We start from the raw sequence: 66,091 nt of genomic DNA on the forward strand, positions 1-66,091 counted from the left end.
AAAGAAAAATACTCCTAAAACCCCCAGCTTTGGAGTCAGGTGAGACCTGAATTCAAATCCCAGTCCTACCAAATATTAGCTCTTGAACTTGAGCCAGATACTTTAATTCCTCTAGGCCTTGTCTTTTAACATTAAAATAATCCCTAAATTCATGGATGTGTTGTGAGGGTTGAAGGAGAAAGAGGAGGTGTGCACAGCACTGTGCACAGTGCCCAACACAGGGAGAATGCCACACAGGAGAAGTAATGGGGGTGCCATAAACTTGTGTGTGTGTGTGTGTGTGTGTGTGTGTGTCTGTGTTTCAATAAACACTTTCTCTAAACCTTCTGTCTCTCTGTCCCTCCTTAAATCACACCTTGTACAGCAGTCTGCCTATTTTAGGCATCTCACCAGCTGGACATGAGGTCCCACGAGGAATAGTCAGAAGGAACCAAGGATGCATAAGCCAGGAACTAAGTGGGACGTAAAAATTGTCTTCAGGAAGAACTGCCATAGGAAAGGTGTGTTTAATTAGCCCTGTTTCACCCCAGAGGACTCAGGGCCATGGGTGAGTATCACCAGGAGGCAGATGAGGAACCATGTTGCTATCAGAGAAGTCTGCAAAAGGAAATGGATTGCCTTGAGGCTTCCTCAGCTGCCTGCTGTGGACGTGTTCAGTTGAGGCTTGAGTACCAGGTGTCAAAGATGCGGTCAAGGTGATCCCTGATGTCGCAAGTTGGGCCAGCTGATTAGCTTTCAGATGGATACAGGTGAGGTGGACAGAATCAGGAGATGATAGACAGGGCTAAGGGTACCCTGCACCCTCTCGCAGCTACAAAGCACTTCCTCTTTTATTTGTTTTATATTTTTGGGTTCCTAAAGATTGACAAGAAGATTTTGCTGCTGAAAACCAGAGTTGTGTGTTGTTGTTTTTTTTTTTTTTTTTTTTTGAAGCCTCTGTCCTGGATGACCTTTTGAGGTCTTTTTGAACATTGGGACTTTAAGTCGATGATTCAGAATTGCCTGTGACCCTGACTGATAGACAGTTTGTCAGAACTCTTTTGGTTGAAAGTGTCAAAACTCCTCTCAATTTGGTTTAAAGCAAGATGGGGATTCGGTGACTTGAGAAACTTGCAGGGTGGTTGAGGTAGTTCACAGAACTGATAAAAAAAAAAAAAAAACCATGCACATACACAGCTGTGACAACCATGACCTCAGGGGCTAGACCCAGCAACTCAGTGCTGCCCAAACTCCCTCTCTGTTCATCTGACTCTCGGATCCGCTTTTCTAATGTCTCTCTGTGTGTTGGCCTCTGGTTAACATGGTTGCCAGAAGCCTCAACTGTGAGAAAGAGAACTTTGTGCTCACGGCATCTGTATACGGACCCTGGCCAGGCCATGATTATCACTGATCCTCTTTGAATCAATAACCCAGTCCATAATGGGGATGAAGCACTATGATTGGCCAGGCCTGGATTACTCCCTGCAACCAGAGCAGCAATGAGCCTTACCGGACTAAAGAAGGCTCGCTGGGAAAACAAAACGCAGTGGTGACTTTCATCTTGGAAGACCTTAAGAAAACATGTGTAGAAAACTTCAGGAAAAATTGTTGGCTCCCTTCAGAGAAGGGAGTTCCAGTTTTTTAAAATTAGTTTATTTATTTTGAGAGGGAGGGAAAGAGAGAGAGAGAGAGAGAGAGAGAAAGTGCGTGTGCTAGTGGGGGAGGAGCAGAGACAGAGGAGAGAGAGAATCCCAGCAGGATCCATATTGTTAGCACAAAGCCCAATGTGGGGGGCTCAAACTCACGAACTGTGAGATCATGACCTGATCTGAAATCAAGAGTCAGATGCTTAACCAACTGAACCACCCAGGAGCCCAGGAGTTCCAATTAGAAGAGTTCCTATTTACTGAGTATGGATTTTAGGTCAAACACATTATATGCATTACCATTTTCAATTTACATAACAGTGATTTGAACTGGATTTTTATTTTCATTTTCCAGATGAGAAACTGAGGCCCAAAGTGTTCATTAACTTGCTCAAGACCACACAGCTCGAAGTAAGAGAGCCGGGGTGTAGCTCAGGCCATCTGTGTGGGCCTGCATTTTGAGCTCTCCTTCGCTCTGACGATGCAGAAGATGCAGACGTTGGTAACGTGTTTGGACATAAATGGAACAAGGTTCCTCGAACACAAATCCATCTGGGCTGGTGAGAAAGAATACCGCACAGGGAGAGGAGAGACTTGAATTCAGGGCCCAGCTCTGCCTCCGCTGCTGATTAGCTGTAGGTCAAAAGGAAGTCTTTTAAAAATGCAGCTCTCCCCCTGTCATTCCGCTGTTTGGAATGCTGCTGTACCCTCGGGACAACGGCCACATGTTTCACTAAGCCAGCGAGTCCCGGCACGTCTGCCTTCCTCCGCAGCGGATCTGTGCCCCTGTCCCCTCATGACTCGGACGGTCTGTTACAGGTTTTGGGCCTTCTTGCGAACACAGACCCTTGTATTCGGAATATCTTTTCCCTTCCCCCATTCTGAGCCAGCGCCTACTTTTTTTCCTTCTGGTTGCAGCAGCTTTTATGCATCACCTTTTAGGTGAAGGCTCCTCCTGATCACCAATAGATCGCCCTGCTCTGGCCAACACCCTCAGGTCACACTCATGTCTTCAGAGCACCTCTCTCAACAAAAGTGAATGATGCTATTTTGGTGGCCACTGGCCTGCAAACTCCAGGAGGGGCAGAGGGGGTTGCCGCCTCCCTCATCTGTACCCGCAAACCTAGCACGGTGCTCGGTGCACAGTGAGAGCCCAGGAAGCAGTTATCGAAGGGCTCCCTGAAAGTCTGAGCACCCACCTGGGCCTCCTCTACCCCATCGTGAATGTCAGCTTGTGTACGTGTCAAATTTTCTGACTTTAAGAGCACCTGGGTAAAGAGGGAGCTAGCGTCAGTGGGTGGAATTCGGTTAAATCTCAGAGGGTGTTGCGTTTTATTTGAAGCCTGTAAAAGAAAAGGCTAGCGGGGGCCATCTGGTCTGGTAACAGGTGGACTCGAAAATGAAGAGGAGAAGTTCACTGAAAAAGCAGCCCTGCCTGTAAAAAACTCACACTCCTTCCCAGAAGAAGGCTGTCACTTGGTTCCTCTCTCTGGCTCTGACATATGTTTCAATCCCTCGCTCCTAAATATGGTTGATACCCGGGGTTTGCTGCCATGTGAGGAGAGCCTCTGGGAGGACTGAAAACAGCTTCTCCAGGAGCAATTATCAGAAGGAAGAACGCAGTGCTGCCTTTTGGGCCCCAGAGCCTTTGCACCGTGTGTCCTTGGCTCCAATCTGGACACTGGAGGCTCAGAGCAAGATAGTGGCTCCAGGTGTGCTGCAGAGGGACAGGGTCTTCTGGGGCTTTGGCTGTAACAAAGAGCCTAGGTCTGCCGTGTGTGAGCACTTGGCTTGGCTTGCTTGCTGGTCAGACTCTGGAGCCAGGCCGTATCCCATCCTGGCTTTGCCCCTCCGTAGCTATGTGATCTTGTGCACATTGCTGAACCTCTTTGGGCCTCAGTTACTGCATCTATAAAATGGGGATGGTAACAGTATCTCCTTAGCATCGTAGTGAGGATTGGATGAGCTAATTTGTGTAGAGTTCTTATGGTTCCCGGCCCATATGAAACATCTTACAAAGGTTTCTAGCATTACATTTTCAAAAATCTTCTCAATGCCTACTCTGGCATCAGGCAACTGGAGTAGTATTTCTCAAAGAGTGGTCTGTGGGCCGCCTGCAACAGAATCACTTGGGCCAGAGGTGATATTCAAACTATGTAACAGCAGAAAAGGCAAGGACCTCCACTAATCAGAACTGACAGCCTTTACGATCAGAGGGACCCATACTATGCCAGGCTTTAACCCTGTAGTCTCTCAGCCATGGCAGATCTGGGAAAAATCAGGGTTAACTAGAGTGGCAGGAGACACTCAGATGTGATAAACAAGCGTCCTGTTTTCTCCAGGGTGTTCATTGCTGAAACTGGAACATTCCCAGGCAAACCGAGGACAGTTGGTCACCTACACTCAGGAGCCATGTATGTTTAGCAACTGGTTTGGAAATAATGTCAATATTTTAACAACCAGTGGGGCCATGCCAGTCTACTGGCTGAATGTCAGCTCTGCCTGGCACCTAATGTAAATATAGATTCCTGAGCTCTTTCCCAGATAGCTTGAATCAGAATCTCCAAAGCTAGGCAATCTGCACTTTCAATGTGCACTCCAGGTGATTCTGATGCTTACTCAAATTTCATTTGATTCATTAGATCATCAGTTTCTGGAAGGCAAGGACTGTATGTATCTTGCTCTACGTCCAGGGCCAGCATATAGCAGGTGCTCAGTAAATATTTGTTCGAAGAATGGATGGATATAAGTCATAGTGATGCAGGAGGCTTCGCGTATGATAATTAAGGGTATGGGCTTTGTGCTTGGACCGTACTCAAATCCTAGTTCTTTTATTTATAGTAATCTTGATGAGTTAATTGCCTTCTGAGAGATTCAGTTTCCTTATCCAGAAAAGGAGACTATAAGAATACTACTTTAGATAGGCATGTGTTAACTAAAACAGCACACATGAGGCAACTAGCCACAGTGCCTAGAACAGAGTAAAAGCCCAATAGAAAGCAGCTATCACCACTGCTGCGGTTGCTATTATTAATAATTCAGTTATAATAATTGTTGACCTAAGTGCCAAGCACACTGGTAGGGCTTGGGGTTTCCAAGATGAACAAGAAATTCCTTGCACTTTAGAAACACATCTGAGAATAATTGTAGTATACTGTGCTAGACACGGCCCTTGTCTATTTATAATGTTGGTGTCCCAAGTGGCTGGCCCAGGTGATAAAGCACCAGGCCAGGGATCAGAAAATGGGATGGGTGACATTTAAGGATTGGGAATCGCTGGCAGAAGAAGAACAGAAGCACTTTGGTTAAAGATGCAGCCATGTGAAAGGTCACGCCTTATCAGGAGAAGGCCAGCAGTTCAGGGTGGTTAGAAGATAGATCTCACAGTGTAGGGAGAGGTGAGTGGCAGATTACGAAGTCCTGTGTATTTCTGGTTGGCATATGAGGCTCATGGAAATCACCAGGCCTCTCCTGGACTATGAGCACCACAGTTGTGGGAAAGTTAGAATGAGCCTGCAGTCCACATTAGCATTTGGTTGAGCGATTTGAAGTTCAGTGTTTCAAAATGCAGTGGTAGATTTATTGCGTGGAAACATCTTTAAGATATGCTTTTGAGCAAAGAAAGCAAGATATGAAAAAGTATGATGGTATTTTTTTGTATTAAAATAGTAAGACTATTTCATTCAACTCCACACTACTGTTTACTAGCCGTGTGATCCTGTGCAAGTGCCTTAACTTTGTGGTGTCTCGGTTTACCAAACTATAAAGTCGGGATAATGAAAGTCACTGCTCCATTGAATTATTGTGGGAATCAAGGAAATAATGATCCACATAAGGCATTGAGCCTAATGCTTAGCATGGATGAGGCACTCGATAAATAATAGTTATTATTACCTGTGTGGAGAAAAAAGTCTGGGTCAGTATACATCAAAATAGTAGTAATAACTTCTGGATGATTGAATTTTACTTAATTTTAGTTTACTTTCTTCGTGCCTGTATTTTCCAAATTGCCACTATAAACATAAATTACTTATGTAGAAAGAAGGAAAATGAACCTTGATTGTTTTCCTGCTCTTAGTGGTACCTAGCATATAGTAAGTACACAGAATAACTGAATGTACACTCATATTCCTAGCTTATACAATTTAGGAGACTTTAGTCACATCAAAATTTCTTTCTTTCTTTCTTTCTTTCTTTCTTTCTTTCTTTCTTTCTTTCCTTTTTGTGCCTTGTAACTTATTTATTTTTTTTCCACTTTAAAAAATCTAAATCCAAGTTAATTAACATATTTCCTTCTTTCTTTTAATGTTTATTTATTTTTGAGAGAGCATGAGTGGGGGAGGGGCAGAGAGAGAAGGGGACAGAGGATCCCAAGCGGGCTCCACACTGTCAGCAGCGAGCCCTATGCGGGGCTCGAACTCATGAACCATAAGATCAAGACTTGAGCTGAAATCAGATGCTCACCCAGCTGAACTATCCAGATGCCCCAAAATAGATTTCTTTAATTTTCCAAGGATTACCACACTTAAAGTTTTAAAAATGAATGGTTCTCTAAATCCTTTTGGTATTATTTCATAAGTCACTAAGAACTGAAACTTTCCAATTTATAAGTCATTTTCCATTAGAGATTAAATTTAAAAAAAAGGCTTTACATTGATAACAGTTGTGTTAGTGGGGGGGGTATAGGCAAAATAGGGTAACGAGATTAAGAAATACAAACTTCTAGTTATAAGATAAATAAGTCACGGGTATGAAAAGTACAGCATAGGGAATATAGTCAATAACACTGTAGTAATTTGTATGATGACAGACGATAAATACACTTCTTGTGGTGAGCATTTTGTAGTATATGCAATTGTCAAATCACTAAGTTGTACACCTGAAACTAATATAACATCATATGTCAACTGTACTTCAATTAAAAATGTAAAAAATGAGGACTCTTTCAAACACAAGTTGCAGATATTCAGGTGAAACTGGTTTAAGCAAAAAAATAAAAAGGTTTATTTTTATGAACCTTATGAAAACGCGTCTTTGGGTGTTTGGCTTTCAGACAATTTCATTATGCTTCTTTCTTTATGTAATAAATGAGATGGCTGCTGGTGGCCCCAAGGTGGCGCTCTGAAAGACAGAGATCTCCAATGGCTCTTGTAAAAATCCCAGGGAGGCCTCTGCCTCGCCAAGCCTGGGTCATTTGGCCACCCAGAAGAGGAGGTTGGAGACAATGGACTGAGTGGTTTATCATGGAATGAGTTGGAGAGTAGAACCCAAAGGAAATAGCACTGATCAGGGCAAAAAAATAAGGTCACTATCCATGATTAACCAGGCCTCTTATTTCTAGAGGAAGTGCCATGGTGTAAGGTTTTTTAACTTCACTAGGAGAATAATGCTATTTAAATGCAAGAAATTATGATTTTGCTGACAGATCTGGCCCACTATCCAGGTTATAGTGTTCCTGGATTAGGAAGAGGAATGGTAGTAAAAATAACTGTTAAAATATTGCCTCCTGTGGTGTCTGGTTAAGTGTCTGACTCTTGGTTTCAGTTCAGGTCATGATCTCATGGTTCATGAGTTCAAGACCCGCATTGGGCTCTGTGCTGACAGTGTGGAGCCTGCTTGGGATTTTCTCTCGCCCTCTCTCTTCCTCTCCCCTGCTCCTTCTCTCTCTCTCTTTCTCTCAAATAAAATAAACTTAAATTAAAAAAATATATAGCCTCCTGATTACACATTAAACTATTGTGTCATACCAAAAATTTAGCTTTTAGTCCTTATTCTGCCACTTATAGGCACCTTCAGGCCTCAGTGGGCTCTTTAGTAAAATTAGAGAGTTGACTCTTATGATTTATTGCATCTTTTTTTTTTTTTTGCTTGAAGGTGCTATGATCCTGGACATAACTACACCAAAACAAATTCTGCCTGAATTTTAAAGTAACTCATTTGCACCAGTCCATATTTTCCCAAATTATATTGACCTTCAATGAATAATTGCATGGAATGAATTATTATTTTTTTTGCATGGAATGAAATCTTAAGAAGCAAAGAACATTGTTTATTGATTATTCATTGTGCCAAACACAGTCCTAAACACTTTGCATATATGATTTCGTTTGGCCTTCACAATTCTGAGAGGCAATACAGTAGGCAAAACAAAGAGCCCCAGCCATATCCACATCCCCTCCTTAGAACCTGGAATATGTTAAGTTACTTGGCAAAGAGGTTTTAAGGTTGCAGATGGAATTAAGGTTGCTAGTCAGCTGGCACTGACATGGGAGTTTATTCTGGGTTATCTCACTGCAGTTGCGAGGGTCCTTATATGTGAAAGACAGACACAGGGGAGACAGGGTCAGAGAAAGAGATGTCATGACAGAGGTATAGGTCGGGGAAATGCATTTGCTGGATGGCAAGGTGGGATGCCTGGGTGGCTCAGCCAAATGAGCATCTGATTATTGATTTCGGCTCAGGTCATGATCCCAGGATCGTGGGATGAAGCTATGTGTCAGGCTCTGTGCTGAGAGTGGAGCCTGCTTAAGATTCTCTCTCTCTCTCTCTCTCTCTCTCTCTCTCTCTCCCTCTCTCTGCCCCTGCCCCACTCATGTGCACATGCTGTCTCTCTAAATAAATAAATAAGGGGCGCCTGGGTGGCGCAGTCGGTTAAGCGTCCGACTTCAGCCAGGTCACGATCTCGCGGTCCGTGAGTTCGAGCCCCGTGTCAGGCTCTGGGCTGATGGCTCAGAGCCTGGAGCCTGTTTCCGATTCTGTGTCTCCCTCTCTCTCTGCCCCTTCCCCCGTTCATGCTCTGTCTCTCTCTGTCCCAAAAATAAATAAACGTTGAAAAAAAAATTAAAAAATAAATAAATAAATAAATAAATAAATAAATAAGGAAAGGTGTCATGAACCAAGGAATGTCGATGGCCTCTGTAAGCAAGAATACAGATTCTCCCTTAGAGCCACCAGAAGGCACACAGCCCTGTAGAGAGTCAAACAACCCAACAGTATTAATAATTACCTTTCACTGGAATGACTGAGTGCCAGGCACCTTACGTATATGATCTTTGCACTATTACTCTTATTGTGAAAAGGAAAGATGTTATCGTCTCTTATGCACTGAATTGTGTCCCTCCTCCCAGCCTTGGATTCATATGGTGAAGTCCAATCCCTAGTAACTCAGGACGTGACTGTGTTTGGAGATAGAACCATTTAAGAACTGATTAAGATAAAATGAGGTCATATGAGTGGGCTGTAATCCAAAATGACTGATGTCCTTATAAGAAGAGGAGACTGGACACAGGTAAACACAGAGGGGAGACTATGTCACCCACAGAGAGAAGGTGGCCGACAACAAGCCAAAAAGAGAGGCCTCAGAAGAAACCACTCCTGCTGGCACATTGATCTTGAACGTCTCCCTTCATTGATCTTGAACTTCTAGGACTCTGAGAAAATAAAAATTGTGTTATTTAAGCTGCTCAGTCTGTAACATTTTGTTATAGCAGCCCTAGCAAACTAATACATCATTTATTAGTGATCGACTTACTCTTAGCCAAACTTCATACATTGTAACTAGAAGAGTTTGCTTTGGGTTTGAGTGGCTAATTCTAAGCGAGGACAGAGGAATTTAGGGGTAATTTCTCTCCTCTAGTCAATCCATGTCCAACCACTTGAGTAAACCTTGGGTCTCAACACTCTAGGAGCCCAATAGGACCTCCCCAAAGCTTTCTTCTTCTTATCTCCATTACCCAAGCTCCCTGCATCATTCAGTGTCATGGTCCCATGATTCCACCCAGGGTCTAGCCTTTTCTTTCATTTACTCCCTAGTGTGGCTTCTCTGTCTAGTATTCCTGAGGGATGGAGCCTGATTCTTAAAGGCAACATGGCCAGGGGATAAGAATTTTGTACAATAGTCTGGTCTTAGAATGAATTATCTAGAAACGAATCAGACTTTTCAAAGCACAAAGATTAACCTTCTGTTGGTGGATCTCATTACCTCCTATCACCTTCCCTGCCAGATTCTTTTATTTGAATGTATCAGTTTGTAGCAGTCAGGAAAATCTAGACTGTGTTTCAACAACAAGCACCCTCCAAACCTCATTGGCTTAACACAATCAAGTCTCTTTCTTGCTCATGCTACATGTGTAATGTTGGCTGCAGGAGTCTTTGCTTATCAGTCACTGGGGAACTCGGATTGGTAGAGGCTTCGTCTATATTTCGTTGATGGACCAAGCATGTCAAGAGAGTGTGGAAAATCATATGGCACATACTAGCCTTCAACTAGAAGTGACACACAGCACTTCCACTCATGTTTCATTGACCAAAGCAAGCCAAATATTTATACCTTTTGTCAAAGGTATCATGTGCCTAGAGACAGAGAATGCAAATAATTGCAAACAGTCCTCCTGATAACCACCATGGAAGACACCTTTGACCATTAGTAACGGTTCACAAATGGGTAAAACAATGAAGATATTTATTGTTTTATATAGCAAGGAGCCCAAATATCAGGGAGTTGCTGGCTTAATTCATTCACTGATCAAAAAAGTAAATGAATTTTGTTTTCTGCCCTGCCATTCTCAGTTTTTTGCCTGAACCTTGTAGGATGGTTCTCCTCATGGTCTGAAGATGGCTGCCTTCATTCAGACAGATGACAACACTCAGAGATAGAAAGGGAAACATACCTGTCTTGTAACCCTCTTTTATTTTTTTATTTAAAATTTTTTTTAACATTTATTTATTTTTGAGACAGAGAGAGAACATGAACAGGGGAGGGTCAGAGAAAGAGGGAGACACAGAGTTTGAAACAGGCTCCAGGCTCTGAGCTGTCAGCACAGAGCCCGGAGCGGGGCTCGAACCCAAGGACCGCGAGATCATGACCGGAGCCAAAGTCAGACGCTCAACCGACTGAGCCACCCAAGCACCCCTGTATCCCTCTTTTAAAACAACAAAAACCTTTCCGGAGGCTCCTGGGCAGACTTTCCCGTTTCATTGGCCGAACTGTATCCTGCACTCTTGTCTAAACTACCTGCTGGACAGGAGATCAAGATTGCCAGGACTGGCTTAAACGAAGCAAGATTCACTCCCTAGGACTGCCGAAGGGACCAGTTCTTCCTGTCTCCCCAAATAAATAGCATGGCCACTTAAAGGAGAGTGAAGCAAATTGGGATCTTGTTTCTGAGATAGGAGTATGGAATCATAGCTGAGTAGAAAACTAACAGCGCCTGGTGGCCCAGGCTCCAGGAAGGGAGAGGTCAGTGGGAGGAGGTGAAAGGGATAACTGTTCTGAATCTTCACATTAAACTTATGAGGTAGGTTTTCCTGTCTTGTTTCACAGATAAGAAATGTGGCATTAGATATACATCAGACTCCCAAGTATTACTTTACTACACTGCCTGTTTATCCATCAAGTACAGTTACAGAGTGGAATGTGAGAATTATTTTTTTTTAAAGTCCTTTGGGGAAGGCAAAAGAAGAAGAGGTTCAACATCAATCAGCCCTGGTACAAATAGGATTTCCATGATCCAATTGGCTAATTGCTGAATCCCTTTCTGACGTCAACCGAAGATCCCTTTGTGAAAACTAGGAAGAGTGCCCACTTTGTGACAAGGAAAAAAGAGCAGGTGTACTAATCTGCAACTATATCCAGGGCTAAATTTACCTAGACAAGGAATGACGCCAAATTGTCTTTGAAGCAACTCTCCATTATTCTAGGGTCAAAGCAAAATGTCTTAGGACTCTCAGGCCACCAAATTTTTTAACCTCATCTCCATAAGGAATATTGGCATCAATTTAGAATTCAGCCCTTCCCTCAGCCTTTGCTGATAGACACACTGATAAATATCCTAAGCGTCCAAACGTGAGAATCCAATTCGTGGTGTGGAGAAATGGAGAAGCAGGTCTTAGGAGGGTCGCAGGGTAGAGCAGACAAGTGCCCACCAACATGCTATTCCTTCTTCCATGTTGGACCTCGAAGCCTGCCCTCTTCCATGTTGGATCTCGCAGCCTGCCCTCAACTTCAGCCCAATCCTGCCTGGGCAGTTCACTTCAAGCCTCTGACCAGATCATAAACAAGCCCAGGGTCTGGACCTGCCCATGCCTAATAGGTGGCCCTACCTTTTTTGGAGACCCTCCTAAAGTACCAGCACTGAGTTAAGCACTACATCACACATAATTCTCACTCCAACTCTTGGAGGGAGGTGGCTTTCCCATGGATGAAGCTCAAGGAAGCTAAGCCTGAGCCACCCATCCAAGGTCACAATGAGGTGGTTGAACTTGGATTTTATCTCAGGTCTGGTTGCAGACTTAAGGGCCTTCACTGCTAAATCTCGTACTTCCTCTGTTCACTTGAAGGACTGGATTTTTTTTTTAACTCTCCCATGAGAAGTCTACCAGGTAGATATGGATATGACTATCCTATTTAGTTTAGAGAAATTACAAAAAACTTGCCTCAAGTTTTAGAGCTACTTATTATTAATAACTACTTATTAAGTAGTGGAGCCAAGATTTGAAGCCAGGTCTGAATGGTCCCACACCCAGAGCTCCCTGCATTCATGAATTGCCTCCCCTGTGCGTGAGCCGCTGATCCTAGCATTCCCATTCCTGACTGAGCTTCCGCCTAGATAGCCATCTTCTTTACAATAGAGAATTGCCATATTTTAAAAATCATGAAAGAAAGGATTATGTTTGCCATTATACACTGGTTTTGAGATATGTATGTATATAAATTATTTCTCTTTGAAATCACTCCAGGTTTTCTAAAGGAGTCTTCTGCTATGAAAAATGCCCCATCCATTTTCCCAGGTCTCTTCAGGTCAGCATATTTAAAAAAAGAAAGACTTGAACTTGTCATTCAGCTCTCACTGCATATGAATCATAACAGGACGGTACGTGGGGAAACAGCCTAGTTCTAGGAACTGGTAATAGAAGCTGGGGTTTGTCACCTTCATGGGTGCATCTCAAATCCCACTTGGGTGTTTCTGGGGCCCATGTGATGGTTCCCCCTTGACCCAGGGGGAGCTGAACAATTGGGTCACGGCCACCTCAACAGTCAGATGGCTCAGTCACACACACACACACACACACACACACACACACACACACACCTGCCTCTGTGACCAGACCCCAGGCAGAGGCCAAAGAGTAGAAAAGTGTCTTCAGAGGGATGGCCTCTCCCTCACTTTAAGATGATATTTTAAAATCAGGGATCATAACATAACAACAATAACAATAGCAGGTAACAGTCATTGAACACTTAGCTATGATTATTCTCATTGGTATTGTTGCTACTGCTATTCCATTAATTAACCAATTTGACCATCAAAGTACTCTATAAGTAGCAATTATTCTTGCAACAAAGTGTGGCACTTAAGAGACCAGGCCACAGAGGCAGAGACCTGGGTTTGACAGGTACTGTCACCTCTGGCTGGTCATGTGGGTCTAGGAAGTTACCTCAACTTGCCTCAGTTTTTGTCATCTGTAAAATGGATACAATAATAGTACCTGTTCCACAGAGCTGTTGGGAGGATTAAACAGGAGAGTTCAGTGATTGGAGACGATAAATAGATATCAGAAGCCAAATGCTGGGAAATTGCCATTTCTGTGCCTTTAACAAGAGCTGGACTTTTAGGGCCAACTGTTCTCTGCCTGCACCCTGTAAGCACCTAAAAGGACCTGAACTTCCCAAAGTGATGATGCAGGAGGAAAAAAAAAAAAGCAATGAAGAAATCTCTAGAAATAAACTGTGATTTCTTGCCCATGAGCCAGAAAATGGTGCCCAGGTGTCTCACTTGGCAGATTTTAAAATGCTTGGCGGGGGTTTGTTTGTGTGGTGGTGGGATAGTGGAGGATGCACCTAGCTAGAGAGGAATCTGTTTTTCAGCCTTCATTTCTGCCTGGGACTTTGTAGCGAATGCATTTTCTCACCAGCAAGATCAAAGGGATGGGACACCTGACATTGCTCATGGCATCTTGCTGGACAGCAGGGAGGAGAGGGAAATAAATCAAAGTATTTGCTCCCACAGCCATTTGCGTCTGAGAGGAGAGGATGACATAAATCTTCACTGGGAGCTAGGTCTTGAAATAGGGTGAGAAATTGCTGCAAAATGAATATTCAATCAGGAATGTCGGTGGCCTGGTTTTCTTAAGAGTTGAGTTAGTCTCTGATCTGATTATCTTTTAGGACAAACCCAGTAACCCCACTCTGAGTTTTGCAGTTCGTTCCCCCTTCCCATCCAATTTCTTCTCCAACTGACATCTACTGAAGGCTAACCCTGTACCAGGCACTGGGCTACATATCAAAGGACATGGGTTAACAGACTCGATGTCATGTCTGTCCTCAGGAGTGTCCACCCTAGTGGGAGAGATGAACACGGAGCAGATTCCTATACCAACAATAATTGCAATTGCATGAGATGTGAAGACACAAAAGGCTAGAAACTGATAAGGATGAGACTAGGTGGGAGGGCCCCACACCTGTTCTGGGGGTTCAGGGACAGCCTGTCTGAGGAAGTGATGTTTGAACTGAGACCTGAAGGGCGAGCAGAAATCAGCCAGGCAAAGAGTGGGCGGTGGGGATGTGGGTGGGGAAGCTTAGCATTTTCGAGAAACAAGGAAATGGCCAGTGCGGCTGGAGCTCAGAACACAAAGGGAAGAGTGACGTGATATGGAGCCGGTAAGGGGGAAGGAGCCAGGGCTGGCCTACTTTCCTCTTGCTGTGCATGACTCCCGGTGAGTTTTGCTATGTCCAGTTCCTAGAGGGGAGAAGACAGGTCCGCCCTTCCTGTTATGGGGCCACAGGTCTGCGGGCCAGCAGAGTGCTCCCCTGGGTCTGGTGGAGGCCTCCTCCCTGTGCACCGTGGTGCCCAGCGGCTGTTCAGTGCCCCCATGGTGGGCCTGCATGGCTTTTTCGGAGGATCTCAACAGCCCCCAGGCACTGAGACCAGTAGTTTCAGGAGCCTTGGTTCAGTTACAAGGGTGATTTCCTCTTCTTGTGACGGATACTGCCTGCGATCTTGCGTCCCAGTACAAACCAAGTACCCGCTTCCTACCCGGGCTCCAGTATCTGGTTCCTTTTCTCTATATCATTCTTGATAGTGAGAATAGTACCTTTTACAGGGATTTCCCGGTCAGTTCATGCAAATAGGGTTGATCTGTGCCTGCTTAGCGCCAAGTACTCCCAGGGATAAAAGGGAACAGAACTAGATAATCTCGCTCTTGAGCAGCTCACAGGCCCCCCAGGCAGCATGCTAAGCACCTTACCTATGATCTCCTCTCACCCCCGAACAACCCCATGCGATAGGGCTATCATTAGTGCCCATTTCATAGATGAGGAAACTGAATCAAAGGGAGATCATATAACCGCCCCAAGGTCACACTTATCAGTGGAGGGGCTGGCATTTGAGTGTGCCTAATCTTAAGACACACATTTTTCTTTTTTCTGAGAGACAGAAAGCACACCTGTGCTAGTGGGAGAGGGGCAGAGAAAGAGGGAAAAAGAGAATCCCAAGCAGGCTCCATGTCGCCAGTGCAGAGCCCAACGCAGGGCTCGAACCCACAAACCATGAGATCAGGACCTGAGCCAGAATCAAGAGTCAGACGCTTAACTGGCTGAGCCACCAAGGTGTCCCCTAAAGCTCACATTCTTAGCAAATACCCTCTATTCTTACCACTCTGTCTCTGAATTTCTAAAGAAGTCCTTACACAATGTGATTCTTCAACAACAGGGGCCTTGTCCTGTGGGTGGAATCCTGCTCTACAGCCCCAAGTTTCTCTGTGGCTACAGCGAGCTCACTTTCCTGTTCTTACATGCCCTATCATGTCTTGCAGAGCCTGTCCCTGTCATCTGTTGGCCTAGTTTCTTCCTGTCACGATGTGTTTCCCCAGTATTGTGTGCTCTTTGGAGCTGGAGTTTCACCAACTGCCTGAGGTTTAGACCATCACTCAAAAGGGCAGGTTTTTTCTTTTCTGGAGCTAATATCATTTCTTCTGCTGCTACCTCTTGGATTCCCAGCTGGGTGATAGCATCCTGCATTGCAGTAAAACCCCCAAAATGACTGAAAGACCAGAGGTTCTCCTAAGAGCTGTGACTTCAAGGAAGTCCTTCTCAAAGGGGTGGCACCATCCTCAGGGGATGTTTCCTTGTGAAGGTGCTTTTGGTTTACATAAGGGTTGTAGGGGTGTGGGGGTGAGGATGGAGGGGTCCCATGTCCCACTGGCTTTGGGAGCCAGTGAGAGACAGGCCTGTGGCACAAAGAGTGGAAGTGTGTCCCTTCAGGATTTGAAACGTTCCGCTGGACATATACACAGGTGAGAACTTATTTTTCATTATGTTAACATAGATCCTCCCTATTTTTTCCATATAAACACAAATACCAGTATTTTTAAAATTTGCTTTATTTTTTAAAGTTTCTAAAATGTTTATTTATTTTTGAGAGATAGAGACAGACAGAGTATAAGTGGAGAAGGCCAGAGAGAGAGAGGGAGACACAGAATCCAAAGTAAGCTCCGGGGTGCTTGGGTGGCTCAGTCGGTTGAGCCTCCGACTTCGGCTCAGGTCATGACGTCACAGTCTGTGAGTTCCAGCCCCGCATAGGGCCCTGTGCTGACAGCTGGGAGCCTGGAGCCTGTTTCAGATTCTGTCTCCCTCTCTCTCTGCCCCTCCCCCACTCATGCTCTGTCTCTCTCTCTCTCTGTCAAAAATAAATAAACATTAAAAAATTTAAAAACAAACAAACAAACAAACAAACAAAGTAAGCTCCAGGCTCTGAGCTCTCAGCACAGAGCCCAACGTAGGACTCAAACTCACAAACCCTGAGATCATGACCTGGCCAAAGTTGGAGGCTCAACCGGATAAGCCACCCAGGTGGCCCCAGTATGGTTTTAATAGTCACCAAGCATTCTGAGGAATGCTACTACTGTATACATGAAAGCAACCTTCTATCACTTTACTAAGAGTTGTCCGCCATTTTGGAGAATGACGTCATTAACGGCAGTACCACACTCAGGACCTGAATCACTAGAGCCACACAACTGCATCAGTCCTTACTAATAGCTGTCTCATTTGTGGAAATTTTATGTATGTCTATTCAGCCCTTATTTGGAAATAGCACATATAAAGCAAAATGGCCAACTCTCTGTTGAGTATTGTCTCACTCTTCTGAAATGCACACGTATTCATTAAAAGTAGGTGCAAACATTTGACTTGTCACTGTCTTCTTGAATCATCTGAGCACTCTTATATTGAAATGCACATTGTACTTTAAATTATATCTTTTATTTCTTCCTTATATGACATTTAGAGCAATATACTGATTTTTAGAAATGTTTTGTGGGTAGAATTTCAGTTCAGGATAGCAAAGGCAATGTTACAGAAATATTTTTTAAAATTTTTTACTTGAAAGAGAGAGAGAGAGAGAGAGAGAGAGAGAGAGAGAGAGAGAGAGAGTGTGTTCTAGTGGGGGGAAAGGGCACAGGGACAGAAAGAATCTTAAGCCCCAATTTGGGGCTTGATCTCACTACCTGAGCTGAAAGCAGAAGCCTGACGTTTAATCAACTGAGCCATCCAGGCATCCCCCAGAAACATTTGTTTTAATAAAAAGGAGTTGTGATAGAACTAAAAACTCCAGTTTTCAGGAAATGGAATGAGGGTTTTTTGTTTGTTTGGCTGAGGTGTGTGTGTGTGTGTGTGTGTGTGTGTATGCATGTTTTTGGTGCCAGAATTTATACACCAGATCAATGATAGTCCTGTTCAAATCTTTTTGGGAACTAAGGACTTATTTTATTGGCTACGTTTTCTCCAAAGACTTTGGGTATTCTTCTCTTGGAATTATTTTCAGAGGCAAGGCAGGATTTTCTTTTTCCTCCCCTCCTTGAGAATTTTCTAGGGTTTTGCTTGTTGAAAAAGGTTTTGTTTTTTGAAAAGATCCAACAGGTTGTCAGACTAAATTTTTGAGGTCAAGGTCAGTGATCAAACCGGGTGATGATATTTTCGGTCACGGACCGTGAGGCTTGGGGCAGAGATTGTGTTTTATCCATCTTTGCCTCTCCACAGCACTTAGTACATGGCTCCCAGTAGATGCTCAGTATTGGGTTGAGCTGAATTTTGTCAAGTACGTGATGTGAACTTGAGGTAAGAGGATTGAATCAATGCATGTGCATAGTACTGAATTTAAATTATATATAACTGTGTTGTACAACAAAGCAAAACCTCCTCTGGATATCAGTGAAAACATTTAAAAGATGGCATGTATCCTTTGGATAAATTAGTGCTATTGTTAGTCATAGGGTAGTTCTATTTTTAATTTTTTGAGGAACTTCCACATTGTTTTCCAGAGTGGCTGCACCAGTTTGCATTCCCACCAACAGTGCAAGAAGGTTTCCCTTTCCCCGAAGCCAAGAGCACACTGTGTGCACTGTATGTTAGCTAACTTGCCAATAAATTATATTAAAAAAAAAAAGATGGTGTGGCACGAGCACAGTCCAATAAAAGTGAAGGCTGGCTGTGACCAGTGCCCACACTGGTACGTTCCAGTTGAAAATTAGCCTTGCTCCTCCCTCTCACTCGGTTTGGGAATCTCTCTTCCCTGAGGCAACTGTTAGAGGAGTAATAGTGGGTTTTGAAAGTTCCCCTCTCCTTATAGCGAACACTGTTAACAATTTAGTGATTCTCCTTCCAGACTTAAAATACATCCATGGAAGGTGTATGTGTGTGTGAAGTGGGTATGTTCATGGAGAGTCAGAAATATTTTTATGAATGCCTTCAATTCAGAGGAAAGAGATTAAGGGCGTCTGGGTGGCTCCGTAGGTTAAGGATCCGACTCTTGATTTCAGCTCAGGTTGTGATCTCATGGTTCGTGAGTGCGAGCCCCATGTCTGTGCTGATTGCAAGGAGCCTACTTGGGATTATCTTTCCCTCTCTCTTTGCCCCTCTCCCACTAGTTCGTGTGCTCTCTCTTTCTCTCTCAAAATAAATAAACTTTAAAATTTTTTAATAAAAAAGGGATTAAATTGACACTGTTCTAAAATGTGTTCTTTTCCGCTTCTTGTATCACAGCCCATTTAAAAAATTTTTAAGTTTATTTATTTTGAGAGAGAGACACAGAGCAAACAGGGGAGGGGCAGAGAGAGAGGCAGAGAGAGAGAATCCCAAGCAGGCTGCCAGGGTGGAGCCCGATGTGGGGCTCAAACCCACGAACTGTATCACAGCCCATTTAGAACCATGTTGTGATCAAGTGTTTGAGTAGCTTGGCTCTGAAAAAAAATCTAGAGCAAGAGTGCCAAAGGGGTTTTGAAGATAGGAAGACATGAGGGCAATTTTAAAGGAAAATAATATGCTTTCATATAGATGAGTTCTTATGGATGCATTTTTCCTTCTCTTTTGAAATGCACTGGAACTTTGGAATTGGTTTGATTTGAGTTCAAATTCCAGTGGGGAAGAAGATCTTAGAGTCTAGTGTGGGAGACCAACACCAAGCAGGAACAAGTAAGGAAACAACATCTGTATCATTTAAAATTGGGGTGCATGATCTTCTTCTTCTTCTTCTTCTTCTTCTTCTTCTTCTTCTTCTCTTAAGTAAGCTTCACATCCACTGCAGGGCTTGAAATCACAAGCCTGATATCAAGACCCGAGCCAAGATCAAGAGTTGGACCCCCAACTGACTGAGCCACCCAGGCACCCCTGGGGTGCATGTTCTGGAGGATAGAAATAGTGTGATGGTTTAAAGACTGGAACAAGAAGGTCACTTTAGATAGAGTCACCAGGGAAGGTCTCTCTGTGGTGAGGACCCCTGAATCAAGACCAGAGATCATGCAAAGGTCCTGAGGTAGGAATGGGCTTAGGGTACTTGAGGAGCCACATGAGGAACAACAGATAAGTGACCAACCAGGAGAGTCCTAGGAGGTGAGATTGTACAAGCAAGCAGGGGCCAGACCTTGTAGGGTCTTGTAGGCCTACAAGAACTGTAGGAGTTGGTTTTATTCTAAACAGAGTGACTTGTTTTGATTTGGTTTTAGAGAAGGAAAAAGGTCAAAGCACAGAGACCACTTAAAAGCCATTGCGGCTACCCAGGCCAAAGAAGACGACAGCTTAGATGAGGGAGGTGCTGTGGAAATGGGGAGAAGTAAGTAGGTTTGAGATTCCTTTCTGAGGTAGAACCACTAGGCTTTGCAGATGGAGTGATGTGGTGCGCATGTGCTCATGCACGTGTGTGTGTGTGTGTGTGTGTGTGTGTGTGTGTGTGTGTGAAAAAGAGAGAGAGAGAGAGAGAGAGAGAGAGAGAGAGAGAGAGAAAGGGATCACTAAAGGACCAATGCCTAGGGTTTGGGCCTCAATAACTATGTGAATGATGGTGTTATTTATAGAAATAGGGAAGACGGGCAAAGAACATGTTTGGGAGGCAGAGGGGTCAGGGAAGTGAGAATCCTGTTTTGGTCACATTCATTTTGAAATGCCTCTTTGGTGTTCAAGTGTGATATCAAGCAGACAGATAGATAAATACAGTTTCAGGGATGGGTCTGTCCACAAATGGATATATTTAAAGCCAAGGGAACTGACACTGGAAGGTGGCTGGCTGTATTTTCCAGTTTGTAAACATCTTTACTGCAGTTTCTGAGTGATAAGAAGAACATAAAGAGAGCAGGGAGGGGAGAGAGAGTAAGATAAAGAGTGCACAATGCCAATGGTATCTCTTGGCTATGTTTTGCAACAAAACAAGTGTTTGGTCACACACACACACGTACACACACACAAACACACACACACACCCCACAGCCACAAACTACAAGCTGCATACACAAGTCACGTGAAAGATATACTCACGCTCAGTCCCAACCCCAGACCCTGCCTCCTCCTCAGCTGCTGCTGAGTCCTAGACCCGTTACTTGTACCGAACTTTCGTAACCTGCCAGTGCCTGAAAGGAGAAGGCATGGGGGCCCCTTCTGCCAAAGGCAGAAGGCAGTTCTGGATCCAACCCCAGACTTCTGGCCTCCTGGCTGGTCAGGGAGCAGGGCTGGGATCAGCATCTGGACAAAGCCTGTATGCTGCAACAAAAGAGTGTTCAAGAGTCTCCACTGCTTCAGGCAGCCAAGGAAAATCACCTGTGTTTCCCGAAGAAACTTTCACTGGAATAAACCTGTGACTTTGGATGAAGAGGAGGCCTGGGGGAGATGGTGCTGCCTATAGCAGCCCTCTGCGACAATGCCACGGTGCTGGCAGAGACTGCCTGGAGACGGTCACAGAGCTCCCCATGTGTGAGCCATCTGTAGGTTGGACTGCTCTGCACATAACCATTGTGAACCAGAACATGAACTTGGTGTGAGCCTTGCCTGCCCATGGGACTGGCATCTCTGTAAGAGCTACAGGCACAGCTTTCCACCAGGGCCCCTGCAAACCTCATCTACTTTGGGAGTATCCTCTGTCTTTTGTGAGGTTGCTCATCGAGCCCGGAGCCAGCATCCAGGCCCAGGACTCCCTGGGAAACATCATCTTGCACATTCTCATCCTCCAGCCCAACAAAATCTTTGCCTGCCAGATACATAACCTGGTCCTGTCCTATGATGGGAGCTGGGACCTCCTGCAGTCCTTGGACCCCATGCCCACTCACGGGGGTCTCACCCCCTTCAAGCCAGCAAGAGTGGAGGGCCACATTGTGATGTTCTAGCACCTGATGTAGAAGTAGAAGCGTATCCAGTGGACATATGAACCGCTGACCTCCACTCTCTATGATCTCACAGAGACCAACTCCTGGGGAGAGGACACATCCTTTCTAGAGCTCATGGTCTCCCCCAAGAAGCAGGTGACTCACCAGATCCTAGAACGGACCCCAGTGAAGCAACTAGCGAGCTTCAAGTGGAAGAAATATGGTCAGTGGTTGTTTTATGTTCTGGGTGCCTTGTACCTGCTCTATATGATCTGCTATGTCTACTGCCCCCTCAAGTTCTGAATTGGCAACTGCACAGATTCCTGAGATAACACCATTTTCCAACAGAGACCACTCCAGGAGGCCTATGTGACTCACCAGGACAAAATCTGGCTCATGGGGGAGTTGGTGACCAATACTAAGGTTGTCATCAACCTGCTCCCAGAGACCCTGAGTGTCTTCAGGGTTGGTGCCTATTGCTATTTTAGACAGACTGTCCTCTGGGGGCCATTCCATGTCCTTATCATCACTGATGCCTACATAGTACCAGTGAACATGGGGATGCAGCTGTCCCACATGGATGGGGAGGTGGCGGCACCCATGTCCGTCACCCTGATGCTGGGCTTGTGTGGTGTTACGTACTTCACTTGAGCATTTCATCTGGAATCCTCTGTGCTTTCAATATCATGATCCAGAAGATGATTTTTGTTTTTGTTTTTATTTTTTTTAATGTTCGTTTATTTTTGACAGAGAGAGAGAGAGAGAGAGAGAGAGCATGAGTGAGGTAGGTGCAGAGAAAGAAGGGGACAGAGGATCCGAAGCAGGCTCCATGCTGACAGCAGAAAGCCTGAAACAGGGCTCGAACTCATGAACTGTAAGACCATGATCGGAGCCAAAGTTGGATGCTTAACTGACTGAGCCACCCAGGCACTCATTTTATTTATTTATTTATTTATTTATTTATTTATTTATTTATTCATTTATATTATTTATTTAATTAAAAACAACGGAAGTGACTCAAACATTCTTCTCAAGCATATAATTTTTCTTTTTTTAAATGTTCATTTACTTATTTCTAGAGAGAAAGAGAGAGAGAGTGCACAGGGGAGGGGTAGAGAGAGACAGAGAGAGAATCCCAAGCAGGCTCTGCACTTTCAGTGCAGAGCCCAACAGGGGGCTCAAATCCCACCAACTGTGAGATCATGACCTGAGTCGAAATCAAGAGTTGGATACTCAACCGACTGAGCCACTCAGGCAACCCTTTATTTTTTTTTTTAAGTAATCTCTAACTCAGTGTGGGGGTCAAACTCATAACCTGGAGATCAAGAGTCACATGCTCTACAGACTGAGCCAGCCAGGTGCCCCTGGCTGATGATTTTTGAAGACCTAATGCCTTTCTGTCAGCTGATGGCTTAGTTTTTTCTGGGATTTGCCTCCGCATTCTATGTCATTTTCCAGACAGAGGACCTAACAAGTCTGGGGGCAATTCCACGACTATCCCATGGCACTCTTCAGCACTTTTCAACTTTTCCTCACCATCATTGATGGGCCTTCCAACTATGAAGTGAGCTTGCCCTTTGTGTTTGGCATGGACTACTTTGCCTTTGCCATCATCGCCACACTGCTTATGCTCCACCTGTTCATCACCATGAAGGATGACACACTGACAGGTGGCCCATGAGTGGGACAAGCTTTGGAGGGCTCAGGTCTGGTCACCATGGTGATTCTGGAAAGTAAGCTCCCCCACTTCCTGTGGCCTCGCTCTGGGATCTGTGGAGACAGATATGAGCTGGGGAACCACTTGGTTCCTACAAGTCTAGGACCACCGTGATCAAAATCCTTTGCAGGTGCTTTGCTATGTGGAAACTTTCAAGAACTCAGACAAGGAGGATGGACAAGAACAACTTTCTGAGAGACAGCCCTCTGTTTTTTGTGATAGAAAGTGGGAACCTAGGTGGAACCTCTCTGGCCACCCATTCCCCCCATGTCCTACACTACACCTCACAGGAGCTGCATCACCAGCTTTGTGGCAACACCCCAGAACACATGAATTTTGGACTGGATCTTGGAGAAGGGAATGGAGAGGAAAATATCACAAACAGGTAGGCCTGAGTGGGGAGCAGTTAACTCTCATGCCTATTAATCATGGGAGGGGGTAGACAGAATAATTCTTAAAGGCCGTGTCTCATTTCACAGCAGCATTTCTGGAGATGGGCAATGGACATCTGTTGTCCCACATATTTTCTGAACTCCTGGAAGGCCCACATCTTGGGAAAAGAAGGTATCTTTGCAAGTGAAGTTGCACTTGGCCATCAAAGACATGATGTAAGGATGCTAGACTAATGTCTGGATCATCTTTCTTTGTGTGTAACGTGGGAAAAGCCAGGCATGGCACTGAGGTTGTGGCCCTTCCCTTTTTTTCTGTACCGTGCAGGATTCTCCCTACCTAGCAACCAAACCCCAACTAGAAAACTGCAAGAAGAAAGATTTTTATCCTATTTACTACTTATTTATCCTATTTATTATTTATTTTATTATTTTTTTAAGTTTATTTACCTATTTTGAGAGAGTAGGGAGGGACAGAGAGAGAATCCCAAGCAAGCTCCCCACTGAGAGGATGGAGACCATGTCTCAGGAACCCGTGAGATCATGACCTGAGCTGAAACCAAGAGTCAGACACTTAACCAACTGAGCCACGCAGGTGCCCTATCCTTGTTTTATTTTTTATAATTATTTTTTAAATGTTTATTTTTCAGAGATGGACAGAGAGCATGAGAGAGGGAGGGGCAGAGAGAGGAGACACAGAATCCACAGCAGGCTCCAGGCTCTCAGCTGTCAGCACCGAGCCCGACGTGGGGCTTGAAACCACGAACTGTGAGACCATAACTGAGCTGAAGTCGGCCACTTATCTGACTGAGCCACCCAGGCACCCCCAACTTGTTGTAATTTTTAAAAAATTGTATTGTGAAAGATACACATAACATAAAATTTACTATTTTAACCGTTTCTAGGTATACAACTCAGTGGCATTAAGTCCATTCACACGGTTGCATAACCAACACTACTATTCATCTACAAGACTTTTTCATCTTCCCAAATTGAAACTGTTGTACCCATTAAACATTAACTCTTCTCTATCCTTTCCCTATAGTACCTGATAACTGACATTCTGTTTTCTGTCTATTAATTTGACTGCTCTGGGTACCTCCTGTAAGTCCAGTCATGTAATATTAATCCTATTTTTCCGGGTTTATTTCATTTAGCATGTTTTCAAGATTTATCCACATATAGCATGTATCAGACTTCGATCCCTTTTAAAGGCCAAAAAATATTTCACTGTATGGATGTTATCACATTTTGTTTATCTGTTCATCCATCGATTGACATTTGGGTTGTTTCGACCTTTTGGCTATTGTGAGTAATATGGCTATGGACATTGGTGTGCAGTTAGCTCTCCAACTCCCTGCTTTCAATTCCTTCGGGTACATCCCTACACCTGAAATTGCTGTATCTTATGGCAATTCCTGTTTAATTTCTTGAGGAACTGCCACACTGTTTTCCACAGCGGCTGTGTTATTTTACATTTCTTTGAACAATGTGCAAGGATTCCAATTTCTTCACTTCCTCACCAACACTTGTTACTTTCTGCCAATAAGCAGAAGTATTTCCTTCCCTTCCTTCCTCTTTTTCTTTTTTTCCTTCCTCCTTTCCTTTCCTTTCCTTTCCTCTCCTCCTCCCTTCCCTCCCCTCCCCTCCCCTCCCCTCTCCTCCTCTCCTCTCCTCTCCTCTTCTCTCCACTCTCCTCTCCTCCCTTCCATCTTCCTTTTTTCTATAGCCATTCTAATGACTATGAAGTGGTATCTCATTGTGATTTTGATTTGCATTTCCCCAAAGATTAATGACATTGAATATTTTTTTCATAAGCTTATTGGCAATTTATATATCTGTCTTTGGTGAAATATCTATTCAAGTCCTTTATCCAAACAAACAAGTTTTTGGCTTTTGCAAACACCTTTTTTAGCAGGGCCTTGAGATGGTGCATGTTATGAAGCATGGGACACACACACCATCTGCTGGCCATTTCTTAGCATTTCCCAACACACCCTTTAGGGCAGAAAAAAGTTTTTAGTTCATGGGATTACCAAAGAAATTGGGGTCAGTGTTGCTGCCCCTGGGTCGCTGATCGTTCCCCTACTGCGAAGGAAGATCACAGATGGCATGGGTGTGTTGCAATAGTGGGAAGAACCTGGACTTGGAGCAGAGAGGACTAGATTGGAATCTTGTCTTTGCTTAAGCAAATATCAAGTCTCTTTGCCTGTAGATCCTAGAGGAGTGTGTCCAGTAAAACTTTCTGTGATGATGAAAATGTTCTATATCTGTGCCATGCCATGTGGTAGCCACTAGCCACATATGCTGTTGAGCACTTAAAATGTGGCTGTTGTAAATAAAGAACTGACTTTTAAAACTTCAATAGCCATCTGTGGCTAGTGACTACCATATTGGACAATGCAGTTTTTTTTTTAATATTTATTTATTTTGAGAGAAAGAGAGAGACAGAGCACAAGCAGGGGAAGGGCAGAGAGAGAGACACACACACACAGAATCCAAAGCCGGATCCAGGCTCTGAGCTATCAGCACTGAACCAGACGGGGGGCTCAAACCCGTGAACTGCGAGATCATGACCTGAGCCAAAGTTGGACGCTTAACCTACTGAGCCACCGAGGCACACCTGGACAATGCAGTTCTAAAGACTCAGTTTGCTCATCTATACAATGAGGATGACAACAGCTACCTGTGAGGTTTTATGCAAAAGCAAAAGGAGATCATTTGGGACAATATCTAGCACAGTGTGTGGCTTATGACATGCAGTTATAATGTTTGTTTGGATATATACCCAATGGAATCAGTAGAACATTCTACCAGCACCCCTCCACCCATTGCTAAAATTTTCATTTATCTCCTGCTGTGAATTCAAAAGGAAAAACAGGGAATATTCATTAGTACCACAGGTCTGTCTCTCTTAAAAAACATTCTGTTTGAAATGAATCAGCCAGTGTGGTGTTATGTATTTCCCCCCCTTTTTCTGAGACGGGAGACTGTATCAGCTTATGGTAAGAAAGCCATCCCAGTCAATGAATAATCAAAGGCAAAGCCAAGCAGATGATAAATCTTGGCCTCCATGCTGTGAAGCCACCCACTAAGCAACGTTGAATAAATCTGTTCAGGCTTAGCATATTTTTCACGGTAATTGGTTGCAGTTTTCTCAGACTCTTTGATTTTTAACCTTATCTTGGGCCTATTCCAAGCTAATGAAACAGAGAATGAAGTAAGTTCTGATTTTGGTTTAAGTTTCAGGGAGAGAACCAAAGCATTAGCCTTGACAATGCTGGGAGCAAAGAAGATGTTTGTTGATGCTCCTCTACCCTGACTGTGGGCAACATCTGGGCTTCTGGTTTTTTTCCCGGATGATTCCCTTCTCCTTGGGGAGGGCTACAGGTGACTTAGAGAGAACATCACAAAATACCATGTAATTAAGCTGATTATAGCTCTGTTGATGCAGGATGTTAGCAATTTAAATCTTGCGGTTAGGAGGCTGTGAGGATAAACAACAAGTATTCTCTAGAAATGGTAAATTGTGTAGGCTTAGGGTCAGGAGATCTACATTCAAGTTCCAGCTTCTCCCCTGGCCCACTCTGTGACCTTGAGCAAGTACTTAAGATCTCTGAGCCCCTGTCTTCTTGTCAGTAAACTGGATGTAATACTACCCACTTCAACAGGTGTTTGTGAGGGGAAATAAGAGAATGCCTGTAAAGTACCTGTACAGTACCTGGTATGTCGTAAGGACTCAAAAAATGCTGGCTAGTGTTTTGTCACCTCTTGTTTGGAATATAGCTATGCTTCTAAGAGAGAAAATCCATAACATAGCCTTTTTGTGTCCCCCACTGTTATGGACTGCACTGTGACATACTCCCCTCCTCCCAAATTTGTATATTGAAATCCTAATCCCCCAGCACCTCAGCATGTGACTGTGTTTGGAAATGGGGTCTTTAAGGAGGTAATTAAGGCAAAATGAGATCAATTGAGTGGACCCTTATCTAGCATAACTGGTGTCCTTCTAAGATGAGGAAATTTGGACACGCATCTGCACAGAGAACCATGTGAAGGCAGAGGAAGAAGACAGCCATTTGCAAACCAAGGAAACAGTCCTCAGAAGAAACTCACCCTCCTGACACTGGTTTCAGACTTCTAGCCTGCAGAACTGTGAGAGGATACACATCTGTTGTTGAAGCCACCTGCTCTGTGATACTTGGTTATGGCAACTCTATCAGCCCAATACGCCCACTTTGCTTTGTGCCCCTTGTTGGTCTTCTCAGCAAATACTTTGATGCCTACTGTGTTCCAGGCTCTGAGGTCACAAAGAACAAGGTCCCTACACTCCTGGGGCATGTATTCTAGTGTAATGTGCAAATAAGATAATCCCTATCAACAGTGCAAAAGCCCCAAAGTAGCCCTGAGCTTGGAGCATTGAGAGACTAGAATGAAGGCCTGTATGGATGGAGCAGGTTGGTGAGAGAGAAAAGACGTGAGATAAAGTGGGGATACAAAACAGAGTGGATCCAGTCCATCAGCTACAAGTTTTTATGTGAGATTGATTTATGGAAAGCCAGCCTAGAACTCAGTCCCTATGACCTCTTGGCCACCACTGTCCTTATAAACACCATCATGATTCTTGTTGAGTGGATTCATGATTGTGGCAGGCTCTGATGCACTGATCTTCCTTCAGGGAAGAAGGATTACTCCCTCAGGAGCTGGCAATGATGCTCAAAGACAGCCTTCTGTCGTCAGCCCACACTGGGGATCACATTAACTAAGGAAAACAGCCTTGCCTTGTCATGCTTACTTCCTAAGTCATGCCTCCCTTGGGAGTTGCTGTAACTCGAGACAATTCAGAAGGACTTCAGAGCCCATGAGATTGGCTGAGACCTTTGTTGAGTCTGCCTTGCCTGTCAGTTCTCCCTCTGTCCACTCCTACTTCTGTGGTTTCCTTTCCAAGAGCACTACCTGATTAACATCTTGCTGCTAATCTCTATCTCAGAATCTGCCCCATTGACAGCCCCACCTGTGATAGTGTCCCTACTGAACATCAAACATGGATGAACCAGCAAATATAGAAGATCTTCAAGGCTTCCAAATTGGAGGAAGGGTGTGCATCAGGCAACCATGAAGCAATGAGACATGGAATCCGTTTTTGGAGGAGACCGTGACCCCACTTGGACAGTCCCCTTTGAGTGGTCCCTTAGGCATGGGCTACCACCCTGCATCTGTAGTTCCTGGTGACTGGACCAGTGACAAGCGCCTGACTGAAAGGCAGTCCTTTATAGGTCGGCCAGTGGCCTGAGAAGATGGTGTTTTGCAAGTGCTCTCACAGATGGCGTCTGTCTGCCTCTCCAGACTCTTCTCGCAATGTGCTCTTCTCCACCTTCCCTTTCCAGTCATGCTGGCTTCCTGAAGCTTCTCCCTCCCTAAGACACTTCACATACTATTTCTTCTCTGAAGCAAGCCACATTCCTACACCATCACCCCCAACCCCTGTCAGCAAGTGACTACTTGTCCTTTTCTCTCCTGAAAGTCACTTCACTAAGGAACCAATCCCTTGCAACTCTCTGACTTGATGCTCTTTGTAGCTTCCTTCATGACACTGATGCCAGTATTGTCACCTGGCAATATGGTTACGTTGTGGTAACCAACTTTACAATATGGTTATAGTAAACCTCTATTGTTTGATTAATGTCTGTGTGCCGCACCAGGCTGTCAGCAACGTGCGAGTAGGCTCCAGTTCTGTTTTGCTCACCTCTGTATTCTCAGTTCTTAGCATGATGCTTGGAGCACAGGGAGTACCCAGTAGTATTTGTTGAGTAACTACCATGGATCTTACTGAATGGCGGCTGAATGAGCCAAATCAGTCCTGTTTCTTTAGAAGTTTATGTTAGAAAAATGCATATAGAGTCAGAGTTGGTAAGGATTAGGCTGGAGCAGCAGTTCTCAAAGTATGGTCCTGGGACCCCTGGAGGTCCCTGAAACTCCTTCAGAAGGGCCACAAAATCAAAACTATTTTCCTCTTATTCTAAGATATTATTTTTCCTTCTGTCACTCCCATTCTCTCATGAGTGTACAGAATATGAGAAGTCCAGGCCACTTGGGTGGCTCAGTTGGTTAAGTGTCAGAACCTTGATCTCAGCTCAGGTCCTGATCTCAGGGTTGTGAGCTCAAGCCCCACGTTGGGTTCCATGCTGGACATAGAGCCTACTTAAAAAAAAAAAAAAAAAGAAAAGTTCATTTTGTAGTTTCAGATTCCACATTGTTAACTAATCTTTAAGAAAGTACCCCTTGTCAAGTTTTGGAGTGATAGCAAAAAAGAGTATTCACAACTCCCTGAAAAGTTTATTAAAATATCCCTCTCTTTTCCAATGATACATATCTCTGTGAGCTGGGTCTTCTTTAAGCAATTTAACCAAAACAACATATGGCAATACATTAATGTAGAAGCATGTATGAGAATTCAGGTATATCCTAATAAGCCAGACATGGTAAGGGAATCGAAAAAATGTAAAACGGAGCCATACTCCTCACTAAAGATATTGTTTTGAAAAACATAGTTATTTTTCATAAAACATTATTTCTATTAACATGTCATGGGTTTGTTATTAGTTTTATGAAGTAGCAATTTTTAAAATTTTCCAATTTTCATTCCCAGGCTGATAAATATCAATACAAATAATTCACATAAGTATAAGCTCTTTGGGGTCATTAATAAACTTCAGAAGTGCAAAGGGGTCTTGAGACCCAAAAATTTGAGACTTGCTGGGGTCAAGTATTCCTCAGAATTCTTTTGGATGCCAGAGAGATATGCAACTCAAGCAGCCACAAGCCAATACCTGTGTTTCTTCATTTCTTGTTCCTTCTCCCCTCAGTGTTTTCTTCATACTCAGCTTTCCCCAGAATGACCACCAGCTGCTCCAGGTTTATGTTCGATTAACTTAGCAAATTCAGCACGTTTTTGCTACTAGTTCCAGCAAAAGCCCCAGTGCACACTCTCCTTGGGCTGACTCCCACTATGTTTCCACCCTGAAGCCAATCACCATGACTCTGGTTGGTCAGGCCATCGTCTTCAGTTCACCCCGGGGATGGTAAGTTGTGTGTGGTCAGTCTTCAAAGAACCATGTGGACTGAGAAGGGTGGCCCATCAGAGGAAACTCAGAAAGCTTTTACCCTGAGAAAGGAAAGGATGGGTGGTGACAAATCAGTAAACAATATTTGTCATTTGGGGAAGATATGAGTAAAACAATGACAAAATCAGAGAATAAGTTCTACTAAGGAGGATTAACAATGAGTAGACTTTAAGGCATTTAGGTCCTGAATAAATAAATATCTTCTCTTTTGTCTCAAATCTCTTATCTCCCTTAGCATCTGCAGCAGTTTTTGGAAGGCGCATTCTAGAAAAGAAGACAGTAGACAGAGGTGAGTGGGACAGGGAAAGCTGGGCTGAGAAATAAATGTCAGAACATGATGAGTAGTAGGAGGTGTTCCTGGCTTCCTGTTCCTGTCCTAGCTGAGTGCCCTCATGATGATGGAGCAGCTGTGCTTTGTGTTGATTGGATATAAGCATCTCTGGTATTTGGGGGGCTCTCTAGCTGCATTCCGACACAAACTGAGTCACCTCTCATGCCTTCACCTCCAAACCTAACTATCTTGAGTCCAGTTCCCTCTAGCTTATGATCCACATAAGGGGACACTGAGGAAGAATAAGGTAATGATAAAAGAGGCCAATACTGGAGTTTGGAAGGAAGACTTGGGGTTGAGAGTCCTTTAGTATTTCTCAAATAAAGACGTGGATAAAGTTGCCTGTTACTGCTCCAAAGGAGACAACTGTCCCCGGAGAACTAACCCTCCACAAAGGCCACTCTTTCCCTCTATCATTGCATGGACAGGCCTTCACTCTGGACTTTCACATGTGAAGGCAAGTTTAGACTTGTTCTGTGTGGATCCAAGACAGGGGAGAAGACCAGGGGTGGAAAATACCAGCACATAGATTTTGTCTCAGTGTAAAGGAAAATTTTTAATAGAATGGTCCAGAGCTGGAATGGGCTGCCTCAGGTGTGTGTTTTGGCGGGGAAGGGTCACTTACCTGCTAATTTCATAGCTTCATTTTCTTCGAGGTTATCAGTTTTGCAGGTGCTGAAAACCAGAATGCAAGGTAAGCACAAGATAAATTACTATTTACTCTGAAGAGCTCCTTCTCTTTTCCTTCCTTCCTTCCTTCCTGCCTGCCTTCTTTTGAGGGTCAATTCTTCATTTTGTTATAAAGACAGGAATCTGGAAAATACATTGTTTTGAAATTTTTTTGGTTGTCCCTCACATTCTGGAGACCCTTCCCCCACTGTCTCCCAGCCCCACCAGGGTTAATCTGTTCGAATTCAATACGAACTTGTAAATTACAACAGCTATACAAAAACAGGAGAAAAAGAAAGCCAGATAGAGAAGTTAGCCTGGGCCAGCAGTGTCACTTGCCTAAGGTGCTGAACAGGAGCTTATGTTTCTCTTTTTTTCTTTTATTCCCTCCTTTGTCTTCAGGAAGTGGGTCTGAAGCAGTGGGTGGTTCCAGGTTCATGAAGGCCAGCTTGGCTCGAGGGATCTTGGAATCAGACAGAGACAGGATCTGAATTATCACTCTTCCCATTATCACTCACAGGGGAGACAGGAACCAGGCTGTTCTCATCTTTGTAGCAGTTTTGGGTCAAACATCTGCTTTTGCTCTTCCAACCCTGGCATCTAGGCAAAGCAAGGGAAGGGAAGTTTTCCTTCAGACTCTTGATGCCAAATGAGGAGTGCCCTGAGGCCATGGGTGACAGGGGGGTCAGCAGAGAGTCTGTGCTCTAGACTTGTGCTAAAAGGACAAAGAGAGAGGGCCCCAGGGATCAAAGCAGAGCTGAAGGAGCAGATAAAGGAACTGAAGGCAGGAAACTATTGATTGTTTCAGGGAATGTGGACTTCTGACTAGCCCTGTCCTTTGCTGCTTTCCTCACAAGCTTTCTCCCAGTATTGGTGCTTCCTCTTTTCAGTGTCACTGAGAACATCTCTGGGGTTTCCTGAGAGGCCTTAGTAGAGGATCCCATTTCCTGAGGCCCAGCCAGAGAACAGCCCTGTGCTGAGAGCCCCTCAACGCATGTCCTCACACCCCAGACAACCTCACCTGTACATCTTGGAAACAGCGGCTCCCATCTCCTCTGCACTAAAGGACCATGGGCATTGTTAAGAAATTTGATGTTTATTCTCTGGGTTCCTGGTGCCTGAGTCTGCTAGGACCTTATGTTCCAATTCTACTACCCCAACCAGTTTTCTAAGGTTCTGGTATCTAGTTAGGGAAGCCACTTGTGTCCCTAAGCTCCTCTGGCCCTCTAGAAAGTGACTGATTACAACAAAAACTTGCAAATTGGTCTCTTTAAAATTACCACCATCGTAAGTAGGATGGTCACTCACATGATGATGCCAATAAGAGCAAAAGCCTTCATTTTTTGAATGCTTAGTGTCTTACAAGAATGAACAACTTTATTTCTTTCAGCAACATTATGACATAAGTACTGTTACTATGCCTATTTTACAGATTAGGAAACCAAGGCCCTGAAAAGTTCATTGAGCTTTCCAAGAGCACATAGTTTAGCCTTAAAAATGGAATTCAGGACCTAGTCTACCTGACACTAATGTCCATCATCTTGACGTTATACACGCTCCTTCTGGGTATTCCCACTCATCTTCCTATGAGTTATAAAGAGAATTAAACACAGAGATGGAAGTTGGCCTCTGTGTTAGGTTAGCTACTAGAATGACCAAATCCCCCCCCCCCCCAATTTCAGTGGTTTAATACACTAAAAATGTCTTCGTTGCTCATATAGCAATCTGATAAAAAGCGTTCCTGGTGGCTTCCCTCCATGAGGTGATTCAGGGACCCAGGCTTATCTCATCTCATGGCTCTGTCACTTCTTAGAGACATGGAGGCCTCTGCCTCCAGAAGGGAGGGGAAAGAGAAGAAATGGCACACCCTCTTCTTACCTGCCTTGCCCAGAAGTGACACACATCACTTTTTGCTCACATTCTATTGGCCAATACTAGGCACATGGCCTTTCACAAATGAAAGGGTGTGGGAAATGCATTGCCTCCCTGGGATGCTAAGCAATTTCTTAGCATCAACTCTGCCCCATGGAAGAGGGAGCATAAAACGTTTGGTAAAAAGTTAGTTACCTTCTGTCCCAGCCTCAATGACTATAAGCTCCTTCTATCCCATTGGTTCTATGGATTTATAATTTAATTTGTCTGTAATACCTGAAAATGTGATGAAGACTTGAAGGTCTTGTTAATATGACAGTATTCATGTGAGAAATGATCAAGACAGAAAATCTTTGTGGTAAATATACTCCATGGCCTGATGTTTTCAGCATCTGCAGCAAGCATCTGGACCTTTCCCCCTGTTCCAGTCAGTGTGGTCCATTACAGCATTTCAACAGGAGGGCAACATGGACTCCGGAAGCAGCAGCCTTGCTTGGGCTCTGTGACTCACTGGAGAGAGGTACTCAAAGACATGGTTTTTACATAATGTTTAGAAATAAGCATCTGAGAAGTGTGGAAACATGCCGTCCTGATTTACTCAGTTCTGTCGTTAAGTGCTGGCATTATCACCATCTGCCAAATGTAGAAGTTGTTTAAAAATGAGTCACCTGGCACTGAAAACCATTTCTGCATAGAACGTCCCCCCACCACAACCCATCTCTTGGTATCAACGAAAAGTCTCTTCTGCTTGTGAGTTCTAAGAAGGCTGAGAACACGAGTTCCCCCAAGTGGCATTTCATTATTTATTCTCCAATGCAAAGACACCGATTTCCTTGAACCTTGTTGTACATTTGGTTTTCAAAGGATGCAGAATTATGTCGCGTGGACAAAGACAGTATTATTTCTTTTTTAAAAATTTATTTATTTATTTTGAGAGAGCGAGAAGGGGCATACGCTCCTGTGAGTGAGCAGGGGAGGGGCAGAGAGAGAGGGAGTGAGAGAAATCCAAGGAGACTGTGCTGTCAGCACAGAGCCTGGTGTGGAGCTGAATCTAATGAACCTTGAGATCATGACCTGAGACAAAATCAAGATGCTCAACCGACTGAGCCACCCAGGCACCCCAAGGCAATATTCTTTTTTTTTTTTTTTGTCAATATTATTTCTAAGTTATATGAGTACTAGCTGAATTAGACTCCTTTGAATTTTGTTCCCATTTCACATTCAGTACTTCTTTGATAGCTGAAAACCTAACCAATGGGAAATGCTGTGGTTGGAAACAGTACAATTTGTCTCTCTTACCCAAAAACATGCCAAGTGTCTGCCCAGTAGCTTAAATACTGAAAATAAGGTTTACGACTATTAATACATCTTACGTTAGATGATAGAGCAATGGAAGAAGGGAAAATTGGTTGGTATATCAACAACTATATTCATGTCGAAATAAGGTAGAAGGCTCATAACTATCACACCCCTGGTTTTTGCAACCGATCACATGGTCATAGGTGATATTTATAACTGCTTTCTTCTACCCATTCCATATTTCCTTTGCCTTTAGCAAACATGTTGGTTGTGGCCTATTGCCAGGCTCCAAACCCTTATGCCTAACCCATTCACTGCTGTGTAACCCCAAAATCTGTCAGTCTTATGCAGGGCCTAGAACATAAGAAGACCATGTAACATGATGAGACAGCTGATGGGATGGTGCTTGAAATGTCTACTGCAGAGAGATATTTGGAACTGTTCACAGGCCCCCATAGGTGATTCACAGCAGAGAATCTTAGGATCCAGACAATAAGCTGTATCATCCTCTGACGATAACTATTCTCCTTATAAAAGGCTGTGTTTGCTACTGGTTCTCACTGGAGACTGAATGCTTCACCCCAATCCACAAAGTTACCTTGTGACCTGAACTGACTGAAAACTCAGCCAGTTTTATCACAAGGATTTCTGTAAAAGTTATCAGGAGGCCTGACTTAGGATCCTAACAGGGGCTGCCAGCCAGCTGGGCAATTTAAGCAGCCACCATCCTCGTCTGTAAAGTAAGGGCGCTACACTCACTGAGAAGGACCAAGCCAACCTGGTATCGGGCAGGATTCAATCGACTAGGTCTGTACAGAGAGAGATGTGTTCAACAGGGGTGTCTCCAAAAGAGTTGCTAAGCCCAGTTAGGCCCGTTACTCTCTTGCATGATTTCTTATTATCGTTAATATTCTACCGAGACTGTGGTAGGCAGGTGAGTAGAACATCTGTGAGGAGAGCGTATGAATTGTTTCCCAAACGATAGATAGGTAGAGATTTTTTTTACAAGTAATATAAATATAAATATAAAAGCTTTAAAAAAATCCCCTTTTATTGCAGGCACCTATTAATATCACCTGAAACAGGCTTCTCTGGAATATGGAGTAGAAAATTCTGTTATTGAGCACCCTATAAAAATGATAAGTGGCTATTAAAATTAGTAACTCCGATGTCTGGCTTTATGGTTTTTCCATAGAAAATGGAGACTTCTTTTTAATTATAGGAATATCATCATACATTTGTCCAAACCCATAGAATGTACAATACTAAGAGTGGGCCCTGATGTGAACTATGGACTTTGGGTGATAATGGTGTGTCAATGCAGTTTCATCAATTGTAACTAAGACACCACTCTGGTGTTAGGATAATGATAATGGGAGAGGCTGTGGGTCTGCGAGGGCAGGGGATATAAGGGAACTCCCTCTTCTTTCCACTCCATTTTTCTGTGAGCCTAAAACTGCTTCAAAAAGTAAAATCTATTAATTAAAAAAAAATTCCAGTTGAGCGTGCTCTTTCCATGACTGCTGTATACCTGTTAGGTATACAGTGAGTATCATGAGAACATCATGATAATGGCATCATGAGAACAACAGAGATAAAGAAGGACACAGGCCTAGGTAGTAACAACAAGACAGCTAATGACTGTCTCAGTATTAGGTTTGGATGTGAGATACCCAAAAGAATGGAGGCTTAACCAGGAGCAGTGCATTTCTTTCTCATGTAAAATCTTCTCTGCTCTCATCTTTAAAGTGGAGATGATTATAGTACTTAGTCATTTGGTATTAGGAAGAATTCAATGAGCTAATTAACGTATGAGAACTTCCTGAGCAAGGGGGAAATCCTGCTTTGGACTGAATAGCACCACGGCTGATTGTGCTAGGAGAACTAGAACTAGAATATTTTCTCCTGTAATCTGCTGTGATTTCCCATTAAAGGAAAAAAATATAGAAATTATATGAGGCAATACCAAAAGTAAAAAAAAAAAAATCCCATTTTTTTTAAAAAAAGAAAGTTCTTAGCACAGTAGCTAGCATATAACAAATACATCTTTTATCACCATTATCATCATCATCCTCTCTCCTTACCTCCCCATGTCTGCCTTGCCCACTCATTCTTTTGATTCTGTTTATATGAAAAATGAAGTACTTTAGTGATGTGCTAATCCAGTTTGTGATTTTTTTTTTTCCTAGATTCGTAAGTCTCTTGATAGCTGGTTTTGGAGGATGGAAACACTGGGTAACCAGAGAGAGATTAGTGGCAAAAAAAAAAAGTCGTAGAACAGCAATTTAGAAGTGTCCCATGGTGGTGAGAGTTTGGTTAGCTTTGTGGGACCTAGCATTTTCCATTATTTAAAATGTCTATTGTTTATTTTATTTTTCAATTGAAATAGAGTTACATATAATATTGCGTTAGTTTCAGGGGTACAACATAATGGTGCAATAATTATATGCATTACAATATGTTCACCACATCTATTGTCTGCATTAAGTGATGAGAGCATTTAGCTCCTGCCAAGCTAAACCATGGCCACATCTTCCACTGTGGTGATAATGCCTCCAGTAGAAAGATGGCTGAAGTCTAAGGGCTGGGGGGTCAGGGACAGTGTGGAGGGGTGCCATTGCCAGGCCCTTGAGGACAGAATTCTGATGGAATAAGTGAGATCACATTGGATGTCAGCGTGGACCAGCCATGGCCCTGGTGCAGTGACACACCCTAAAGCCCCTCCCCATCTGGGAAATAGAAAAGATGAAGTGACTAGGCTTATAGCTGAGAAAACCTGGAACTGAGATTTGGGGGTTTTGGCCAGGCAGCAGAACAAGGGCTGGGTGGAGGCTAAGTGGAAGTGTGGACAAATAAAGAAAGGTTCACATGTGGCTTGTGGGCTAATGTGGCTATGAGAATTTATACTCAGCATATTGTGATAATTTTTAAGAATAATTACAATGTGAGCTGAAACTTCCTGGACTTTCTGTGTACCAGGCCCTGTGCTAAGTGCTTTGTGTAAGGGATCTTGTCATATCCTCACTGTGAACCTGGCAGGCGGGTACCATGACTCACACTTCATAGAGAAGGAAACTCTAATGAGTTCACACAAATGAACTCACAGAAATGAAGTGACAGACCCAAGCTCACAAAATTGGCAAATGAGGAGCTGGTTTCAAATCCAAGACCTGCTGATGTGGAGTCCTACACCCCTAACTCTTAGCCATAATGTTCCCTAGATCCACCACTTTTAAGATATCTTGCCTTCTATTGTGGTTCATTTTCGCATGCCTTACTTTTCCAGCTAGAGTATAATATTCTTGAGGGCAGGAGCATATCTAATTTATCTTGTAAAACTTTTCATTGAGGTATAACCTTGCTACACAAATAGGAAGTATGTATAATGACTCAAATCAAGATATTTAGAGCATTCTAGCACCAAAGATTTCTTCCTGTTCTTTCTTTCTGGGTGAATTCCTTTGTTTCCTCATTTTGAAGGAAGAAAAGGAATTGATGAGGTAAAAAGAAATTAAATTAAAAAAATTAAAATTAAAAAATTAAAAACAACACACACACACACACACAAATCAAATAAATGATGCTAGATACTAGGTGTGTTTTGGTCTGGGGGTTGAAAGGGACTTAATAGATTAGAGAACAAAGGGGAAAAGAAAGGGAAAAAAAGGAAAACGTTTGAAAATTTGAAAAAATGAATATAATGAAATAGAATAAAATGAAATGATGAAAGTAAAATAGAATTTGAAAAATTTACAAAAAAGTAAAAAATATAGTAGAAAAAAATTAAAAATATTTTTAGTAAAAATTGAAAATAAAAATTATTTTTTTCTCTTTCTGTGTTCAAGAAAAATAAAAGAAATGAAAAAGAAAGAAAAAAGAAAATTGAATAGATGGACCAGAGAACAGACTGAAATATGATTGAAATTACATTGTTTTCCCCTGGAAGTCAACCTATGAAGCACTTTATAGTCCGTAAACTAAGCAGGCAGAGAGACTTGTGATCCTGAAGAGCGAGGTCAGCCCAGTTGGGCGGGGCTTAGTGCAACAGTTCCATTCTCCACTAGATGGCGCTGCTTAGCTTACTGGGGTGGATTGTTGTGGCGCTTGTAGGAATGTATGGCATGAGTGGGAGCTGTGAAAATGACGTCACCCAGCTACCCATTCTCTAGTATCCTAAGTCTGTTTTCCCTGATCAGCAGTAGTGCACCTGTCCTTTGTCTTCAGCTTCTGTCCACTTCCCACTTTTACACTGTCCACGACCAAGCGGTCAGATTGCCAGGCATCACCTCCCTCCTGAGTTTTATCTCAGATGCGGCTGTGTTTCCCAACCCCTTATTTCTGAGGGACCTTGGCTTTGACCTGTTCTGCCTCTCTGCGGGAGGGTCTCATCAAACAATGGCCAGCTGCCAGCCGCACCCAGGAACATTTGTGGGACCATGTTGCTGCCATTGCCCAGAGACTATGGCTCGGTGCCAGCTGCCCCAGAAAATTCCTAAGATAGTGTAGCAGCAGCTTTTCAGGGACTATGTCAAATCACAACACACATCTGACACCAGGCTTCACCCTTAACAACCTTGTTCCAGCACCAGCAAATGTGGTTGTTCTTCAGGGTCTGCTGCCACCTTTGCCTGTGGGGGAGTCCCCCCAGCAGGGGAACCTCCTCTCCCTGTGTGGCCCGAAGAGTCCCCCAGACTTCAGTCTGCTCCTGGAGATTCACCCTTCCCACAGAGCACCACCAGGTATCAAGCTGCAGAGTTTCAGACTCTGTGTTCCCCCTGTTTACAGTCTTCATGGAATTTAAACCCTCTTCTTTCTACTTTCTCCCTTTTTAGTTCAGTCCCTGTGGCTGTTTCCACTTTTCCATTTTCTCTCCAGCTGCTTTTGGGGGGGGGGTGCTTTCCTTATACTCTCCTCCCCATCTCCATCCTCTCTCCGCAAGCAAAAACAGCTCCCTGCCCTCTGCAGCTTCTCCCCCAGTTCACCTCTCTGTCACATGCCTGCTGAGTTCTGTGGTTCAGGCTGTGCAGATTGTTGTGTTAATCCTCAAATTAGTTTTCTAGGTGTGCAGGATGGTTTTGTGTTGATCTGGCTGTATTTCATGGACTCAAGTCACAAAAAAACTTCCATGCTGTTCCCTGGAGTTTTAAAATAATGAAACAAAGATAAGCATATTTCAAATTATTTATTTGTATTTATTATTAAGGCTAAAATTGATTTTTTCTCCTCTGGGTCTGATAGGGAATTCATACAGTAAGGAGGACTCAGCTTTGCTATTTTCTTGTTGTCTTGTGTTTGCATTCTTGGTTTGTCTTCAGTCAGTACCTTTGCCACAGGAATCTTTTAAAGGTATTTATTCATTATGTGGAAGATTGAAGGACAAAATCTATAAATCCATATAAATGAGAACACAGTAAAATACTCTAGAAGCAGATGTCTTGCTGGTTACCCCCAGATGGAGAGCCTGGTACAAAGTCTTGCTTCAGCTAGTGCATTTGGGAATATGGTCCCAGGGAACAGTGAGCAATATTGGGAAGTGAAAAGGAGGGAAAACCAGTACAAGAATCTCTTACCAAGTTGCCCCTCCCACTGTGCTGGTTAAGGGAAGTGGGTACTTCATCTCACCTCGACCTTGTGGGAAGCCTTATGGAGTTCATTTCAGAGCTGTGTGCCTGTGGGACAAGAGACTCACTTAGCCATTGGCTCTTGTCCTGCCCTGGTCAAGAGTGGCTTTGTGGCCAAAAACACCCACACTTTTCTGGACTGTGGAGAGGAGGTACCCAAAAAACAAGAAGAAAGAGATCCACAGGGCAAGCCATGATATTAGTTCCACAGAGCGATGGAACTCACCCCTTACATCTTGGGGGGGCCAGGGGATTTTGAAGTAGCACATAGGAGGTGTCCAATAGAGCAGATGAACCCCAAAGAGTGCCTCTCATACCATGTTTCCAGAGAGTCATTTGAATATTGTGTGAGGTTAAGCTTGATTGATTGATCCTTTCTCCCTCCCTATCTTCTTTCCCTCCCTCCTTCCCTTTCCTCCTTCTTTCCTTTCTTTTTTTCCCTACATATAAATAGGAAGTTATAATGGCTTGTCATCTCACCTCAGTGAACATTCTTCCATACCAAACATTGTGTGATGAATTTATACTTTGAAGATCAGAGAGTATAGACAACCAAGAAAAAGATAACAGAGGGAGTACATTGTTAGTGTTGAAAAAAAAAAATCCAAGCAGTGTAATCCTAAGCAAAAAACATTTAGGTTTTCAAATGCTTTTTAATAAAAAACAAAGTCCAAGATTTGGAACGATTTATGTCCTTGCAAGGATGATGGCGTATTGGTAGTATAGAATTTGAACTTTTATCACATACAGGAGATAATAGCTGCTATTCAAAAATATTTATAAATGATGAAACAGTCTATCTCTTGTAAATTTGGGCATCAAGCCAGACCATCAGAGAGCAGTTTTCTTGAGTTGTCTTCGTCCCTGAAAGAGCCCATTTATTAAATTATGGTTTGGCATAATGTTCATGCCTTGCATTGAAGGAAACCATAAGAAAAGCTGAAAGCAATTTACGGTTATATTTTCTTCAGAGATCTTGTTGGAGATATCTCCATTACATCAGCCGGTACCCCTTTTATGAGGACTTCTGAAGAAAGTTCTTGCAGTCAGTGCCAGTAATTCTGACTCTTTTCTGAAAGTCACTGTGTGTGTGTGTGTGTGTGTGTGTGTGTGTGTGTGTACATAGTGTGTGTGTCAGCTAAAATAAATTTAATATTATATTCACTGGGCAAAATCAGTCTTGAAAATAATTGTATACCGTGCACATGGGTGGCTCAGTCGGTTGAGTGTCCGGCTCTTGCTTTTGGTTCAGGTCATGATCTCATAGTTTGTGAGTTTGAGCCCTGCATCTGGCTCTGCACTGAAAGTGTGGAGCATGCTGGGATTCTCTCTCTTCCTCTCTCTCTGCCCTTCCCTAATTCCCTGTCTCTGTCTCTCTCAAAAATAAATAAATAAACTTAAAAAACTAAAAAAAAAAAAAAGAAAAGAGTCATACACTCCTTTTTGTTCTGGCTACCTGAAAGTTTAGTGCCTTATTTCCTGCCTACCTTGAATAATCACACAACACTGGAGAGCATGTGCTTCATAGCTTCAGCTTGTTATTGGACTCTGATTTTTCCCTATATTCTTATATTTTTATTTATTTATTTATTTTTAATTAGTTTATTTTTTAATTTACATCCAAGTTAGTGAGCATATAGTGCAACAATGGTTTCAGGAGTAGATTCCTTAATGCCCATTCTTATATTTTTAAACACGAAATCGGGGCGCCTGGGTGGCTCAGGTGGTTGAGCGACCGACTTCGGCTCAGGTCATGATCTCACAGTTCGTGGGTTCGAGCCCCGCATCGGGCTCTGTGCTGACAGCTCGGAGCCTGGAGCCTGCATCCGATTCTGGGTCTCCCTGTCTCTCTGCCCTCTCCTGCTCATGCTCACTCGCTCACTCTCTCTCTCTCAAAAATAAAGAAACATTAAAAAAATAAAAAAACAAAAAAACAAAAAAATAAAAAATAAAAAAATAAACATGAAATCAAATCTTATGCAATTGTGTGTATTTTTTTAACAAGCAGCCTCAAGTCTGTTTTAGAGTTAGGCTGGGTGTAATTTTAAAAATAAAAATACTATTTCAGCATCCTGACATCCACCTGAGTAGCAGAAATCATGCCAAGTGATAGACATTTCTAAATTCAAAATAACTGAAGAATCCAAAGAATATTGACATTTACATCCCTCAGTATTTTCTCGTAAGTCTCTCAAACTTTTGTTTTTTAATCTTGAAGCCAATAAACAGCATTTCTTGATTCCCTTCCCAGTTCAAAACTATTAGGAAATAAGACACAAGAGATGGATAAATGGAGATTTAAAAAGTCAATTTTATTACTGATAAAGGTAACTGCAGACCATGACTTCAGAACCGCGTTCCGAAGGGCTTGCTAACATTCTGCTGGAATTAGCAGCTTTTCCCACCCAGACAATGATATGAACGGATTCCAGAGCTTCTCACTCCACCAGAGCCTCCTGGGCAGCCTACTACCCAGTGAGAAGCAGGCCCCAATTCAGCCCCTCTTCAGGCTGGCAGATCCCCAGGAGACTAGATCCCATCAGACCAGAGTGACCCTGCTCTGTCCTCCTCCCAAAGCCATCAGTTAAAGAAGTCACTCCTTCCCTGAGACTGGGAAGGAGAGGGACAGAGGCAGGGGTGTCACCCTAGTGAGGTGTTTCTTAATGGTTGCCACTGATATGTTGGGCAGGTCAGTTCTTGGTTGAACTGTCCTATAAATTGTAAGAGCTTTAATATCCTTGAATTGTAGGCTATTTAATAACCAACATTATGCCCATGTATGTCCAAGTGCACCTCTTTACCCCTCAGGGTTGAGAACCTTGCTTGAGAAGAAGCTCCTTTATGGAAGGAGGAAGGCTCTGTGTGTTTGGGGAGGAGAGAGGGAGCAAATGGGAGAGGGAAGACGTGGAAGTTCCTTGCTAACGTGAATGCCTTTGTTACTAGTAACTTTCTCTCAGCTGTAAATTTTTTAAAAATCTTTTTTAATGTTTACTCATTTTTGAGAGAGACAGAGACAGAGTGTGAGCAGGAGGGAGCAGAGAGAGAGGGAGACTCAGAATTTGAAGCAGGCTCTAGGCTCTGAGCTGTCCACACAGAGCCTAACTCGGGGCTTCAACTCATAAACTTTGAGATCATGACCTGAGCCAAAGTTGGACGCTTAACGGACTGAACCACCCAGGTGCCCCACCTTAGCTGTAAATTTTTAAAATAACTTTTTCTCTCTCTCTTTTTTTTTTTAAATTTTTTTTAACGTTTATTTATTTTTGAGACAGAGAGAGACAGAGCATGAACAGGGGAGGAGCAGAGAGAGAGGGAGACCCAGAATCTGAAACAGGCTCCAGGCTCTGAGCTGTCAGCACAGAGCCCGACGCGGGGCTCGAACTCACGGACCGTGAGATCATGACCTGAGCCGAAGTCAGACGCTTAACCGACCAAGCCACCCAGGCGCCCCCTCTCTCTTTTTAAAAATGTTTATTTATTTCGGGGGCACACAGGTGGTTCAGTCCGTTAAGTGTCCAACTTCGGTTCAGGTCATGATGTCACGGTTTGCAGGTCCGAGCCCCACATCAGGTTCTCTGCTGTTAGCACGAAGCCTGCCTGGGATCCTCTATCTCCCTCCCTCTCTGCCCTTCCCCCACTATCTCTCTCAAAAATACATAAACATTAACAAAAGTGAAAATAAAAACATTTATTTATTTTTGAGAGAGAGAGCAGTGAGGGAGGGGTGGGCAGAGAGAGAAGGAGATAGAGGATCCCAAGCCGGCTCAGCGCCATCAGTGCTGAGCCCGACACAGGGCTCAAACTCAAGAACTGTGAGATCATGACCAGAGTGGAAACCAAGAGTCGGACGTTCAACCAACTGAGCCACCCAGGAGCCCCTTAAGTAAATTTTTATAATGATAGTGATGTAAGCTGGCCTCCTTCTACTCCCTAACTGGCATCTCTGACAAGAAATGTCAGGAGTATTAATGTAGGCCGTCAACCAGCATTCAGATTTGACTGTAACCCCTTTTAAGCCCTCCAAGTGGTAGTTCTCATATGTGATCTCAGGACAGTCACATGAGAAACTTGGTGCTTTGAATCCTGACAAGGCTCATGAAAGCTAAAGCAAAGGGAGAGGGCAGGCCTGGAAGACACCCAGGGGAAGCCTGGGGGGTCAGGTGCAGGAAGGCTTTGCATTTCCCATCAGCCACTCTAAACAAAAAATAAAGGTAAATGTCTGCCCCATGATGTTCCTGATTTTAGCCGCCGAAAAGGGACTAAAAAGTTAACGTTTCCAACTGACGTTCCCATCCTGAATCCATCACTCACTCCTAAAGACGACCATTTTTAACCACTTGTAAGTAGTTAATATTTCTTTCAAATAGTATATTTATATCCTGTTTCATCAACTGTCGTTGGAATCCGTTGCCTTCACACTGTGAGTTACAAAGAACTCAGTGGGGCTTCTCTATCACCTGTGTATCCAACACTCTTCCTTCCCCCTTAAGTATTATTCTTAATTCTTACAGTGGTGATATTTATGACCTAAAATAATGTAATCCTATCTTGATTTATTTTTGGAATTTAGACAGTTTTCTCTCGATGCTCCCCAGGGAAAGAAGTGGAAATTAGCACATTAGCATTTTCGCCCATTTCTTACCTCCACTGTTTTTTCCAATTTTCATTATTTTTATTTTTTTACTGGCAGGATTATAGTTCTTTTATTATTTACCTAAAATTAAAAATATTTTTATGTTTATTTATTTTTGATAAAGTGAGTGCGTGAGCAGGGGAGGGTCAGACAGAGAGGGAAACACAGAATCCAAAGCAGGTTCCAGGCTCTGAGCTGTCAGCACAGAGCCCCATGCGGGCTTGAACCCACACACTGCGAGATCATGACCTGAACCGAAGTTAGACACTTAATTGACTGAGCCACCCAAGGGCCCCTAGTACTCACCTAAAATTGTAAACTGAAGAAAACTATTATAATATTACCATAAGTAATCACTATTTACCACAGAACTAATTAGCCTGATTGGATCCATAGAGAAGAAAATGTAGTACTGTGCCCTTAACCTTCAGCCACTTGGCAGGAGATGTCTTGAGCCTCAGTGCTCAGGGCTATCTACCTTCAGTACTTTTTAGATTCCTCTTCTTCTGAGACATACTTAACTACTACTGCTTCTTTTCATCTTACCCTAGCTTCTTCCTGAATTTCTTTCTCATTTTGCTTGAATGTCTTATTGTCACTTACTTTGTTGTTCTGTATTTTGGTTTATTTTATTGCATAGTAACCATAAAGGTGTCCTGTAAGCACGTGAATACTTTAATCTCCTTGACAGGTCATTCTGGCATAGATAAACTATAGGTGATTCACATTCCTATTTTGCTGTCTGAACTTCACTCCTTGATTCCCCATCAGAGATTATACATTGGAATGTAAGTATTTAAAATGCCCTCACGGTAGGGGCGCCTGGGTGGCTCAGTCAGTTAAGTGTCCGATTTCAATTCAGGTCTTGATCTCATGACTTGTGGGTTCAAGCCCTGCCTTGGGCTCTGTGCTGACAGGTCAGAGCCTGGAGTCTGCTTCGGCTTCGGGGTCTCCTACTCTCTCTGTCCCTCCCCTGTTCATACTCTGTCTCTCTATCTCTCCAAAAATAAATGAACATTAAAAAAATTTTTTTAATGCCCTCATGGTAGAAAAGTCATAACTACTGGCTTAAAGATATTAAAACATGCCATTTACAACTTTGGTAGATATTGGTGGTAAGGCATTACTTGCAACAGAGCCTATCCTGCCATCCTGTGTTACTGACAGAGAACCCCAGCTCTCAGAGCCTTGCTCCTGGTCCTTTATTCTCCATCACAGCTGACAGCACCAAGCATTCCTGAGAATCACCTTCAAGTGTCAAACTTGGCTCTCCCTTCAATCCCCTTTTTTACAGCCAATTATTTTTTTTAGAATTTTTAATGCTTTATTTATTTTGAGAGAAAGAGACAGAGTGCGAGCAGGAGAGGGGCAGACACAGAATCTGAAGCGGGTTCCAGGCTCTGAGCTGTCAGCACAGAGCCCGACACAGGGTTCAAACCCACGAACCATGAGATCGTGACCTGAGCCGAAATCGGATGTTTAACCAACTGAGCCACCTAGGCTCCTAGGTCCATGTCAGGCTCTGTACTGACAGCTTGGATCCTGCTTCAAATTCTGTTTCTCCCTCTCTCTCTGCCCCTCCCCACTCACACTCTGTCTCTCTATCTCAAAAATAAATAAACATTGAAAGAAAAACTAATGAATTTTATCTCCCGATTTTTTTTCTTTTAACAGTACTTCATGGAGGTATAGTTTACATATAGGAAAATGTAAAAATCTTAAGTGTACTGCTAATTAGCCTTTTTAAATATGTATACACCATCAAGATCAAGATATACAATGTTCTTATAGCTCTAGAAAGCTCCCTTTTGCTCCTTTCTAGTCAAATATGCCCCTCCCCCTCCTAGTACCACTGGTCTTTGTTCACCACTGTTTATTTTTGCCTGTTCTAGAACTCCTTTTATTTATTTTTTAAATATTTTTTAAATGTTTATTTATTCTTGAGAGAGACAGAGACAGAATGCGAGTGGGTTGGGGCAGAGAGAGAAAGGCACGGAATCCGAAGCAGCTCCAGGCTCCAAGCTGTCAGCACAGAGCCCAAAGCGGGGCTCGAACCCACGAGCTGTGAGATCATGACCTGAGCCGAAGTCAGACACTCAACAGACTGAGCCACTCAGGCGCCCTTCTAGAACTCCTTTTAAATGGAGCCAGACCTGTTTACTCTACTGTCCGGCTTCTTTTGCTCAACATAATGTATTAAAGATTTATCCATATTGTTGTGAGGATTGGTACTTTATTATTTTCTACAAGTGAGTTTCATGTTTTTCCATTCTTCTGTTGAGTTTATTTTTTAAAAAATTTTTTCCTAGATTTTGACTCTTATGGATAAAGCTACTATAAACCTTTGTGTACAAATCTTTCTGTGCACATATGCTTTTATTTCTCTTGTGTATGTGCCTAGGAGTGCTATTTGCTAGGTTATAGAGTAAGTACATGTTGGACTTTAGAAAAAGATGCCACACAGTTTTTCTGTTGGGGCTGTATCATTTTGCACTGTCATCAGCAATGTATGAGAGTTCCAGCTGATCCACATCTTCACCAACACTTGAGAGTTTTAGTCTTTTTCGTGTTGGCCATTCTGGCGTGTGTATAACAGTATCTTCTTGTAGTTGAATATTTCTTTTAGAATTTTATGTTTATTTATTTATTTAAGACAGATTGTTTTTAAAGTTTATTTGTGTTGAAGAGAGAGAGCACAAGCGGGGGAGAGGCAGAGAGAGAGGGGGAGAGAGAGAGAATCCCGAGCAGGCTCTGCACTGTGCTCTGCACTGTCAGTGCAAGCCCCACATGGGGCTCGAACTCAGGAACTGCTAGATCATGACCTGAGCTGAAATCAAGAGTCGGAGGCTTAACTGACTGAGCCACCCAGGCCCCCCTTGAATCTTACTTTTGAAACTGGGACTACATGCACCTTAGTGTATATGAATGTATCTTCCTGTTGTTCGATTTATGTTGGCTGTCTAGGGTCAAAAACTAGGGTCAAAAACTTTTTCATTCATAATTAGAAAACATTACTTCACTGACTTCTGGAATCCATGTTTGCTGAACAGAAGTTTAGCGCCAGTGTGGTTCTTTGTTTTGTAGGTAACCTATTTAGCCTTTGTGATACAAAGAGTATGGATGTTTCTTGAGTAACTTTTTATTTTATCCTTAGAATTCTGAAAATTCAGTGGTATCTTTCTATTCATGAACCTGTTTTAATTCTTCCAATTTAGTACTCAGAGATCTTTTGGACTCCCAAAGGGCCACACCTTTCTTCATCTTGAGGATGAAGGATATTTTTTCTATTTGGGGAAATTAAGTCCTCCTCTCTGTTGTCTCTGTTATCTGTTTCTGATAGTCCTGCTACACAGAAGTTGGGACCCAGTGGACTTTTCTTGTATGTTACATTTTCCCCCCTCTTTTTGCACAGCATCCCACATCATCAACATCACTCACCAGAATGTGACTGATTTTTCTTTTTTTTTTTTTAACCAAGGATGAACCTACATTGACATACCATAATGACTGACAGTGTACCTTAGGGTTCATTCCTTGTGTTGTACATTCTGTGGGTCTGGACAAACATACAAGAGCATGTATCTACCATTATAATATCATGCAGACTATTTTCATTACCCTAAAAATCCCTTGTGCTCTGCCAATTTATACCTCCTCCTACCCCCGAACTCATTGCAACCACTGGTCTTTTTATTATCTCTGTAGTTTTGCCTTTTCCACAATGTCATAGTATTGGAATCATACAATGAGTAGCCTTTTCAGATTGGATTTTTTCACTTAGTAATACGCATTCAAGTTTCCTCCATATCTTCTAATGGCTTGATAGCTCATTTGTTTTGAGCGCTGAAAAATATTCCATTGTTGGATGTACCACAGTTTACTTACCCATTTACCTACTGAAGGACACTTTGGTTGCTTAAAAATTTGGGCAATCATAAAGAAAACTTCTGTAAACATCTATATGCAAGTTTTTGTGTGGATATAAGTTTTTAATTCTTTTGGATAAATACCAGCTTTAACTTTAAAAAGGTATTTTTCACCTCTTTGTTTTTGCTCTACATCATAGGAGATTTATTCAAAGCTTATCTTTTTTTTTTTTGAAGTTTTAGGATTCCTGTTTTCTTTTTTAATTACATCCAAATTAGTTAACTTAGAGTGCAATAATGATTTCAGGAGTAGATTCCAGTGATTCGGTAGATTTGTCTTTCTCTGACTGACTTATTTCTGTCGATGGACATTTGGGGTCTTTCTATACTTTGGTTATTGTCGAGAGCGCTGCTATCAACATTGGGGTGCATGTGTTCCTTCCAAACAGCAAACCTGTATCCCCTGGATATATGGCTAGTAGTGCAATGGCTGGGTTGTAGGGTAGTTCTATTTTTAACCATTTGAGGAACCTCCACACTGTTTTCCAGAGTGGCTGCACCAGTTTGCATTCCCACCAGCAGTGCAAAAGAGTTCCTCTTTCAATGCATCCTTGCCAACATCTGTTGTTGCCTGAGTTGTTAATGTAAGCCATTCTGACAGGTGTGAGGTGGTATCTCATTGTGGTTTTGCTTTGTATTTCCCTGATGATGAGTGATGTTGAGCATTTTTCATGTGTCTGTTAGCCATCTGGATGTCTTCTTTGGAAAAGTGTCTATTCATATCTTTTGCCCATTTCTTCACTGGATTGTTTGTTGAGTTTGATAAGTTCTTTATCGATTTTGGATACTAACCCTTTATCTGATATGGCACTTATAAATATCTCCTCCCATTCCTGTGGGTGCCTTTTAGTTTTGCTGACTGTTTCCTTTGCTGTGCAAAAGCTTTTTATTCTGATGAGATCCCAATAGTTCATTTTTGCTTTTGTTTCCCTTGCCTCTGGAGACGTGTTGAATAAGAAGTTGCTGAGGCCAAGGTCAAAGAGGTTTTTGCCTGCTTTCTCCTCTAGGATTTTGATGGCTTCCTGTCTTACCTTTAGGTCTTACATCCGTTTTGAGTTTATTTTTGTGTATGGTGTAAGAAAGCATTCGAGGTTCATTTTTCTTCATGTTGTCAAAGCTTATCTTTTGGTTAATATCTCACTCCTCACCTCATCTGTTCTAGTATTCAGTCAGTCCATCAATATTTAATTTTGACTATTTTGATCAGATTCTTTTATTCTGATGATGTCTTTCTCATATCAACCTAAATTATTTTATAGGTATAAAATATTCACAAATAATTTTGATGACACCAGTTAGTTCTTATTAAAAAATTGATTCTGTGTTCCCTAGATATTTTTTTCTTTTTTCTCAGGTCAGTTTTTTATTCATCTTGATCCTTCTCTTCATTGTTTTTGGTTTTCCTTAATTACCTGGTCCAGCTAGTCTAAAGACTCTTTGTGGCAGGTTGGATATTTCAAAGATGGCTAATTTAGATTTTTCAAAGATGGAAGTTCGGATATTTCAAAAATACTCTTCTTATAACATGATGTTGACATGGTTTCATCAAGAGGTGGGATCTATGTTACCTCTCCTTGAGTTGGGGAAGGTCTGTCTATAGTAGAAGTGAATTCACAAAGGTAAGTCATAAGAGCAATACAGTTTCTGCCTGGCTGTCTCTCAGAACATGCCCCTTTGGAGCCCTCAGCTGCCATGTAATAAGCCTAGCTGTCCTGAAGCCACCACACTGGAGGGACCATCTAGAGAAACCACATGGAGATAGAGATGCCCAGGAAGACCTTGGGGATGGAGCCCCCCCATTGAGTTACTCCTTTGCTGGAGCGCCTGGGTGGCTCAGATGGTTGAAAAGCCAACTTTGGCTCAGGTCATGATCTCACAGTTCATGAGTTCTAGCCCTGCTTCAGGCTCTGTGCTGACAGCTCAGAGCCTGGAGCCTGCTTCAGATTCTCACTCTTTCTCTCTGCCGCAACTCCACTCATGCTCCCTCTTGCTCTCTCTCTGTCTCTCTCAAAATAAATAAACATTTAAAAAAAATTGAATTACTCCAGGGCTGAGAGGAGCAGACGTAAGCTGTCCCTGCTGAATGCTGCCTAAACTGCTGATTTGCAAGCCAAATAAATAGTCATTGTTTTAAGTTTTTGATAGTTTGTAACAACCAATAGATAACCAGAACACGGCTCTTGATTGTAGCCATGGCATCCAAACTGCCCTCTCCTAAAGACGTTCTCTCTCAAGCTTCTTTCTCCTTGGGAAGGATTGTTCTTTATTCAAATACTTTCCCTCCACTCTTTTCTCCATCCACCAAATTCTACCTTTTAGAATTTCCCCAAATTTTAGCTCTGCTCCTGGCTCCCTTATTTTGTTTTCCTTCATAGTTTTATTTTCAGTGGTATTTAAAAAAAAAAACAAACCCTACCCACGTTTTTTGTCTTTTTTGTCATTTCAATAGGTGTTGGAAGACCAAATCCTGTGCTCATTTGACCAGATGACTTAAAAAAGTAACACACACACACACACACACACACACACACGTTTTCAAAATTGAAGAAAAAATCTGAGTGGAAGAAGGGGAATGAAATAATTTAATGAAGAGACTTTTTTTGTAAATCACAAGTAATGAATTTTGAAGTTCCTGGAGGAGAAGTGAGAGAAGTAAACAATCAATGTGATGAAAAGCAAGGTTTAGGTGTGAAAAATCTCCTTTCCTCTTAGCAAATTTTAAGTCAACTGGTGTCTTGTTGACACCAGTACAATGTTGTACGATAGATCTCTAGAGTTTATGCATCTTACTTAACTGAAACTTAACGACTATTGATAAATAAGTCCCCATTTCCCCATCCCCCATCCCCTGGTAACCACTATTCCAATGTCTGATTTTCTGATTTTGACTTGTTTTAGATACCTCATATAAGTGGAATCATGTAATGCTTGTCCATCTGTGACTGGTTATTTCACTTAGTATCATGTCCTCCAGTTACATCCATGTTGTCACATATGGGTAGAGTTCCCTTCTCTTTAAAGGTTGAACAGGGGGCACCTGGAAGAACATGCAACTCAATCTCAGAGTCACGAGTTAGAGACCCATGTTGGGTATAGACATTACTTAGATAAATACATGAATTGAAAAAAATAAAATAAAAGCTGAATACCATTCCATTGCATGTATATACCACATGCCCCAGTCAATGGAAGAACACTTGGAGAAGTCAGGAGGTCTCCATGAATCTTCAAAAGACTGCCTGGTTCTTAGCTCTTTCTGAAGAGAATATCCCCATGAGAGGCCTTCTTCCAAAAGCTGTCGCATAACTTGAAAAATCAACTCACATCTCAAGCCATGTCCCATCAGATCAGAGATGGTGCCCAAATCATCTGAACATAAGCACCTCGACCCTCTGAGGCTGTGTGGGGCATGAAACTGTTCAGAAGAGGCATTCCACTTTGTGTGGTAGGGAGCTGACCAATTATAACCTCTTTTGTAGGAAATATATGTCCTAAATGCATAAACATAAGGATGGGTACTTGAATCAGGCTATCTCCTGTGCCTCAAGTCTCTCCATGACTATCGATCAAAGGAGCATGAGGTAGAGAGATTACACGGCTGGGGAAATGTACCATGCTACTTCTAGTTCCACTGTATCCTGGCAGTAACTTCCAATCTCATAATAAATCTCTGGGCATGTTTGCCACAGATGACTCAAAGGAAAAAGACTAATAGAATGAGACCTAACCCAAGTCAGAGTTTATAATTTACTTCTCTGTTCAGTATTAGGGCTATGGAAAGGGCAACACATCTGTCATTGCTTTGCAAAACACAAAGTGATTTATGAATGGAGCTAAAGTGCTTGCTAATGACCAACTGGTGTTTGTTTCTGTCTTATCATCTGCATCAACATCTACCTATTGAGAGGACATTTTGTTTAAAATACAAAACTCTGCTGGGGCGCCTGGGTGGCTCAGTTGGTTGAGCGTCCGACTTCAGCTCAGGTCACGATCTCGCGGTCCGTGAGTTTGAGCCCCACGTTGGGCTCTGTGCTGACAGCTTGGAGCCTGGAGCCTGCTTCCGATTCTGTGTCTCCCTCTCTCTCTGCCCCTCCCCCGTTCATGCTCTGTCTCTCTCCGTCTCAAAAATAAATAAACGTTAAAAAAAATTAAAAAAATAAAAAATAAAATACAAAACTCTGGGGCGCCTGGGTGGCTCAGTCGGTTGGGCAACCGACTTTGGTTCGGGTCATGATCTCATGGTTTGTGAGTTCGAGCCCTGCATCGGCTCAGAGCCTGGAGCCTGATTTGGATTCTGTGTCTCATTCTCTCTCTGCCCCTCCCCCACTTGTGCTCTGTCTCTCCATCTCTCAAAAATAAATAAATGTTAAAAAAAATTAAAAGAAAAATAAAATAAAATACAAAAATCTGTCCCACTCAATGGTTAATTAATTAGAAACTCTAGGGGTGTAGACAGGAAATCCCTTGATATCTGCATTTGAAGTTTCCTCAGCTGCTCCTTATGTGCACTGAAGTTTGAGAACCCTTGTAATACATGTAGCCTGTGTGTGTGTGTGTGTGTGTGTGTGTGTGCATGTGTGTAGGGCACATGCACAGTCTATGTGTCAAGGGTTTTTTGTGGTGGGGCCAATGATATTGCCTAGAAAGGAGAGTGAAATCAGCAAATTCCTGCTAAGCCTACATGGGGCAGCCCTTTTGAGGAGGGATTACCTCATGAGAGGATGTTTGTAAGAACTGGGTTCAAATATTGTAGTGTAGTAAAGGGCTCCTTAGGCCAAGGTTGGCATCAAAGGAAAAGAACAGTCATGGTCCACCTTTCTTCAAAGGACCCATTGTAGGGCATGAAATTGGCAGGTAAGAATCCACTCCCATAGTAAGCAGACCCACTTGACAGACAAGCAAGCCATTTAACTATATGTACAGGTATGGCTATATGAGGAGTCAACACAAAGAAATGCTTTTGTAATGGTTGTTCAGTAGCTGTTGCCTTAATCCCCCTTCCCCTCAAGTGTTCCCTTTACCTGACCTTCTCACCAGGTTCCCTCCCCCTGGTGTCCATGATCTAGTAATCAAAGGCGAATGCTAGGCATGGTGAAGGTTCCAGCACCCTGCATGGGCACTATAGCTGGCCTCTCTTCTGATTGGTTGGTGCCCATGTTACACAGATGGTTTAATATTTTAGGTCACATCTGTGGCAGGTGACTTGTTTCTGACAATAATATCAAATGGTAGTTTGGAACATTAGCAGCCCGGGTAAACTCTGAACTGAGAATTCAGGATGCTTCCCATTGGAATTATAGCAGACCTCCTTCTTCAACTCTGAGGTCCCTTATGGAATCCTGACATGCCACGGTAGAGACAACACCACAAGAGACAGATACCAGACTCCCTTTTTAATTTATTTTTAGGAAGAGAGAAAGCTCAAGTGAGCAGGGGAGGGAGGCAGAGGGAGTGAAAGAATCTTAAGCAGGCTCCATGCCCAAAGACTCTAGGATCATGACCTAAGTCGAAATCAAAAGTGGGACACTCAACCACTGAGCCACCCAGGAACCCCCAGACTTCCTTTTAATCTTGACATGTAAGGCTGTGAGCTGGTCCCAATTCAAAGGCATAAAATCACTACTAACCTGGAGATCATGAGGCAACTTGTATTGGTTAAATAAGCATAAAGAATTAAATTACTATGTATGCCATAGATGGGTTGTTGTGTTACTGAAAACAGATCAGGAACTGTGGTTTTCTTGGCCCGTTGGAGATTCAGACCACTAGAATGGACACTCCAGGGGGGTTTTCTTTTTTTCTGTTTTGTTCCCTGATATCTCATTGCCTATAATAATGCCTGGAACATAGCAGGTGCTCTATACATGTTTGTTGAGTGAAACTACAATTTCAGAGGATTTTTAATTTGTTGTTTTGTTTCAGCAGAAGCAAGAAGAAATTAGCAGGAGATATCAAATCTATTTTCTACCTGGAAGCAGCAGCATCCAGAATCCCTCCCTACCCCTTATGACAATGGTAACCTCCTTTGGAACTTAAAAATCAGTGGTTTTAATTTGCAACCCCTGCTTGAGGCCAACTGTAATTTACTATTTCATGAAAGAATAGCACACTAAAGATAGGACAAAAAGAGAATGTGTCCACATTATTCTTGGTAACTGAGCTCTGTGAGAGAGGCTTCCATGAAAGTCTCACCTGGTGATAGGTCCTAAGCAGACCTCACCCAGACCCAGGAGCTGATCTCAAGTAGCCAGAGGGATTTGGGTGAGGGGAGAGCCTCCAGGCTTGATCTCCTGATGTCGGAGTTTTTTTTTTTCCTGAGATTTTGCTTGTTTTGCATTTTTCGTTTGCTTCTCTGAGCCTCATTAAACAGTCCCTTAAACATTCATTCTCAACTGTTTATTTTTTTTCCGTTTTCTTTCTGAACCCTCCAGGCAACCAAACCGTCCAGGCAAAACACCCAGAAACAACCGGCAGGTCATTTAAATTCGGTAGATTTTAGTTGCATTAGGATGATCACATTAAATTAAAACAAACAAAAAACACCTCCTTTAATGGTGGTCCACTTGAACATTAACTAGTAACACTAATCATTATATTAATAGTTGTAATTTCTTGAGGACCTATTATGTGCCAACCAACTATTTCACATACATGGGTTAACTTTTGTGCTGATAATAACAGGGAAATTGAGGTTTAGAGAGATTGTCTTGCTCAGTGGAAGGAGGCAGAGTCATAAATCCTGATATAAAAGTGCATAATAGGTTCAGTGCAAAAAAGGCAAGTTCCATAAAAGAATGTTATATAACAGAAAGCATACATTAGCCCATACATATGTACTCGCATAATAGATGTTTGTAAACACATGTGGAAAATATGCAGAAAGCTGAGCAATCTCAGTTACCTCCCTTCTCTTTAAGCCTTGGTTTTTACATCTATAAGCAGGAGTACTGAAAGTACTCATGACATGGAAAGGATATGACGATTCAGTCTAGGTGAAGCATCTAGCACAGTGCCTGGTGCAGAAATGAGTCCTTGGTCCATTTTTGCTATTATGATTATTATCATTGATACTACTATCACTAAAGAAAACTAACCCAACTGTCAAGAGCAATTACCTCTAGGAAGCGAAGCTGAGGGGTGATGAGGGAAGGGATGGTGATTGTATTTCCTACTCACATACATCTGAGTTGTTGGAAGTATTTTATACCAATCAGACATTACTTCTGATATGTATTATGTAAATTATTTTTATAAAAAATACCTCTCATGCCAAAATTTTTTTCCCACTGCCTTTATCTCCCCCTACAAGCAACTAGTAAAATAATAATGGACTTTTAAAATACATCTTAAATGTCTATTTAAGTGCTTCTGTTCCATAGCATATTTTCGGCCCCAGAGCAGTGTGCAGAACCCGATGTTATTAACAAAGTTTTCTTTGGATGCCCTGATTCAGTCCTCCCCCGGAACATCGGCAGAGCAGACCACCTGCCTAGGCCTGGTCAACGCCTGGGGTATTTTGGACCGACGTGTCTATCCTGAAAGCTTGCAGGCCGCCTTTGAACTTGGCTTGGCAGCGGATGAAAACCTTTCCCAGCCTCCCAGACGATCCCGCTGCGCGTCAGAACATTGCTTCTGCTTCTTGCTGCCAGGAGGAGCCCCTGCAGTGCGCCCTGCAGCCGCCAGCTGGAGCTAAAAGGCTGTGGCGCCGGCGCGGGACCGTGGGAAGCCTCGCAGCGGGGGGCGCATCCCTTCCGTAGCGCTCAAGGCCTGCGCAAGCCAACCTGCGGAAATGAGAGGCGTCCTTTCCCAAGCTAGGCAGAAGTTCACGTACATCTCGCTTTTCTACCCCTGTCTCTTTATTTCATTATCAAAGGTTGATTTAGGGGTTTAATAAAACCAACTGAAATACTGTTAACGGAGGGAGATCACAATGTTGAGATGAATGTAATCGGGCGGTTACTTCATTCATTGGGAAACACTTACAGACCTCCCTACCAGATGTCAGTCAGACCTGGAGCTAGACGCTGGGAATGCCAGGTTGAGTAAGACAATACCTGCGCCAAGTCACGGGTAAAAGATGGTTATGATGAAACCATTTTGTTCTGCCTTTGGTTGAAGTGCCAAAATTTAATTTTTTTTTTAACGTTTATTTTAATTTTTGAGAGGTGGGGGAGGGGTGGAGAGAGAGAGAGAGGGGGACACAGAAGCTGAAGCGGGCTCAAGCTCTGAGCTGTCAGTATAGAGCCGGACATGGGGCTGGAACACACTAACTGGGAGATCATGACCTGAGCGGAAGTGAGACCCTTAACTGACTGGGCCACCCAAGTGCCCCTGAAGTGCCAAAATTTTAAATGTCGCATGTCAACGTGATGGGTGAGATCGCCTTGGAGGACTTGTAAAAGGGATGGCTTTGAGATGCTGAGCCTTTCACCCCAAAGAGGGTAGTAAAGGGGCCCAGGGCGGGGGGGGGGGGGTCAGATTAAAGGAAAAGAGTGTTTGAAGAAAGCTGATGTGAGGATAGCCCTTCCTTCACCCTCACCTGCAGTGAAGGAGTTTGTGGGGGTACTACTCCTCACCTTAAAGCTAGGGAAAGGGGCTTTCAATGAACCCCTTGGAGAAGCTGGGCAATAAAGTGGACTCCTGCCTCTGTAATCTAAGACATGTGGCACAGGAGTTGGCTAGCTGTTCTGACTGAGGACACTAGGGGCAGTTTTGTGCCCATGGTTTGTGAGGCCAAGTATGGTGAGTGTTTCCAGGGGACCAGATGTGGATTATCTATGGAGAGAACTGGACTGGCGCTAAGGTTTCATCCGTGGATGCTTCCTCATGGTATGAGGAGACCTCGGCAGAAAATAGACTCCTGGCTACTCCTATCCCAAAGGAAGGAATCCTCAAGCCACCTGCTGGAATAGAGATGGGTTGGCCCCAATCCAGCGAATTGGTGAGATATTGCCAGTGCTCCATGAGAGTAAGAGTCAGCGTGAAACATCTGCCACACCCAGAAAGTGCCAGCATCTATCATGGCAATGATGGTCGAGTCAGAACTTTCTGGCTCACATACCCCACTCTCCACCTCCACTAGGTCTGATACTTCATGGGTTGACAGACAATGTAGCACAGTTTGACCAGGACAGTTCTGATTTACATCTGAACTCCGGGTATAATTATCAACAGCACCCTTTCACGTTCAAAAGGGTCTCGTTTTGGAAGATAAATTACATGTTCAACATACTGATGGAAGAATAGGGGTAGCCACTTAAGCAGGTGTTACGGATTGAATTTTGTCTTCCCGGCAAAGTGATATGTTAACGCTTTAATCTCCAATGCCTCAGAATGTAACCATATTCGAAAATAAGAAATTTATAGAAGTAATCAAGTGAAAATGCAGTCATTAGGGTGGGGTCCTTATAAAAAGGAAGAATTTGGACACAGAGATAGACACATACACAAGGAGAATGAAGGCATGTGAAGATGAAGACAGGGATGGGGTGATGCCTCTACAAGCCACACAACACCAAAGACGGCTAGCAAATCCCCGGAAGCTAGGGGAGAGGCCTGGAACAGAGTCTCTGTCACAGTCCACGGAAGGAACCAGCCTGCCGACACCTAGGTCTCAGACTTCTAGCCTCGAGGCTGTGAAATTATACGTTTCTGCAGTTTAAGCCACTCAGTCTGTGGTCCTTCATTTATGGCAGCCCTAGGAAGCAAATACACCAGGAAAGAGAAGTAGACAATCTTGCCCTGTGCCCCTTTCCAGAGGTCTAGTGTGCACTGGCTCAGACTGAAATAAATTGTTTTTCGGGTTCTTAAGACTTGGCATATTGGAGTATGTGCAGTGATTTAAGGGGACAGCAGGATGTTTTTGTTACATAAGAGTGACAGGGGCAGGGGAAGAATGGCATACCAAGGGGACACTGGTTAAAGGGGTACATTGTGTGTAGAGAAGGTAAACACAATAATAAACCAATAACAGTTTATCTGCTTTTTATTACCCCCGTGCTGGCAATCTTGAACAAAGTCAGTGATAAAACTCTCCTTCTGCACGGGAGGTCGGGGACCACTCCCACCTTGGTATATGCTATTGCCCTAGAGTGGGTTTAAAGGACAAGACAGTGAGAAATAGCAAAACAAAACAAAACTATTGTTGAATCCAGTGGTTTTCAACTAGAGGCAATTTTTGCCACCCAGAGATATCTGGCAATGTCTGGAGACCCTTTTGGTTGTCGTAACTGGGGGCCAGGGTGTCCTACTGACACCTAGTGGATGGAGGCCAGGGATGGTATGAAAGATTCTACACTGCACAGGATGGCTGTCCATAACACAGAATTATCTGGTCCCAAATGCCAGTAGTGCTGAGGTTCAGAAACCCTGGCCTTCACACTGCAACCACCCGAAGTATACTAAGTGCTCCTGAAGTGATTGTGAGAACATTCCAGCAAGGATTCCCAGGACGTGCTGTTATAGAATGTGAGCTCTTAGCAAGAGGGGACTATGTCAGTCATTTTCTGGGTAGCATGCCTGTCACAGCAACACCCAGAAGGGAATGTCCACATTAGGCATTGGAATCTTGGATGTGAGAAGTAAAAATATTGGCATTTAATGAGCACTTTCTATGAGCAGAGTACTGTGCTAAGAGATTTTAGTATATCAGTGCATTTGACTCTCATGACAACCCTGAGGGGTAGATATTATAGTTGCCATTTTAGGCTCAGGGAGGTGAAGTAATTTGCCAAAAGTCAGAAGTGAGAGAAATAGGATGCAAACGCATACCTGTTTGATTCCAAAATGCATACTTTTACCTAAGGAATCATAATACCAGCTAGTAATCAAAACAGCCAAAAAAGCAATTATGACCTGGATAGCAAATTAACTTACTCTCCCTATAGCCAAAATGCATCATCATATTTCATATCTTTTCTTACCCCAAAACACATTCTACCTCCCTTGCATACAGTTTCCTTTTTTTTTTTTTTTTTGAGAGAGAGAGAGGAAAAAATGAGAGTGGGGGAGGGGCAGAGAGAGAGATGGGGTAGGGGGGAGAGAGGGAGCACTCCAAGGAGGCTCCATGCTGTCAGTGCGGAGACCAACATGGAGATCAGACTCACAAACCATGAGATCATGACCCCAGTGAAACCAAGAGTCAGACCTTTAATTGACTGAGCCACCCAGGTGTCTTTCTTCCTTTATTATTTCTGATAGCTTTAATTATGTACCTTAATTAGAACTCTTAACCCTTAGAAACCTTACCTTTCTTGTGAAAACTAAGAAGCAAGCTATTGTGAACTCTTACACCAATATTCTTTAGATTGGCAAATTAGGGGATACATTTTATAATTTCTCAAAGCATATGCTTCTTTGTCATAGAATCTTTTCACATGGCACAAAACATGTTTCCTAACAGAGTCAAATTTATCTTTAGTTTCTCTGTAACAAGACAAAAGTAGGCAAATCTATGCTTAGTAATTCATGTTCTATTTGGAAATGATTTAGATAGTCAATGAATTGACATCATTCAACTTAGCAAAACTCAAAGGTTTCAAGTTACCAAGATCTAAAGGCCACTTTTATTTATTTATTTTTTTTAAACATCCATTCATGATTTTATTTTATTTATTTTTTATTTTTTTATTTTTTAAATATGAAATTTATTGTCAAATTGGTTTCCATACAACACCCAGTGCTCATTCCAACAGGTGCTCTCCTCAATACCCATCGCCCAGCCTCCCTTCCCTCCCACTCCCCATCAACCCTCAGTTTGTTCTCAGTTTTTAAGAGTCTCTTATGGTTTACCTCCTTCCCACTCTAACTTTTTTTCCCCTTCACCTCCCCCATGGTCTTCTGTTAAGTTTCTCAGGATCCACATAAGAGTGAAAACATATGGTATCTGTCTTTCTCTCTATAACTTATTTCACTTAGCATAACACTCTCCAGTTCCATCCACGTTGCTACAAAAGGTCATATTTCATTCTTTCTCATTGCCACGTAGTACTCCATTGTGTATATAAACCACAATTTCTTTATCCATTCATCAGTGGATGGACATTTAGGCTCTTTCCATAATTTGGCTATTGTTGAGAGTGCTGCTATAAACATTGGGGTACAAGTGCCCCTATGCATCAGTACTCCTGTATCCCTTGGGTAAATTCCTAGCAGTGCTACTGCTGGGTCATAGGGTAGGTCTATTTTTAATTTTTTGAGGAACCTCCACACTATTTTCCACCAACAGTGCAAGAGGGTTCCCGTTTCTCCACATCCTCTCCAGCATCTATAGTCTCCTGATTTGTTCATTTTGGCCACTCTGACTGGCGTGAGGTGGTATCTGAGTGTGGTTTTGGTTTGTATTTCCCTGATGAGGAGTGACATTGAGCATCTTTTCATGTGCCAGTTGGCCATCTGGATGTCTTCTTTAGAGAAGTGTCTATTCATGTTTTCTGCCCGTTTCTTCACTGGATTATTTGTTTTTCGGGTGTGGAGCTTGGTGAGCTCTTTATAGATTTTGGATACTAGCCCTTTGTCCAATATGTCATTTGCAAATATCTTTTCCCATTCCGTTGGTTGTAAAGGCCACTTTTAGGCAATAGGCTTTAGCAGTGAATACCAGAGTAAGCCCACAGTGACCACCCAGCTGGATACCAACAGGCTCATTAAGAGACCCACCTCGAAAGAGCCACAGGCTCTAACTGACCAATTACAGCAAGTCACAGTTTCTAAGATTACCAAAAAAGGGAAAATCCCATATGTTCCCATACTTCCTCACTCCACCCTATAACTGCGGCCTCTAACCACCGCCTTGTGGCAGACAGTCTCTCCTTTGCTGTCCTGTCCATGGCTCCCTTGCGGTGTATTCTATAAACTTCTCCTTTTTTCTGCCTTGGGTGAATTCTTTAACTGCCCCCACCACTGGCTCCCAAACAGTTGGGATGCCTCACATTTGCTAGCCCTCCATCCGATTGGGACATCCTACACAAAAAGATTTTTGGAAGCTATTTTTAAAGACATATACCATAAACTTAATTATCGCACCTAAAAACTCTTATCCCACTTACATCTATCTAAATCATTCCCTTCCAATAATTGTTTAGACTACTCACAAAAACTTCATGAGTTATTAGACAAAGTCAGCGATCATCTCAAGCTAATTTTCTTGCTGACAGATTTTGCAACAGAGATACTATGAACTTATTTGACCTGTGAAAATTGGTAATGGGAAGTCATTAAAGGGGCACCTGTGTGGTTCAGTTGGTCAAGCGTCCAACTTTGGCTCAGGTCCTGATCTTGAGGTTCGTTAGTTTGGGCCCCATATTGGGCTCCCTGCTGTCAGCGCAGAGCCTGCTTTGGATCTTCTGTCCCCTTCAAAATCCCACCCCCCCAACCTTTACATTCTCTCAAAAATAAACCCTGAAAAAAAAGAAAACGAAAGCCATTCACATGAAGTCCTGAGATTTGGGCAGGGGGAGCTCTCATACACTACCACTCATAGTCAATTGCAGACCCAACAGGGAGAGATGGGCTTGACCTTACATGGACTTGACCTTACACATGGAGGCTACTCTACTATTCCAGCCAGAGCATGAGAAACTTTCCTCATCTCCCTGGGCAACAGCTCTGCCAGTGTGAAGCTACCATACTGTGAACTCCCAGTTTACACCAATGGACTTTTAGTTCATAACATCCTTCCCAATTTACCCCTTTTCTCCCCAAAAAGCATGCCTCTTCTTCTTTCCCTGGACTTGCCTATGGTTTTCCTGCAGTTTGCTTGTCCCATACTGCAGTTCTTTTTTTTTTTTTTTTCCGAAATAAATCCATCTTTTGCTGTTAATATAACTGGCAGTGTCTATTTTTAAGGTTAACAGACTTTTAGTAAGCCTATGTAGAATAAAGTACTCTAACACTAACTGTAAAGACACACCTATTTTTTTAATGTTTTATTATTATTTATGTTTGAAAGAGAGAGACAGTATGAGCAGGGGAGGGGCAGAGAGAGAGGGAGACACAGAATCCAAAGCAGGACCATGAGATCATGACCTGAGCCGAAGTCAGACGCTTAACCAACTGAGCCACCCAGACGCCCCAAAGACACAACTGTTTTAATTAAACCAACAAAATAGAACTAGCTTTAATATTGAATATTTTGCCAGATCATGTGAATCTGAAAACCATCAGGGTTAGTTCTACCATATATTTTTTAATGCTTATTTATTTATTCTTGAGAGAGAAAGAAAGACTGAGTGGGGAAGGGGCAGAGAGAGAGAGAGAGAGAGAGAGAGAGAAAGAGAGGGAAGCCCAAGCAGACTCTGCACTGTCAGTGCAGAGCCTGACATGGGGCTCGAACTCACGAACCATGAGATCGTAACCTAAGCCGAAATCAAGAGTTGGAGGCTTAACCGACTGAACCACCCAGGTGCCCCTCATATTTTTGAGAATTCAATTTATATAAGCACTTAATTTTCTTTAAGCCAACTAAATAGAGCTCTTTTACTGATTAATTTTGGCAATACCATCTGGAGGTAGAAAATACCACATATTGGGGTGCCTGGGTACACTAATACAAAACTTACCAGTTATAAAAGAATTGGATCTAAATTGTTTTCCTGGCAGATAGAATAGATTAAGGTTAGCTGCTCAGATGATCACAGCTTTTTGTATTTTTTTTCCACGTTGCAAGTATTTAACAGTTTAATCAGGCATGTAGTTTTCACCAATACACAAAATGGGTCTTAACCTGTCATGGCAATCGTTTTGGTCTCCCATCCAAGTACTAACCAGGCCCTACCCTGCTTAGCTATGGCAGTCGTTTCGGGAGTGATTACTGTATCAGGAAAAACATACGTCACCAAAAACAGAACAACATCAACATTCCAATGTTCTTTTCAAAGAGTTCCTGATTTTCAACTTAAGAGAATAGCATTTAATTACTGCATCCCTTGCATATGGGATGTACGACAGGCTATATACCAAGTCATCCAGGAGAACTGCAATATGCAGTATAATAAGGCCAGTCCTGTCTCGTGCCACATGAGGTAACTATGAAGTAAAAAAGCATAACAACTATTGCAAGTAATCTTGTTGTTTCAAACGTTTTCTTCAGTTGCTTCATGGGTTCCATTAAAAAGCATGTACTAGCTTAAAAAAAAAAAAAAAAAGCATGTGCTGGCTAATGCAGCAATATTTCCAAGGGTATAAAACACTGCAAAAAGCTTTATGTCACCAGGAAGCCACAGTAATCCAGTTTCAAGGATAGAGAAGAAAATGTCGTGCAGGAAGCATATGACAAACCACTTCAAACTGGTGTGGAAACTAAGGGACCAGGCATCCAGGACCTGCGAGATCACCGCTGTGCTGGCCCTGGTGGCCCCTGTTTGATGTCTGCCCCCCCCCCCCACGCCCTCTAGCTTTTTGTGTTAAAATTGGTGGAGTAGACACTGAAGGTTTGTATTTGTCCTTGCCAAGTCAAGTTCCAAATGACCTTTCCCCCTTTTGTTTTTTTCTTTTGATAGGAATTACCTCCCTGAAGTTTGGGTATCAAAGAGATGATCCCGATTAGAGTTCTGGATAAGATCCCAGTAGAACATTACATCACAACGGCACAGAAAAAAAAAAAAAGAAGTTCCTACACATCTTTTGAGATAAATAGGGGAGGAGGTTTAGGGGTTGGTAAAAAGGATAGATGGACTTTGAATTGTTTCTAGAACTGCACCTGTGGTCCTGTAAAGACTAGATTGTAAAGAAAAAGAAAAAAGGACAGCTTTCTTGAATTCCTCAAAGAATTGTGTTGCCATCTAATGATATCAAGGACTAACATACTCACCTAAGTTAAAATGTTTTCCTTTTCCGCTGGCTACATTTAGCTTAGGGGAGAAAGCCTTTAAAAAATTCCTATCAGGTTCTGTAGATTAGCTTCCAATTTGGCCAAATTTCTGATCATAGAGTTGTTAAATCCTTCTAAATATCTTCTCAGGTTTCAGTAGGCACAAACCGTAAATATTTCTGGCAATGCTGCATAGCCATTAATTTTCATTTCAGTTTCCCCTTGGCTGTTTAAGGAAATAATGCATCAGCTTAGCAGAAAAATCCCTCAGAGTTCCATCAACTTTGGGAAGAGCCCTCCTTCCAGTATAGATAAGGAGGATTAAATTGGATATTAAAGAATTTAACCTCAAACTCAAAGGTAGAACCTTTGAGGACAACCCTTTTTCCAGTGTTGCAGTTGATTACAGCTGAGATATTGATCCTTGGACCCGCATTTGGTGATGGACTCCTAGGAGGGTGCGATGCAGGAGGCCAAGGTGTTATGCTAAGTGCCTGGCTTTGGAGTGTTCTGGTGATGTGAGAAGGAAGATGACTCATTTTCAGAAGAATGAAATAAAAGCTGTACTGTCTAGTTAACAATACATTTACAACATTTGGAAATATGTACGAACTCCTCTCCCCCACAATGAGTCCCAAACCTTAGACACTTCACTTCCTGGTTCTTCATCCCTTCTCCATTTCATGGGGTTAATTTTCGCAGGCTTTGCAATGAACAAGTGCCAAAGAACCGAAGTCTCTGCGTCACCTCAAGGAATGTGCATTTGCTCCAATCAAACTACTTTTTGCCTTACATGGGCATAGGCGACTTTTCGAGTAAGGCTGTGCCCTCTCTAGTACTCAGTCAATGAGGAATCAGGAGAGGGACTTGCACACTAGGAAATAAACTGACTGCTGTAACCATCCCAAGGGCCTATCCATCGGACACCTGCCCTTTCAAGAACATTGACTGAAGCCTTGCTTCACTGTGCCCGGAGTCTCTGTGTCCCTCCTTTTGATGAGGGAGCGTGAGGCAGGCTGAGGACAAACAAGTTAGCAGCACCATCTCCCTCCCAGGTGGGACGTGTGTGATATTCCTTGGACACTCCAAGGACAAAAAACAAAAGGTTAAACTGATAAGAATCTCTACCAGTTTACCAGAAAAAGGCAATCCTATCAACAGCCTGAAGTCCAGAAACTCCCTCCAGTCTCAACATTACTTCCTTGCTAGAGGGAAAAACAACCTTAGATTGACAATAGCTAGGCCACCAGTAAGTCTTTAGCATGTCAAAGTCTCTTCGGAAACTCCCTCTTGACTTTATCTCCCCCGACTCCATAAAATGGTCACCCCCACACTTACAGTGCAGCTCTTCCTGCCCATGGGCCCTGTCCCCATGCTTTAATAAAATCACCTTTTTGCACCAAAGAATTCCTTCTTGGCCATCGGCTCTGGACCACCCCACCATCACCTCAAAC

General features: G+C 42.9%; 1 pseudogene; it reads left to right on the forward strand.

Moving 5' to 3' along the window:
- The first annotated feature begins 20,534 nt into the window (after window positions 1–20,534).
- Window positions 20,535–56,522, forward strand: LOC109254668 (transient receptor potential cation channel subfamily V member 5-like; annotated as a pseudogene).
- Window positions 56,523–66,091: the final 9,569 nt, after the last annotated feature.

The sequence above is a fragment of the Panthera pardus genome, unplaced genomic scaffold (genome assembly GCF_024362965.1).
Source record: "Panthera pardus isolate Hobbes unplaced genomic scaffold, ASM2436296v1 HiC_scaffold_8, whole genome shotgun sequence".
Classification (NCBI taxonomy): domain Eukaryota; kingdom Metazoa; phylum Chordata; class Mammalia; order Carnivora; family Felidae; genus Panthera; species Panthera pardus.